This window comes from Rana temporaria, chromosome 2 (genome assembly GCF_905171775.1).
Source record: "Rana temporaria chromosome 2, aRanTem1.1, whole genome shotgun sequence".
NCBI lineage: Eukaryota > Metazoa > Chordata > Amphibia > Anura > Ranidae > Rana > Rana temporaria.
This window is the reverse complement of record NC_053490.1, coordinates 135851780-135923868: the sequence shown is the minus strand read 5'-3', so window position 1 is coordinate 135923868 and position 72089 is coordinate 135851780.

Sequence of the window (72089 nt, the reverse complement as noted above, 5' to 3'; positions counted from 1 at the left end):
CCCTCTCAGCGCTCCAATGAGCATGGAGGAGCAGAGCAGGAGAGCTGATGATTGACAGGCAGCAGGTCTCTGCTCAGAGAGCTGAGAGAACCGAGCCATTGGCGGTGTCTGGTTGCTCGGTTCTCAGTGAAGACCAATGCTGCATCCACCTAGGTAAGTATGATTATGAGATTAAAAAAATCCCATACTTCTCTTTTAAAGCACTTGTATACCCTTATTTTTAATTTGATTAAATTAAATTTAAAGCGGAGCTCCACCCTAAAGTGGAACTCACGCTGACCGGAACCCTCCCCCCTCCGGTGTCACATTTGACACCTTTCAGGGGGAGGGGGGTGCAGATACCTGTCTTTAGACGGGTAAACTGTGGGCAGAACGTCACCTCCCGTCCTCCCCCCGTTGTGCTCTGGGAACAGTCGGCTCCCAGAGCACAGCGGGAGCCAATCATCAGCGCAGCGCAACTCTGCATGCGCCGTAGGGAACCGGGTAGTGAAAAATGGGCAACCAGAAAACACTTTCACTATGTTAGCTTGTGAAATTACAAAGCATAAAATAAGACTCCCAAATGACCTCTCTGCGATCATAGGTACATCCAAGCAAACTGGCCTGAAGCCCAGGAGTTGGTGTAATAATGATGGATTGAACAATAGATAATCACAGTATATTTGGATGACAAAATATACCAATCATATACATTGATAAGGAGCCTCATGCACTTGGAGAGTGCAGTTGAACCACCCCAGCTAAAAAAATAACTGTAGTGTAAAGTCACAAAAGAAGACTGTATCATGAGTCCATCCACCCTGATGGTGGCGTAAATATGATCCTCCCTCCTTTTAGACTTAGATGGGTCTGTATACTTCAAGGAACACAATCCAATATGTTTGAAGACTAAATGAGGTACTCTTACCAGATCCGGTGGACACCAACCCACCGTACGATGTTATGTCTAAGGCCCGATACACACGGGCAAACATGTACGATGAAACCAGTCCGTCGGACCGTTTTCACCGTACATGTCTGCCAGAGGGCTTCTGTACGATGGCTGTACTAACCATCGTACAGAAGTCCGCGCGTAAACAATACGCGGGGTGTGTCCGCGTCGTCGCCGCGACGATGATGCGGCAATGACGCGGCGACGTGGGCGGGCCTGCCATTTAAAGGCTTCCACGCATGCGTCGAAGTCATTCGACGCATGCGAGGGACGGCGGGCGCTCGGACATGTACGGTAGGTCTGTACTGGCGACCGTACATGTCCGAGCGGGCAGGATTCCAGCGGACGGTTTTAAAACACGTCCAGGAATATTTGTCTGCTGGGAAAAGGCCCGGCGGGCAAATGTTTGCTGGAATTCGGCCCCCTCGCGCCTACACACGACCGAACATGTATGCTGAAACTGGTCCGCGGACCAGTTTCAGCATACATGTTTGGTCGTGTGTACGGGGCCTTAAGGGCTTGTGTGGGCCGATTGCTCTCTCTGGTTACCGTCAAAGTGGTATCCTCTGGTAGATTATCCTTGGCGTGATGGATACCCAATAGGCGCAGATTGCACCTACAGCCAGGTGTTCCAGATACTCCAGTTAGCCAAAATAGACCGTAATGATGCTGTTCAATAAATTTTAGCAGTAAGGTAGAAAGGAGAAAAGGAAAAAACTCCTCATAGTGTAAAAATGTATAAAATGTTTAATAAAATCGCTTTCAAAAAATCACATCAGTGACAAAAACTCCAAAAAATCCAGAACGTTCCAAAAAAATGATTCAATAGAAAACGCACACTTGGAAAATAGCAAACACAGCAACTCCACCACCCTGGATAGATGGACAGGAGTATTTCAGTATTGTGCAAAGATAGGGGTGGTAGGACCAGCATACCCAACCGGCTTTGTCTGATAAAGACTTCAACAGGGGTGTATAGTGGGAGCGGTATCCTGTTCTTATTGGTGGAGTTTCATTAAACTATTATTTATTTTCCAAACTGTAATGCTCATCTACAGTAAATGTTGTTTTTATGTTCTGTTTTTATGTTCAGTGCTTCTGTCTGGACACATACAATGGGGTTGATTTACTAAAACTGGAGAGTGCAAAATCTAGTCAATCCGCATAGAAATTAATCAGCTTCCATTTTATTTATCTTAAGCCTAGGTTCACATTGGAGCGATTTGTCATGCGATTTGAGAGATCAAATCGCATGACAAGTCGCAGCCTATTTAAGGCAATGGCACTGTTCCAATCTGACCGATTTGCAAAAGTATTTTCTGCACTACTTTTGCAGATTTCAGGTGTGACTTCAATAGACAACTATGCATGAAGCCACACAGATGTCTATCAAGTAGCAGCTGAAATCGTGCCGACCTTACTACTTTGAAATTCCAAAGTAGCATCAATGTGAACCAAGACTTAATGATAAATTCAAGTTTTTAAAGATAAAAAAAAAATGTGCCTTCAATATTATTATTTTTTACTATGAGCCTGTAAACATTGCACCTGCAATCTGCAGATCACAAATACAATGCAGGGTTCTTGCAGACCACCAGTGTAATCTGTCTGCTTGTCACTCACATGAGTAGGCAGTTAAGCCTCATACACACGATCAGATTATCGGACGACCGTCCGTCTGTTTCTTATTACATGCTAGTCTCATGTCAAAAGTGAAGAGGTTACTCACCATATGAAAATTATCGTACAAAAGAATTAAACTTCAGAAGTGGCGTAATGTGTTGAAAAGTTTTGCTTGTATTGTTTTGATTCTGAGGAGGCACGTACGACAAAAAATTTATAGTCTGCACATCCAGCTTTTGTCTGACGAAAAACCGTAATTGGTTGTCGAAAGCACCGTACTAACGATCCGAAAATCAGCAGATCGTTCGTCGGGCGAAATTTTACTTCCGATTTTTGTATTATGTGTACGGGCCTATAAACTCTGACAGGAAGCATCCATGAACTATTTAAACTAGAGCATTCAACAGTGCCCTGGTAGTTCATTGAGAATTACAAACCAACAGCTACAAAGGCTGTGGGTATTTATATTTCTCCCATTTACAGATCTCTGTTCTTTCTAAATTGTGACAGTGAGTTTGTGGAGAAGATTCCCCGCTCACTGTCACAAGGGGATTGGGTTGTCCCTAATAGATGGTGGAGATACCGGATGTAGTAGATCTTGACATAATCCCCTACATGTTTTGCGGGGAGAACCGCTTCCTCAGCAGTGGGTCAATCATTGTCATCTACAAAATGATAGATTATAATAGTGATCATATAACAAATCAGCCGTAGCATAAAATATAAGGTTACGAGAAGGGGGGGGGGAATAAAAATGGTAGATAACATATAGATTGGGGATTTAATTGCTTACCTGGAATAGCCATCAATTTGTAATAGCAGCACGGCAATGACACCCAAAGGTAGTCCCCCCCACACTCCCACAGTGGATGCTAACAAGCGCTTAAGTCTAAGAATTATGCAAAATGAAAGCGATAATCTATCATAATATACCAGCCATTGGCTCACTATAAGTTGATTAAATGTGTCCACAACAGCTCTTAAAAATAAAAAAGCATCTCCAGGTGCAATCTTTTCCAGACCCATTCAGGAATCCATTGCTGCCCTCTTCCATATCTCTATAACATAGGGCCGGGGTGGGTACTGCAGTCCAGCAGGGAAGACTGACTACACTTCCTGGGATTTTAGTGCACTAGAAATAGCCTCTTCAGGTTGAATAGAAGGTTACTAGCTCACTAGAACAGGTATATTTCTGTATTTGCAGCGTTTTGTGGAGACAAAGCATGGAAAAATGTGGATTTATGTACTGACTTGTATATAAAAACGAATTCACGTGTTAAGCAACAGTGGCTTAGATTAGATCCATTGTTAGGGGCTGGCGTGTCTTAATATAATTAATACTATGTAAAGGTATAAAGCTAAAATGTAATATTGAATGTTATTTAAAATAAGAAATAGGTTACGTTTGAGGTTATGGAAAATGCTAAGTCATTCATCATTATCACAATGAACACCTTCACATTCCCAGCAACAATCCATCTTTATTTAGTGTTTCATATAGATATGCGTCATGAAGTGAGATGCTGAATGTGAACTGAAATCCTGTCCCTCCAGAGTGTAAACAAGACAACAATCAAGAAAATTAAATGGCCCTGAAATGTAATTTTTTCCTATACCAGCAATTTGTAAAATTGAGTTCACGCAGTGTAAACTATGTTTGCATGTTCCACCTCTGTGACAATATACATTGCACAGCTTTTTTTGAATGCTGTGTGTTAGTTGACTAAGTGCAAACATGTTTTTTGGTATGGCTATCGGACAAACTAAAAAACTGCATACAAGGTTTATCAATCTTTATGCAAACTGCAACAATGTGTTCAGCAAATTAACCATGGTGTAAGACGAAGGCCCCGTACACACGATAGAATCCATCCGCAGATAAATCCCAGCAAATGGGTTTCAGCGGATAGATCCTATGGTGTGTACACGCCAGCGGATCTGTTTCCGCGGATATATCTCCCCTGGGATGGATTCCAGCAGATCGAATATTTGCTGACATGCAGAACATATCCATCTGCTGGAGTCCATCCCAACGGATGGATCCGCTGGTCTGTACAGACTCACCGGATCCATCCGTCCGAAGGGATCCCCCGCATGCGTCGTAATGATTCGACGCATGCGTGGAATTCCTTATATGACAGCGTCGCGCACGTCGCCGCGTCATAATTGCGGCGACGGCGCGACACGTCATCGCCAGAGGATTTCGGCGCGGATTTCAATGCGATGGTGTGTACACTCCATCGCATGAAAATCCGCCGAAATCCTCGAGAGGATTTATCCGCGGAAACGGTCCGCTGGACCGTATTCGCGGATAAATTCTATCGTGTGTATGGGGCCTAAGTGCAACTGTATATCAATTGAAAGAAAAAATGGAATTTAAAGCTTATCTAGACTGAAAAATAAAAATGTAACATATTGCCGGTCTTAAAGGGGTTGTAAAGATTTGTTTTTTATTTTCTAAATAGGTTCCTTTAAGCTAGTGCATTGTTGGTTCACTAACCTTTTCCTTCTATTTCCCTTCTAAAGCCCTGTACACACGATCAGTTTGTCTGAGGAAAACGGACAGATGGGGCAGAGACGGGCCATCAAACACATCCATCCCCATGTCCAGCCACACCCTGCGAGTATACCGCCCGTCCACTGGCACATCCCGGCCGGTCCCCCTCATGTGTCAGGGGGAGAAGAGCAGGGCCGCGTACTCGAACATTTCTGGGCAGGCAGAGAGGGCATAATCATCCCCAAGGTTGGCGAACAGTGTATGACCAGTCCTCCAGGGGGGAAGGGGGGCCGGGGAGTCCCGTAATCCGGGAGGGGGGCCCTGCAGCATCCACAGGCACAAAAATGACATAATCACTCAGAGGATCCACGGCGCACAGCAACAAACGTGCAGGGCTGTCGCCAGGTGCTCCAGGACGGGACAGGAAGGGACGGGGGAGGGGGGACCACCGCCAGACCCAGTCACAAAAAGTCTCCCGGCAACGGAGCGCGGAGCCTCAAACCTTCCGGGTGATTGGCCACGGCCCAAAACATGAGCAGCTAGGGGGTGGTCACGGCAGGGGAGAAGAGCAAGGAGAAGAGCAAATGCAAGGGTGTAAGGTGGGGAAGGGTGGCCCAAGGCCTACTCAGGTGGGGCTCCCCCCGAAGCGCTACGACGTACCGAGACCCCCAATCTCCCCACCTGGCGTGGGAGGATCTGCAGCCAATCTGGAAGCTGGATGGACTCTGCCTCCATAAAACGGAACAATGCCGCTAGGTCCGCCGCCGTTTGCAGGGTAAATGTGCCAGACTCTCCGCGGAATGATACCGACAGGGGGTAGCCCCATCGGTACATGAGATCCTTCTGTCTCGCCAGCTCCAGCAGGGGACGAAGCAGTGCTCTGCGCTGCAGGGTCGCTCTTGACAAGTCCGGCAGGATCCTGATCTGCGATCCCCCCATCTCCACATCGCCATGCTCCCAAGCCCTTCTCAGGATGTTCTCCTTTTGCGTGTAGCGATGGAGCCTGCATATAACATCCAGCGGCCTGCTCGGATCTGCAGATCTGGGGCCCAGGGCTCTATGGGCTCTGTCCAGAACCACATCTGCCTCCCGATCATCCAGAACTACTCGGAAAATCGCCCGCACCGTCTCACCCACTTCCTCCGCATCTGTCACTTCTGGGACACCTTGGAGCCGCAGGTTGTTGCTGCGGCTCCGGTCCTCGATGTCCTCCAGATGCAGCTGGAGCGACACCGCGGTATGGCGGTGCTGGTCGCATGACCGTTCCAGCTCCAATACCCGGGTTTCAAGGGAGGACAGCGACACCCCGCCCGTAGCCACCTGGTCCGACAGGGATGATACTTCACCCTTCACCTCCTGGATATCTCGCCTGTGGGTCTCCTCCAAACGAAGGATCAAGGCCTCAATGAGAGGGCCTGGAGCATCACCCTGATATACTGATCCAGGCTGGGGACATCCGATTCTCCCTGGGGGTCCATCTCGTCTCTCGGGGGGGACACCAGTGCACCCAGAGAGCTTGGACTATAGGTCCGAGGCACTCGGATGGGGTCCGCTGGCACCCAGGGCCGGGGTCTGTAGGGTGTCACCACGTGCTGGGTCTCGTGGCGCCGCCACTCTCGAAGATCCCTGCAAAAGCTGGAAATATTGATGTATCTCTCCCGAGCCCTTCCCCAAAGGTGTTCCTCTTGTTACTGCTCTAGTCCTGTATCGCTTGGAGGAGTTCATACCGGTAGAAATGGGTGTTTTAGCTGGGGCATGAGGGCTCAGACCGGGAGCTCAAGAAAAAATCTGCCTCACACGGCCATGTTCAGGCCACGCCCCCACGGTCGGATTTTTGACTGATGGTGTGTAGGCGAGACTGATGAAAGTCAGCTTCATCGGATATCTGACTAAAAAATCCATCGGATTAGATTCCATCAGATATCCGATCGTGTGTACAGGGCATAAATGTTTTTTTTCTTTGTCTGAATTACTCACTTCCTGTTCCTCCTCAGTAAGCTTGCCCCCATCATCAGAGCCGTTCTGGCTGGGGGTTAGTCAGCATGCTCGCCCCCTCCCTTGGGGCTACAGCCCTGCGGGGAGACGCTCATTGACTGTGTTGATGGGGGAATCAAGAACATTTCTTTCCTGCAACACACAATAGAAAGTGTACTAAATATATACAACATTTATGCTAATAAAGGTTACATATATAATACAGTATATAAACCATTATATCAAAACAAGTGTTACATGTGAATAACTGAATATATATAACAAATGTGTGGAGAAGAGCATCCACACAAGTGGACATTAATGTGCTACATGCATATAACCCAAAATAGGAAATAATAGTCCCAAATTAAACAGAGTAAACATTCCAGTGTTAAGTGAAGCATATGTAGATAAATACCGTATTTATCTGCGTATACCGCGCCCTTTTTTGCCCTGAAATTCAGAGCAAAATCGTGGGTGCGCGATATACGCCGATACCCGCCGAGTTTGAACTACTGCGCCGGCATGTACCAAACGCAGTACACTTGTGTATATTCGGGCAGGCTCGGGTTCTCTCGGAGTCACGTCCTGGAAGTACAGGACGCATAGGACGTGACCGCGAGAGGAGCCGAGCCTGCCCGACTATACATGAGTGTACTGCGCTCGGTATATGCAAGTCTATCAGAAAATACAAGTCTATCAGAAAATACAAGTCTATCAGAAAACTGAGCGCTCAAACAATAAATTCTATAGGTCTTTCAGACATGTAGTTCTCAATGGCATGGATGGGACTTGCCCCAATTGGAATGATTATTCGCAAATGGAAGAAACACAATATAACTGTCAATCTCCCTCGGTCTGGGGCTCTATGCAAGATCTCACCTCATAGAGTTTCAATGATCATGAAAACAGTGAGGAATCAGCTAAGAACTACACAATGGAATCTTGTCAATAATCTCAAGGCAGCTGGGACCATAGTCACCAAGAAAACAATGGGTAACACACTACACCGTGAAGGACAGAAATCCCTCTGCTCAAGAAAGCACATGTACAGGCCCATCTGAAGTTTGCTAATGAACATTTGAATGATTTAGAGGAGAATTGGATGAATTGGGTGAAAGTGTTGTGGTCAGATGAGACCAGTATCAAGCTCTTTGGCCTCAACTCGCCGTGTTTGGAGGAGGAGGAATGCTGCCTATGACCCCAAGAACACCATCCCCACCGTCAAACATGGAGGTGGAAACATTATGCTTTGGGGGTGTTTTTCTGCTAAGGGGACAGGACAACTTCACTGCATCAAAGGGTTGATGGACGGGGCCATGTACCATCAAATCTTGGTTGAGAACCTCCTTCCCTCAGCCAAGACATTGAAAATGGGTCGTGAATGGGTATTCCAGTATGACAATGACCCAAAACACCTGGCAAAAGCAACAAAGGAGTGGCTCAAGAAGAAGCACATTAAGGTCCTGCAATAGCTTAGCCATACTCCAGACCTTAATCCCATAGAAAATATGTGGAGAGAGCTAAAGGTTCGAGTTACCAAACGTCAGCTTCGAAAATGTATTGACTCAGAGAGGGTCTGCGAAGAGGAGTGGGACAAAATCCCTTCTAAGATGTGTGCAAACCTGGTGGCCAACTACAAGAAACATCATACTTCTGTGATTGCCAACAAGGGTTTTGCCAGCAAGTAATAAGTCATGTTTTGCGAAGGGGTCAAATACTTATTTCACTCATTAAAATGCTAAATTAATTTCTAACTTTTTTTAAATGCATTTTTCTGATTCTTTTGTTATTCTGTCTCTCACTGTTAAAATAACGCTACCATTAAAAATAAACACTGATCATTTCTTTGTCAGTATGCAAAAGCACAAAATTAGCAGGGGATCAAATACTTTGTTCCCTCACTGTATATAAGATTCCTTGCTCCAGTCAAACAGTACCTTCGTCCGAACGCCCAAACAGCCAAAGTTTGGTCTGAACCTAGGTTCAGATTGAAGCATCGTCGGCTCATCCTTAGCAGTTATACACTGGGCAGACGTATTAAAAAAAAAAAATACATTGTCCAAAGTCTGCAAGTAGGGGAAAAAGGATAAAGATGATGGCGCAAGAGTATGTGCCATCAAAAAAGCAGTCAGCAATGGCAACCGTCATATTTCTTTTATGGTTTCTTTTTAGATTATTGCTTTAAAGGAGAATTCTAGGATGTTTTTATTTAAATTGTGGGAGGAAAAGGTCATGGAATAAATAGTCAAAACCCATCTCTCAAAAACTCTTACATCTTGTAAAAGGACATCCTAGGGGGAAATATAAGTTGCACATTGTGCTTACCTTATACAACACTATGGGCTAGATTCACGTAGGGGGACGTAAAATTGTGCGGGCGTAGTGTATGTTATTTACGCTACGCCGCCGCAACTTAGACGGGCAAGTGCAGTATTCACAAAGCACTTGCTCCGTAAGTTGCGGCTGCGTAGCGTACATCTGTCGGCGTAAGCGCGCCAAATTCAAATTGTCAAGAGGTGGGCGTGTTTTATGGAAATAAAACTTGACCCCACTTAAATTACGTTTCTCATGAACGGCGCATGCCCAGGCCGTGAACGTATCCCAGTGCGCATGCTCCTAATCACGTCGCAAATAGTCAATGCTTTCGACGTGAGCCCTATTCGCGAACGACTTACGCAAACAGCGTAAAATTTTCAAAATTCGACGCGGGAACGACGTCCATACTTAACATTGGCTATGCCTCATATAGCAGGAGTAACGTTACGCCGGAAAAAGCCTTACGAAAGCGACGTTAAAAAATCCACCGGCCGCACGTACGTTTCTGAATTGGCGTATCCAGCTCATTTGCATATTCTATGCTGAAATCGACGGCAGCGCCACCTAGCGGCCAGCGTAAATATGCACCCTAAGATACGACGGCGTAAGAGACTTACACCAGTCGGATCTTAGCCTAATTTCGGCGTATCTTGCTTTCTGAATACAGAAAGAAGATACGCCGGCGCAGCTTTGAATTTACGCGGCGTATCTATATATACGCCAGCGTAAATTCTTGCTGAATCTAGCCCTATAAATTGAAGCTTACTGGTGTTCATTTTTAACTGCTAATATATTGATATTTGGGAAAAACATTTATTTATACAGATAGCCATAATTTAAAGTGAAAAATTAGTAGTAAGACATCTTCCCCTATTATGTGATTTTAATTTGAACTGCTCACATTTTCCTTCTATCTTTACTTCCCCTTCAGTAATACCGTTTTCAAATCCACGGAGAAAAAACACGTGAAATCGTCCTCTTAACCAATGAAAGTGCACAGTGCAGAATATTTTCATGCTCGGGCTACTTTATTATTGGCAGCTACCACTGTACAAGTAGGTATTGTTGAAATATGCACAACCCCAAAAAATATCATATGAGTTTTTCCCAGGAGAAATACAACAGTAACAGGACATTTCAATGGGGGAACTGACTGTAACCCAGCTGTATTATTAAAGAACAATATGATGCTGTCATTAGGTCTGAGGAGTTTAAAGTTCAGGAAATCAAGTTTCAAAGGCACTGAGCTCTATATCCCTTGAGAAACCCATCCTACATCTCTACCTTTATCTGACACCTGATGGCAAAATGATATTACCAAACACAAAGAGAAGACGCTGACAGCTTTTCTTTATTCTAGAAAAATGAACAGCAGCTCCTATTAATGTTAACATATGAAATCAGAAGTCATGGGTAAGTAAAGCCTGGATGACATAATAAAGTGTATGAAGGACAGAAAGATGCACATAAAAAATATTAGATTGACTGAGGTGCAAGAGGTGAAAAAGGAAGTAACAGGCAACCACAAATAAAGATAAACCCAAAATTAACTACTGTACAGACTATCCTAAACTAACATTTTTTTTCCCGAATGAGAATGATGCTAGCGGAAAACACTATACAACTGTGTTGTAGGCAGGTCCACACTGGACAATCACCCCTGACTCCTGTACTCATGTACTGCAGTCCATCAGATCAGATGACGCCCATTGCCATCATCTTCACAGTCGTCCCCAATACAAGACCAAATATGTCAACATGTTAATCCATGTATGAAAAAATACCTAGGACACTATAATTTATAGAACACAAAATATGGTTTCATTTTTTGTTTTCGCAGTGCGCCAATGTACACGATAAACCACATCTGGTATTGCTCTACATCAATAACCTCATCGGGGACAAATACATATTTTATCCATCCTCAATAAGTGTACATGTGACAGGAATGGGCATCAATCAAGCTAACCTGCAGTGTGCTGAGGAATGCAACTTCCAAGCAGACATGACATACATACATACAATACCGGTATTCCCTCCTCAAGTCATCATATACCCCGGAGGAGGCTCAGTGACATTCAGCAGTGCCACAGCACTAAGCAATTGAGAATTTTCAATTTTTTTTGTGTTTTCAAAAGTCAAAACTATCCATGTGTAACCTGTTAATTGCCATCAATGTAGATATACTGACCGACAAACAGAAATGCATCAGTCTTGAGAGAAAATAATAATTTATTCACCTAGGTTTATACTTCATTCAGGTGACCTAAACATTGCTTGAATTAATTTCTTGCAGTTAAAACTGGATTTGCCATTTTTTTATTTTATTTGTTATTTATGGATTCTCTCTGAGGGTTGGACATGGTCAAGAGAAATGTTTTGCTTACACACGATCGGAATTTCCAACAACAAATGTTCGATGTGAGCTTTTGGCCGGATATTCCGACTGTGTGTATGCTCCATCGGACATTTGCTGTTGGAATTTCCGACAACAAATGTTCGATGTGAGCTTTTGGCCGGATATCCCGACCGTGTGTATGCTCCATCGGACATCTGCTGTTGGAAATTCCGACAACAAATGTTTGAGAGCTGGTTCTCAATTTTTCTGACAACAAAAGTTATTTCGGAAATTTCGATCGTCTGTATGCAATTCCGAAGCACAAAAATCCTATGCATGCTCGGAATCAATCCTACGCATGCTCGGAATCATTCAACTTAATTTTTAGCGGCTCGTCGTAGTGTTGTACGTGACCGCGTTCTTGACGTTCGGAATTTCTGTGTGACTGTGTGTATGCTACACAAGTTTGAGCCAACATTCCGTCGGAAAAAAATCCACGGTTTTGTTGTCGGAATGTCCGATCGAGTATACGCGGAATTTATGTGGGCCCTTGCTCAGTCGATTTTCTTGGTGCCGGTTTCCACTGGTGCGCTTCCTGATTCTCTTCCTGAGTCTCACTGCTCTTGGCTTCATCTGCCTTGTCCTCCTGAATTCTGGCTTTCCCTCTTTGTCCACTTACTGTGTGTGTTTTCGAATTTCCTTTTATGCCCTCATATGTAGGCATGTGCAAAAGGGAAAAATTTGTTTCGTTTCGTTTTAATTCGTTATTTAATTAATTTCGTTAAGTTAGATTCGTTACATGTGTTAAATTCGTTTTCGGAATTCGTTCGTTTTCGACCAAATATTGAAAAATCCGGTCGAAAATATTTCGACCGTTTTCGGAATTCGTTCATGGCCACCGTCAAGGATGTTGTAACAATTATTTAATGTCAAAGAGAGTCTATCCTAATGACTGGCTGAGTCTCCTCTCATTAGCATATAGTGCAAAAAGCCAAGCTACTATGCCTATAACCTTTTGCCAGGACATATCTAGTTTACAAGTGATAATTAAGATCTGTTTTCACAATGCAAGCAAGTTTAATTATGGCGAATGTAGCTGCCCATTCCCCACAGAGCTAAGTAGAATTTTACAGTACTGGGCAGGGCCGATCCTAGGGTCACAGGCGCCTGGGTGCAGAAATATTTCTGGCGCCCCCACATGGGCGTCGTAATTTTACTAACTCCTCCCTTTTACAAATGTTTCTATGGCAATGACTCAACCACAGAGATGCTCCCCAACAAAGTCTTCATTAACCTGAGATCCATGATCTCTTAACAATAAACAAAATACAGGAAGAGAAGCAGAGTACTTTATTGGGACTTGGAGGGGGGCCTCTGTGATGGACACAGAGAGGGCTTCTGTTAGAGAGTCTGTTAGATGTTCGGCGCCCCCACCTCTGAAGGCGCCTGGGTGCAATGCACCATGTGCACCCTGCCTAGGATCGGCCCTGGTACTGGGATTTCCAGAACAGAACATCTAAAAAAACGTATGCTGCACATTCTTTATATTTTTTTAAGCTATGCTAAGTGAATAGGAGCGTGTACAAAATATAAAGTAGGTGTTGGCTGCAAAAGTGGAAAAACACATTATATATATACACATCCACTTCAATACAGGACACTTATACACCATCCTGCCCAGACCAATTTTCAGCTTTCAGGGCTATCACATTTTGAATGACAATTGAGTGGTCATGCAACTTTTTTTCCTTCACTGATGGGCACTGATGAGGCTGCCCTGACGGGCACTGATGAGGCAGTACTGATTGGCACTGATGAGGTGGCACTTATATGCAGAACTGATAGGCACTAGTGAGGCAGCACTGATAAGCAGCGCTAATGGGCACTGATAGGTGGCACTGATATACAGCACTGATGGGCACTGATAGGTGGCACTGATATACAGCACTGATGGGCACTCATAGGCGGCACTGATGGGCACGGATGGGCACTCATAGGTGGCACTGATAGGCACTCATAGGCGGCACTGATAGGCAAAACTGAAAGGCATCACTGATCAGAGGTGCTGGCAGGCGTCACGGTTGGGCATAAAAGTGCGATCCCTAATGGGCAATGATTGCCATTCTTTGTGGGCTTACCTGGTGGTCATGGGTGGGCATGCCTGGTGGCCATGAGTGGGCATCCTTGCTGGCCATGGGTGGGCATCCCTGGTGGTCCTGGATGGGCATCCTTGGGGGGCTGCACGCATAATCAATCCGTGCCAGCACCTTCCTGCCCAACCTATAGCAGATTGACAGCCAGGCCTTTCGTCCTTCAGCCGGCCATGGCCATACCTCTTAGGCATGGTCAAAACTGGCCATGCCTCTTACTAAGTAAATTGGACTGTCTACTTTCCAAAAATGGGTCATATGGGGGATATTTGTACTGTCCTGACATTTTTGGGCCTCGAGAAATGTGATAGGCCATCAGTACATCAGGGTTGAATGATTTTCAGATACTGCAATATACCATAGTTTGTGGACTCTATAACTTTCCTACATAGTAAATAATACACTGATTTGGATTATTTTCACCAAAGAAATGTAGCAGAATACATTTTGGCCTAAATATATGAAGAACAATTATTTAGGCTGCTTTCACTGAGGTGCTTTGCAGGCGCTATTGCGTTTAAAATAGCGCCTGCAAAGCACCCTAAAAGAGTCGCTCCTTTATATCCAGTGTGAAAGTCTGAGGGCTTTCACACTGGAGCATTGCACTGGCAGGATGGTAAAAAAAAGTCCTGCCAGCCGCATCTTTGATGCGCTGTAGGAGTGGGGAATATACCGTTCCTACAGCGCCCCTGCCAATTGAAATCAATAGGGCAGCACCGCTAAAACGCCGGCAATGCGGCATTTTTGTGGGTGGGTTTAACCCTTTTTCGGCCACTAGCGGGGGTTAAAACCGCAATGCTAGTGAGCGAAAATCACAGCAAAAACAGCGTAAAAAGCCGCTAAAAATAGCGGCACTTTAGTGCCAATGCACCAAGTGCTTCAGTGTGAAAGAAGCCTTATTTGGAAAATGTTCAGTCTTTTTTCATTTATTTAGGGCCAGTTCCCACCAGTTGCAGTTCCGTACAGTTCCGTGTGATTTTTTTATGCACTAAGTGCTAGTTCACACCAGACGCAGTTCCGTTCAGTTCCGTGCGCGTTTTTTCTGCAAAAAAATGCATGCACAGTGTTTTCCATGTATTCCAATGGCTCTAGTCCACACCATGCAGTCAGTTTCCGGTGCAGAAACTGACCGTAAACTGACTGCATGGTGTAAACTAGAGGCATTGGAATACATGGAAAACACTGTGCATGCATTTTGTACAGAAAAAAATCACACGGAACTGAACGGAACTGCGTCTGGTGTGAACTACCCTTAGAAAAAAAAACCCAGTGGTGATTAATTACCACCAAAAGAAAGCTCTATTTGTGTAAACAAAATGCTAAAAAAAATAGTTTGGGCACAGTTTTGCATGATTGCTCAATTGTCATTCAAAGCGCAACACCTGAAAATTGGCCTGGGCAGGAAGGGGGTGGAAGTACTCTGCTTTGCAATCATTGCAGTGATGCATTACTCTAATAATTCTAGCCAACTAGTTTGATCAATTACATACAGAAGGTAACATACACATTTAATGTGTGTATTCATTTAACATTTATCAGTTAGGTTTGTACTGCCATGTACACCTTTTACATTCAAACACCAGTGTGGAGACTCCGCACATAGCATAACAGCCACGCTTAATCCTCCCCAGCAGTGATCTGGTTCATTATCATACTGACATGTATGAATTGAAACACCCTTATATATATCTTTCATTGAACTAACAAGACATCTATCTTGGAGCCCCCTTCACCTGCAACCATCCATCCTCTGGACAGGCAGCATTTATTACACATTCTGAGAGGAGGAGGGATCCGCTTTCTCTTCCAAAGGCAATTAGAGAGGCAGCTGGGTGTTGGGGGTAGTGATAAGGAAAGATCAGAAAGGCAAGTAGATACAACCAATTGCTTCCCTTTCCTTTAAAAAAATACATCAAACCCTCTGATTCAAGTTCTAGTAGTATAGTCTTTATATTAGCCAGTGCATTTAAGAAAGTTAGGTATTAAACAACCATTCTAATGAGATTATCCAGTGCCAAGACATTCCTTGACAGTACAGCTAGCGCTATGTATTGCTAGAAGTAATTGCATTTACACCTTCAATATCCCAACAAACTGTACTTTGTTCTCTATTTTAAAGCCATAAAATGGCTATGCAATAAATTTGTAGACACAGATATATAATAGATATTACAGAGCCCCCATATAAAAAAAAACAGTACCCTCTTGCTCTTCAATTAACCTTTGATATAAATAACTGAAAAAAATAGCATGTTAATAAAGTGGAGCTCCAGCCCCCCCTTCAAATACTGTAACTGCTGACTTTTAATGTTAGGACTCTTACTTGTCCAGGGGTCCCATAATGTGGGCACCCCAGACGATTTTTCAATCGGTTCTCGGGTGCTGCTGCCGCCCTTCCTTGTAAGGTAAACCGGTTCCCTACTGTGCAATGCATGTGCCAAGTGCGCTGAATGGCCCGATGGCAGTGGAAGAAAGAGGGGACTGAACTTCCGTGGCGAGGTCCGCAACAAGGTCTCCCGGAGTGGGCAGGGGTACCAGTCCCCCCCCCCCACAAAAGGTACCAAATATGGCAGCGGAGGGGAGGAAGAAAACAAGAAGAGCTTGCTGTTTTGGGTGGAGCTCCGCTTTAAGGGTAAAAACAGAGGATCTATAGATTGGCAAAATTCGTTCAGGAGGAGCCCAGGTTCACACTGTTCACAGCGCATTCCTGTGCGAATTACATGCAGTGTCTCTGGGATGCGATTTGAACCATATATTTGTATGGGTCATATTGCACCACATTTACACCAAACTGGTGCAGGATTGCATGGGTGTTAACACTTAACATATACTCCGCAATCGGTTTGCATGGATGGGTTGCAATTTAGATTCAGAGCCAAATTCACTGTGAATTTGCATGGCATCTAGTGTGAACCCAGGCTGACTCAGACCTTTGTTTTCGTGGCTGCAGCACTTTAGTACTATATGATGTGTCGGTCCTGAAATCAACATTTTTTGGAGCAGGGTCTAACGGTTAGTATATACTGTTCTATGCTCTAGTATTCCCAAGAGCCTTTGTGAAGCTTTACTGAATCTTAAACCACATGATTGCATTCTTAACCAATTTAAACGTCAGTCTTTTATCTTCACAATGGCTAAACAGACCTTAGTCAGAGCCCATTGTTCTGGTCACCTAACTATCAAGCTTCGTACACACTAGTAGTTTTTTTTCCGTTCAACCCAGCAGCGCGGAACAAAATAAAAATGTGACAGCTCAGGAGGAGTATAGCAATCTCTTCTGGTGTTCTTTTGTGTTCTGACAGGGTGACGATTGAGAGCACTGATCGGGAGTTGATCGGCAGATCTTTTTCAGTCATTCCCCTTCGACAAAAGCTGGACGATGTTCAGCCCGTGTGTACTAGGCTTTGGGCTCCTGACTTGTATCTTTACAACTGCCAAACAGACCTTAGCCAAAGCCTATTTTTCTGATACTTTAACTATTAGGCTCCTTTCAAACATGCGGCTAGGGGGTGGTAAAATCAGGCAGGGAGGTCGTAGTAGTCCAATCCCTCTTCTTCATGCTTAGCCTCCATTCACCATATGTAGGTTTAACAGAATTATGAAGCTGATAAAGAACTGCTGGTTAATTTAATCTAGAGCGAGACAGTTTAGTACTACTCTTGTGGAAATTTTATGAAGATGTATTTAATATGTATTGTCATAGTGTTGCCCAGTGTTAGTACTCCCGCAGCCCACTCTAAAGAGCTGACTGGGGCAGGGTGACATTGGTTGAGTCCCATCTGGTAGTGGGAAACTTCCTGAGGTTGGAGAGAGGTGTTTGCAGAGTGGGGTAATGTCCGCCATGCAAAAGAGCCACTGTGCATTAGCACAAACATTCATCTGGGGGCGATATGTTTCGCTCTGCAAAGACATTATCCGTTATAGGTGGATGTACGCTCTTGTCTCTGCTGTGTCTGATCAGCACAGGTCGGGATTAATAGCATACACCTGCAGATAGCCTCCCATCCACAAGGAACGGTAGTATAATCCGGGTATGCGTTGTTCTGTGGAACAACGCAGAATAAGGATTCTTATCAGCGGTAATACGGGAGATTTTGGGTTGTTATGATCAGAGATGGAGTCCATGTTTGTTCAGCCATGTGGCTTCCTTTGTTCCAGGAAAGGCAATTCACACTATCTCTTCTCAGACACAACCATAGGACTCCTTTAGCCATTATTTATTGGTTGTTTATATTAACTCTTCCTGGTAAAAGGATTTCCTGTTTGTCATTTCCTGTGATGTAATTTTGTATTTAGGAAGCGATTGGCTATTGTGGTGATCACTTCCTGTTTGTCATAGCTTTTGTGAGGTTGGAATAAAAAGCCAAGCAGACTGGTCTCTGGGGAGTCATACTGATGGAGCTGAGACGTGAGCTATGATGATGTCTGTTTACTTGGGGATATACGGGAAATAGAGTCCTAGGTAAGATGCATTATATCATTAGACGAAATGTGTGCCTTTTAGCAGAGGAGATATGGCTGTGTGCTTAGCGTACAGCCTTATCTCCATGACACTACAAACAAAAACAAAGGCAGTAGTGAGAATCACACAACTTCATGAATATAAATTTCATTGCTCTGCATCTACAAGACAATCCTTCAGATCTGCCAGGTCTCTAAAATCAAAATCCTCCACTCTCAGCTAACAACTTATTAAAGCCTGTGGCAATGCCGGAGCTTCTAAAATGTGGGCAGCCTTTACCCAAAAGAAAGCAGAGATGGAAGCAGAGGCCACAGAAACTGCATGCGAGAAAGTACTGATTGAAGCCAAGGCAGAGGCAAACCTGCACACAAGAAAGCTGATTTGGAAGCAGAAGCTGCAGACAAAAGAGCAGAGCTGGAAGCTTTAGAGAGATAATGTGAGCACGCCACAGCCATGGCAAGGTTAAAGGTTTTAGAGCAAACTGCTAGGGAAAGTGAAGGATGTAACAGCAGCAGACACTCAGTAGCATTGTACGCATCATATTCCTCACATTCTCTTCATCCCCTAGCATCGCGGCAAACTGTAGACACTGGTATGCAGATAATAGACAATACATCTTACCATGAGGCTAGTCATTTACCTCCTACCATGTACATTGCCTCACAGCTGCAACCCAATACAGAAAACAAAACTGATCCAGAGTCAGGAATAAACGCCATTGCACTACCATACCGCCCAAGGTCACTCAATCCAATCAGCACACCAGCAAATGTAACAGACTTTATTCAACATTCAGCTGTGTATCCAAAGTTTGAAAACACAGACATTACAGGCCTCGTATACACAACCGTTTTCCTCGACAGAATCCATCAAGAAACTTGGTGGCAGAGCTTTTTTGACGAGGAAAACGGTTGTGTGTATGTTTTTTGTCGAGAAAACTGTTGTGGAACTGTTTCAATTTCCTCGTCGTGTTTCCCGTCGGGCTGGTTTACGAAGAGAAACACGTTTGTGTGTATGATTAGAAACCTGCGCATGCTCAGAATAAAGTATGATATGGGAGCGTGCCTTCGGTAAAAGTAGGGTTTGTAATGGAGATAGCACATTTGTCATGCTGTAACAGACTGAAAAGCGCGAATCGTCTCTCACCAAACTTTTACTTAACACGCAGTAACATGAGATTAGCAAAAGCAGCCCCAAGGGTGGCGCCAGTGGAATCAAACTTCCCCTTTATAGTGCCGTCGTACATGTTGTACGTCACCGCGTTTGAGAACAATGAGATTTTGTCTTGACAGTGTGTACGCAAAGAAAGCTTGTCAAGATTCTCGACAAGCCTAACAAGGAACTCCTCGAGGAAAACGATGTTTAATTCACGACGAGGCCTCACAGTTTGTTAAACACATTCAGTATTTCGCAAAGAGCTCACCAAGACAGGTCTCTGTAGAAAACTACAGAGGCTGAAAATCCATCTTTAAAGCTACAATCACTGAATTAGGCACAACTATGGAAGAACTAGATCTGCTTATCATGTGGCTAGGATTTCCATCTGCTGAATGTATACAAATATTCAAAGCTGTTCACATTGACAACCCTGGCACAGGTCATAATTCTTCTTGGGACAGACTTGAGCGTAGTTTCGGCAGTACAGAGGTTATTGAGGGTGGTTTATTTAAAAGATTGCAAAGCTTCCCATAAATATCTAGCTGGGACAATCTAAAGTTTCAAGAGCTCAGTGGCCTTCTCTTGGAGCCTCACCATGCCAAGGCCGTTACCAACCTAACCGGCCTCAGTTCCCTAAATACCACTTGTGGGGTCAACCCAATAACCTCCACATTCCCTTATGTTATACAGGAAAAATGGGCATCACTTGTTTCAAGGTACAAGAAAGAAAATACGTTTTCCTTTCCTCCTTTTTCCTACTTCTGTGAAATCATTAGGAGCATTGCAGATACTAAATTTAATCCAAGTTTCTCTATTAAGGAGTCCAACCCTCTCTGTCCAAATTCTCCAAGGCCTGCAAGCTCACACATTTTACATAGAGACTACAGAGGTCTAGTGTCTGTGAAAAGGACTGATATTCTACCTGACCCTGCCCCAATCCCTGAAAAAAAAATGATCAGAATAAGAAAATCAAGAGACCAAATCGCCAATGTCCCATAAATAACAATCCTCACCTGCTTAGGAAGTGTATTGGCTTCAGAAAGAAACCCTTACAAGAATGTAAAGAGCTTTTAAATAAATTTGGGGTGTTTTTTTCATGGCACACCATGCTAAAGACTTTCAAATATGTTGACAGTGTCAATGAATCATATTAAGATATGTTTTCTGTTGCTTTTTGATCCGATTTGCTTGCAGGGTTTTCAGTGTGGTGATGCTCTCAATGGTGCCAACTTTTGTCTGAAAGCCTTAGTTCAATGGGCTGATTTTGTTTCACAGGTTTGAAGTTATGCAGTTGTAGATTCCTTTTGATAAAACCTTCATAGTGTGTGGTATCGGGTCTATGTTCTTCACATTTTGTAATTTTATTTTTCTTCAGAATTGCCACAAAAAAAAGTATTTTTTATATTTAGCAGTGCACTGTCGCTTGAAAGGAAAACAGCAGAGACCAGTAAACAGACTCTGACAATGCAGAAGACATATTGTGGCTACAAGTACAGCCAGCAGCAGAGAGAGTCAATATAGTAAAGCAACAGGTAACTAATGATGCAAAACCGCTTTCTGCAAACTTCTTGCTGGATGAGAGACCTATTATTTCTCATATAGATTGTGGAGAAAACTGCAATGTGATTGCTTTCGCTTTACCTAATAAATAATGATTCAACCTACCAACCTGGCACTTATGATGTGTACATGCTATTTGTTCAGTGGAAATATTAAAATTGTATGCTGCACACTTTCATGTGCATAAGACATCCTAATGTAGAGCCTCTGCTCTTTGCTTTTGTGTCTTTAATTATATTTAGTGAGGTGCATTTAAGAAAATTGTAGTAGACAGAATTTGGAGAAGCTGTGCATGGCAATCAATCAGCTTCTATCTTCAAACTGTTCAGTTAAATGATTGTAAAGGTTCAATTAAACAAATAAATAATAAAGATGTTTATACTTACTTGCTCTGTGCAATGGTTTTGCAAAGAGCAGCCCCAAACCTAATTTTTCTGGGAGCCCACCGCTGGAGCGCCAGGTTCCTCCTCCCTTCTGAGTGGCCCCATAGAAAACTGCTTGCTATGGGGGCACTTGTGCGGGCTCGATCCCGAAACGGGCTGTATGCGTCTACTGACATACAAAGTGTGGCTTGGCCCCACCCCCTGCTTCCTCCCCACAAGATTTGATTGATAGCATCAGGAGTCAATGGTTCCCACATTCAGGAGCGCTGCTCCTTTTGTGCACAGTGCTAAATTGAGATAGGACTCAATCAAGTATTTAGGGGGGTTGGGGGGGAGCTGAATAAAATTCAGGTTTTTAGGGGGGGAGATCAAATAAAGTGTTTTACCTTAATACAAAGAATGCCACCACTTTAAGCTTTCAAAATGAAAGAAGCTGACTGGCTATCATGTACAGCTGCTCCAGATTGTGTCTGCTCTATTTTTGATAAATTCTCCTCAATGTGTTGAAAAGAGAAGATTGCTGAATGTCTGAGAGTCATCAGCATCACATCCCTTGATTAATACAGTAAATACATAGCATGAGAAAAAATGCGGGATTTTAAAGGTGCCAAAATTAAACATCAAATATGTATAACATTTTATTTTATTTAGAAACATCTAAAAATCAACATATTGTCATCATATATAACCATATGATACATGGAACAAAGGCAGCTGATTCTATTCTCTACATGTTTCGGCTTCCTCGGGAGAACTTTTATCAGGAACTGCATACAGTATATGATCACTATGAATTAAAAATGACATAATTTAAACAAAATTCATAGACAACAAAGATAATTAAATCATAACATGCATTCCCACAAAAATATTTTTCCTCTATCTCAAATGTGTATAGGCCTGTATAGTACATTATTCTTAGATCTCCATTGCCTGAATATTGATGAATATTTTAAAATCCAATAAGTATTTGGCTCGAGGACCACAGGGCTAGATAGATATGGACAATTGGTAAAATCACAGAGGGAAGCATAATGACGCCCCCTTTTGGCCCATCTGGGAGGGAGATTACAATATAAGTGACCATTATAAGACTAAAATAAAATAGACATGATAATTGATTTCCGCCTACCTGTTTTAACAGCAGTATTCGAATCCTGATGGCTAAAAAATGTATCCAAGATTTCCCAGCTATTTCCTTTTTCCAAGCTGAAGAAAAGAGGGGAAACACACTGTCTGAGAAAACCACCATCAGTCCTATATGAAAAAAATATAGTAGGAACCAATTACAACAACAAAACACCCAATAATGACTTCAGACAAAATGTCTTCTAAGGCAGGGACTTCTTACCTTGCAGGTAAAATACACTGGTTATCTCAACCACTGCTAGATTGAGCCACGGCGTATTGCTGCAAAATTTGCGCCCCCTTATACCCCCTCAACCTCCATTAGCAGCCAACGGTGCAGATGGAGGCGCAGACGCTGAAAAGAAGCTGGAACGCGTGCGCAATCCGTGTCAGGAACTAACGTCATGCGCTGCATGACGAAGAACGTCCTGCGTCACATGACGCAGACCAACCACCATGGTGGAAACAGTGTCCACAGGAGGGCGCAGTTATAGATGGAAAATACTTCCCCTATTTGGATGTCACTGCACGGATTGTCAATCAACCCATCTGATAGACATCTCACTGGAGGCACAAGGCACAACGCTCCGCTTAAGGCACCACCCCGATGAGCAAACACAGGAAATAAATCCTAGTGCCCCCCAGAATGACATGTGAAAAAAGGGGAAAAACTGCGCTAATCTGAAAATAAAATAAAGAATAAGCAGCTACACAAACAATGTGACAAAAATTGGAAAACAATGGTGAAAAAATATGCAGCACTAAAAAAAAAAAATGAGGAACTATGGACAAATAAATGAATATAACTAGACCACAGTAACACGTGAATGAGTGTCCATTAGTGATAATGGAAGCGCCAAAGGTCCGTGGTGCTGGTAAAGACACTTATAAGCAAAATAAGTGAAGAACCGTAAATAAATAAATGGATGTAATTAAACCACAGTAGCACATGAGGGAGTGTCCATTGGTTATTAAAGAAGCACCAAAGACAAACAAAAGTCCGTCAGTAGAAAATGTATGACCACATCATCATCCTAGAAGGGACATTCTGCACGAAAAAACAGGAGTAGGTGGAATACTCTTACCGAATGACGTGGATCTGCTTGTCAGCGACAACAGATCATATGCGCATGGAAGGACTCCATCCGAATCGGCCAAGCTGGATGCAGACCCAATGGTAGATTCCCAGCAGGATATCCAGATATGAGGCTGTAGTCCTAGACTGGAACTTCTTTTTTTTTTTTTTTAATTTTCCTTTTTATTTCGTTTCTTTTCCAAGAAAAAAAAGCAAGAAAGTGATACAGGAAACATAAGAAGAGGACTAAGCATAGTCCTATACATCAACATATGTATGGAAATTATATTTATTCTCTCTCTTCAACTCTATTTACTAGACTGGACTAGACTAGAACTTCACCCTGGGTGGATTCGCTCAGACACAGATTCGAAGGCAAGAACAGAAGTCAGCTTGTTCCAAAGCGGCAATCGATGATGATAAAGTGGTATCCACTTAGAGACGATGGACACAATCTTGGAGTATGAAAAACGATAGGAAACAAGTGCCTTGCAGTCATTCGTCGAGGTTAGAGCTGGTGTGGCTTCTACCATTCGGAGGACTGCAACAAAGAAAGCAGCTTCCGTCCGCTCCCTCCATGGGAGGGAACGTTAGCTTTTGTTCCAATTTTTTTGCTGTGGCATGTTTATTTTGTGATCGTTTTTAATTAAAAGAACATTTTTGGAGTGCGGCTGTCCAAGTTTCCTTCGTACCTTAGCATAGGAAGTTTAGGCGAACATGTTCCGCAACTTTAGGGCATGGGCCCATATAGAAGTAGTACTGGCAACTAATAGTAACTGTTATGTACCACGTACCTGGTAGCCAGAGCCTGGTTTGCAGGAAGAGGCCTCTCTTACAGCTCCGGCTCGTGAGCTGCCGGATTGGGAACAGCAGACTCAGGAGCCCGGTGGGGTAGGAGTGCCGGCGTGTAGAGTAGTTGAAGCGGAGTGCTGATTCCTTCCGGAACGGTAGACTGGAACCCTGGAGCCGGGGACGTGGGTCAGCGACCCTAGTGGATGGAGTAGGTCCACGGCAGCAAGCTGGAGAGGTAAGCTGGTTAAAGGACAGCAGACGGATGCAGGGTCAGACAAGCCGGGTCACAACAGGTAGTTCAGATAATCAGGTAAGGTAGGCAGAAGAGTGGTCGTGGTACAGGCAGAAGGATCTGGCAGCGGTGGATCAATCAGAGGAATAAGTCAATTGTAGCCGAGGTCGGGATCGGAGAGGTACGGATGGTCAAACAAGCCGGGTCAGAAGGTTCAAACAGGTAATCAGGTTTTCAGGTGCAACGATACTCAGAAGCTGCAGATCGGACAGCAATGTGCAGGAAGGAAGACTGATCTTTTAAAGGCGTTTTGGCGCCAAAGTGGATTAACGTGCACGCGCGTGCGCGCCATTGACGCACGCGCGCGTACCGCAAAAACGTCGTCTCAGTCCAATGGTGGTCTGGCGAGCTTGTGAGGTAAGTCCCTGACAGTAACGTATTGAAATAGATTGACCCCTGATACAACCTCAGGGCTTAACCCCATTCTGCCGTTTGACCCAAATCGTGAAAGCATTCAGAGAGTGAGGAGCAGGCTGCCTGCTTTCTTTCGGTGTTCCAGCATAGAGAGGGGGCTGGACTTTTTATTGGTCTTTTATAAACAACATGACATCACACACATGAGCACAGCTGATAGGTCAGTCCATATATAGTCCCTTATTACATGCCCCTGTGACATCTGTTCTTGGCATACTGCACACGTTTCAAAAGTCTTTGGGGGCCATCTTTGTTTCTTCGATGGAAGGGGCCATGGGAGGAGCTGTTTTGGAGGGGTTTGAAGACATCTGTTTTCACTTAATAACTTTCGGAAGGGTTGGTTAACTCTATAATGTCTCTTAAGGAAAGTAATTTTCTAATACACTCACATACATATGTATTATATCTTATATCGATCAAGAAATAAAAGGAAATAAAACAAATAAATGATATAAGAAAAGAAAAACAACATTACAGTGGTTCTAATCATAACACACAATATTCATTTTAGTAACTTCCACCACAGTATGAGAGGCAATATAGTAACTAAGAGCTGTAGTACAACTATAGTTATATATGAGAGGTATATATAGCTCAGGTACTTTGAGAGTACATGTGGTAACTAGGAGCTCTAGTAATAACTATTAGTTATACATGAGAGGTGAATATAGCTCAGGGTAGGAGCTCTAGTAATAACTATTAGTTATACATGAGAGGTGAATATAGCTCAGGGTATATGAATACAGATGTGCCTTTAACATATTCCTTAGCAGACAGTCCTATACACCAGTGTTTCCCAACTCCAGTCCTCAAGGCACACCAACAGGTCATGTTTTCAGGATTTCCCTCAGATGAAATGGCTGTGGTAATTACTAAGGCAGTGAAACTGATCAAATCACCTGTGCAAAATAATGGAAAGCCTGAAAACATGACCTGTTGGTGTGCCTTGAGGACTGGAGTTGGGAAACACTGCTATACACAACAGTATATCCTAGATATGTAGAGCAGCAGTAGACATGATAAGCAATAGCAATTGTATAGCTGGTATATAAGTAGCAGGTTTGCTATAGCACTACAATTAACAGAATAACAACTTATCTGTTTTGCTGGCTTCAGTATAGGTACTAGGGATCATGTGGTGAAGGATGTTCAGCAAGGCCTCAAGGTTGTAGTAATTGCAACAGCACTAAAGGAGTAGTTGACCAGGAGCGGTGTTGCAGCATGGGGAGCGATGCCGTCCAGGGATTGCTGGGAGCTGTAGTACCTCTCTAGTGTTAATAGTGGATGCCTCCAAAGCCTAGAAAGGCTGGTAGCCTAGCCGGCTACGGCCGACAACAATAGAACACTGGTTCTGTTTAATGTGAATGCCTTTATAGGCATATCACAGCTGCAGTGCTTCACATTAATTCAAACAAGCGCCAGGCGATGACGTCATCACGCGAGCGCTGTATGCGTTCCAGCATGCAATAGAGGAAACAGGCAGCCCGACGGCGCCTGTTAGAGGGAGAACAGCCAGCGAAAAGTAGCGGCTGTTACACAGTCCTATACACATTTGCGATACAGGAAAAATATTTTTGTAGAAATGCATATTATGATTTAATTATCTTTGTTTTCTACAAATTTTGTCTAAATGATGTAATTTTTAATTCATAGTGACCATATATGCAATCCCTGCTAAAAGTTCTCCTGAGGAAGCCATCATCTGGCGAAACATGTAGAGAATAGAATCAGCTGCATTTGTTCCATGTATCGTATGGTTATATATGATGACAATATGTTGGTTTTTAGATGTTTCTAAATAACATTTTGATATATTTTATACATAATTGTTGTTGTATTTTAGCACCTTAAAAATCACAAGTTTTTTCTCCCCTCAATGTGTGTTGTTTCAAGGCTGTAACTCGGCCTAGGCTGTAACTGCTGCACCTTCATCAATCCTGAATAGGGGATGAAAACCAAACCAAAAAAAATAGAAAGATGTTATGAATCTGCAGTAATGTTCATGTCTGTCTGCTTACCTCTCTGTTGTGTTCAGCTTATAGACCGATCGCTGTTCACATGTGTGCATAAAGGGGTTGTAGAGGTTCGTCTTTTATTTTCTAAATAGGTTCCTATAAGCTAGTGCATTGTTGGTTCACTTACCTTTTCCTTCGATTTCCCTTCTAAATGTTTTTTTTCTTTGTTTGAATTTCTCACTTCCTGTTTCTCCTCAGTAAGCTTTCCACCATCATCCGAGCTGTGGAAAGTCATTTATAACAGCTTACTGAACACCTTACTGAGGAGGAACAGGAAGTGAGAAATTCAGACAAAGAAAACAAAGAAAAAAAACATTTAGAAGGGAAATGGAAGGAAAAGGTAAGTGAACCAACAATGCACTAGCTTAAAGGAAAATATTTAGAAAATAAAAAACAAACCTTTACATCCCCTTTAAGTAATCTTCCCTCAAGCATGGCTCCACCCCAGCCTCTAACAGGAAACACTATATTACCCTGTGCACTGCAAGCCATGCCTTGCCGGTCAACATTTTTGTTAGGCATTCCTGTCTTATTCATGTCGTGGGCTCTCTGTTTGTTCTGTGTACCGACTTGGCTTTCTCCTGACCATCCCTGCCTGCTTGTTATCCTGACCATCGGCTTGTTTTGACCATCCCTGTCTGCTTGTTGCCCCAACCTCGGCTTGCCTACTGACAATTCCTCATTGCCCTGTGCTGCTGCTTCCTCTCCATCCTTCAGACCCAGCCGTGAGTGTGAGCTGGGAGACCCTAGGGCAGGGATATGCAATAAGCGGACCTCCAGCTGTTGCAGAACTACAACTCCCATGAGGCATAGCAAGATTCTGACAGCCACAAGCATGACACCCAGAGGCAGAGGCATGATGGGACTTGTAGTTTTGCAACAGCTGGAGGTCCGCTAATTGCATATCCCTGCCCTAGGGGCTGTGACCTGGAGTTAGCTGCAGCGTAATTCATCCTCACTATCAGAGGCTCTGGTGAAAACCTGCTGGCTCTTAGACCCCACACCCTGGGGAATCTTACGCTCTAACTTCCTGTCCAGGACCGTGGCTGATTTGAAACAGGCCTTTGTTTCTGGACCTATCTTGAGGAGACCTAATCCTGAGGATCCATTTTTTATTGAAATGGATGCTTCTTCGATGGGGGTGGGAACTTTGCTTCTTCAATCCTTTGAGAAGAAATGTCAACCATGTGCATTTTTCTCCCCAATAATTCTCAGGCTGAGAAAAATGAAATTGGCGTTAGAGAAGTGGTGTCATCTCTTGGAGGGTTCCCCTCACTCCATAACAATTTTCACTGATCATAAAAATCTGTAGTACTTACAGAATGCCAAATGACTGAATCCCAAATAGGCCAAGTGGAGTCTTTTCTTTTCCTGTTTTAATTTCACAATTACGTACAAACCTGGTTCCTGCAACAGTTGGTCTGATGCACTCTCTAGGTCATTTGACACTTTGGATGAGGAGCCCACCCCTGAACCTGAGCCGATCATTCTGACCTAATGCATTCCCCATTTTACCGCCCTGGAGTCAAAAATTCCTCCTGGCAAGACCTTCGTCCCCACTAAGCTAAGAGCTAAGATCCTTTGTTGAGGACATGATTCCAAGGTGGCTTCTGATGACGCCCAGTGGGAGGGGTGAAATGTATTAAGCTATCTGTGAAGGCTGTGTGGATGCCAAGGCGGCAATCTCTGCATGATTTTATCTTTTTTGATGTAAGTGTAATGATTTAATTTTTTTTTAAAAAAAATAGCAGTATTACACTATATGCTCTCTCCTCCGTTATTGTTGGAACGATACCACTGTGGATTGTTGCTGATCGAGTTTGCCTGAGGGACCTTGATTATCAGGAGGAGGCCAGCAGACACCTATATTCCAAGGCCAATTACAACAAATTTCGTGGATGGACATCACCAACTCAATACAGGCACATATTCCATTTCCATCTGGTGAGTGGGGACCCAGGAGGGGAGCACAGACAGTCACCTGAATTTTTGATTTTGAAGTTGTCACAGAAAGTCACCTGAATATTTGAACTTGTCACCGGCTCAACATTTATTTTTTTATTAACTTTATTGATTGCAGTAATTTTGCACTATACTGACATTGAGCATGTTTGTTTTATATATATATATATATATATATATATATATATATATATATATATATATATATATATATATATTGTAATTGATAGGAGCAGCACTAATTTAATTTCTTGTTTCAAACTTTTAGGGTACTTACCTTATACTTTAGCAGCAGCCCTATATATTAATTTATTGTTTGGACACATCACCATAGCGCATGTTTGTTAAATTTTTCTTTATGATTCCAAGGTGGCAGGTCATGCTGGGTTCCTCTGATCCTTCCTGCTCATTAGTCACCACTACTGGTGGCCTACTCTCTGCTCGGATGTCAAAAACTATGTTAAGGCTTGCCATGACTGTGCCCAGTCTAAATCCTCCACACAAGCTCCTGCTGGTCTTCTCATGTCCTTTCCCATTGATAAGGAGCCCTGGTCTCACATTGCCACAGACTTTATCACCGATTTCCCACTGTCTGAGAATAATACAGTCATTTTGGTGGTAATAGATCAGTTCTCCAAGATGGCTCATTTTGTTCCTCTTCCTGGTCTTCCTTCTGCTCCTGCTTTGGTTCCCATTTTTGTTAGAGAAATCTTCCATCTCCATGAGGTTCCTTCCCGTATTGTTTTTCCGACTGGGGTGTTCCATTTACTTCTTGCTTTTGCAAATCCCTCAATATTGTCTTGGATTTCTTCTCTTCTTACCACCCTCAATCCAATGGACAGACTGAGAGGGTTAAGCAGGAGTTAGAGGTCTTTCTCCGTAACTTAGTCTCTGCTCATTATGACGATTGGTCCTCTCAACTCCTGTGGGCAGAATTCTCTCATAATAATCATGTTAACATTAGTTCTCAGACACCCTTAGCTCCTTCTTCCTATGACCTGTTCTCCAGACATTCCAGCTTTAGCTACGGCTCAAGAACCTTTCAATTCTTTTTGGGGTAATGTTCATGATTCCCTCTGGGCAGCTGCAGACAAATTCAAAGATTTTGCTGACCGTCCCAGGTGTAAATCGCCTTTGCTACAGCCTTCTTCACCAGAAACATCAAGCTCCGGGTTACTTCTCTTAAGTTTGCCCCAAGATTCATTGGCCTGTACACTAAAATCCTCAAGATATCAAACTCCTTCTATGTTTCCCTTCTGATGCCTTTAGTCCTCAATATGTTCTCTTCTCCTCTCCCTACCACGGCCCCAGCCCTGAGCATAATCAGAAGTACGAGGTTAGTCAAATTCTGGATTCCCGGCTCTTTAAGGCCCCTTTCACACCGGGGTGTTTTTCTAGCGTTATTCAAGCGTTTTTCTAGTGTTTTCCGAGCAGTACATCGTGCATTGAAAAGGGTTTGGTCCTGAGGAGAGGCCTTGGATCACTGCATCTGATGTCTTTGCGCCTTCTATTTTGAGGAGGTTTTATCTGAGGTTTCCCTACAAGCCAGGGCCCAAGCGGAGGAGAGGGAGGCCTCCTAAGATTGGGGGTACTATTGTGAATCTGTAGTAATGTTCATGTCTGTCTGTCTGCTTACCTCTCTGTTGTGTTCAGCTTTGAGACCAATTTCTGTTCAAATGTGTGCTTAAGTAAGTGTGCTTAAGTAATCTTCCCTCAAGCATGGCTACACCCAGCCTCTAACAGGAAACACTATATTAACCTGTGCACTTTTAGGCTTTCCTGTGTCATTCGTACCGTGTGCTCTTTGTTTGTTCCATGTATCGGCTTGGCTTTCTTCTGAACATCCCTGCCTGCCTACCAACCATTCCTCGCTGCCCTATGCTGCTGCTTCCTCTCCATCCTCCAGAGCCAGCCGTGAGTGTAAGTTGGGAGACCCTAGGGGCCACGACCTGGAGTTAGCTGCAGCATGGTCCATCCTCACCATCAGAGGCTGCTGGCTCTTAGACCCAGTGCCCTGGGGAATCTTACACTCTAGCTCCCTGTCCAGGACCGTGGCTGCAAACCTGTGTGGCTGCGTCCCAGAACCCTCAATCCTTAGTCAGTTGTTGGATCCACAACCTCCACGGGGTGTTCCTAGTCCCTTGGACCGCAAGGAACTTGACAAAAGAAAAGTGTGCTGTTTTATAAATATCCAAAACAAATGACGATATTACATATTATTCATATAGTGCATAAACATTATTATTGTAAAAACAGAATACTGTATTCATCTTATAAAGTGTAAAAAAAAAACAATCTAATATATGCAAGCCAATTCATCACATATAAGTAAAACTAAAACCTTCAAATAAATGTGAATATAATCATCTCATAATTATGAAAAAATAAATCTGCAATATCACAGTGCTTCCACCTGTTCAAAATTAAACAAAAAAACATTTACAAAAAAATTGTAGCACACATTTTATATGAGTTAAAAGTTCATATAAAATACATAGCCTCTTACTAGATTGAAATGATCTCCAAGAGATCATTTTCGCTTTGGGTTTAACATATCCTTCAGTGAATAAATTCACCACCAAATGATGCTGATCTCACCTTGGAATCTAATGCCTCTGAATGCCGCCTTGATCTCTCAGACAACATTTGGGTATTATACACAAAGAAGAAGAAGGCTCATTGTGCAATACCATAAAAAAACAACTATTTATTAAAAGATATATTGCATTTACAAGCTTCAAGATTATAGATAGTGTTTTAATCAAATATCATAAACCAAAAACAAAACCACAAACAACTGAGTTAACTACATAGCTACATAACTACATGGCTCTGTGCCAACCAGCCAGGGACCGGGTTTAACCCGCTTTTGTGAGTTTTTTTAGGAGGCTGTTTGTATTGGGGATTGAATCCCCCACTCCTCGCGTGGTTTACAAGGGGTGGTGCATTTTTGTACGGGTTAGGGGCTTTTTGCTAACGTATTTTGTATAGTGTTAGGTGATAAATCATATGTAGTTAACTCGGTTGGGAGTGTAGAGTCTCATTGTTGGTTTTTATGGTATTGGTATGAGCCTTCTTCTTCTTTGTGTAAAATACCCCAATGTTGTCTGAGAGATCGAGGTGGCATTCGGAGGCATTCGATTCTAAGGTGCGGGGACATGGATGTTGATTGCTATGGAATTACCAAGACCATCATTCGGTGGTGAATTTATTGACTGAAGCATATGTTAAACCCAAAATGGGGAATGTAGGGATATCCACTTTTTGCTAACGTACTTTGTATAGTGTTATGTAATAAATCATATGTAGTTAAAGCGGGGGTTCACCCTATGAACGCAAAAAAAAATTTTTTTTTCTTCTACCATAAAATCAGGCATTGTAGCGCGAGCTACAGTATGCCTGTCCCGATTTTTTTACCCCCGTACTCACCTTGTACTCGTACATCGAAGATACCGGGGAATGGGCGTGCCTATGGAGACGGAGGATGATTGACGGCCGGCTCTGGCGCGTCACGCTTCTCCGGAAATAGCCGAAATAGGCTTGGCTCTTCACGGCGCCTGCGCATAGCCTGTGCGCAGGCGCCGTGAAGAGCCGAGACCTACTCCCGCTGTCTTCGGGGAGAGTAACGTGCCAGGGCCGGCCGTCAATCATCCTCCCTCTCCATAGGCACGCCCATTCCCCGCGGTAGCCGAAATCGATAATGTACGATTACAAGGTGAGTCCGGGGTTAAAAAAATCGGGACAGGCATACTGTAGCTCGCGCTACAATGCCTGTCTCGATGGTAAAATCATGTGAGTGAGGGTGAACTACCGCTTTAACTCAGTTGGGAGTGTAGAGTCTCATTGTTTGTTGTTTTGTTTTTGTTTTATAGTATATAGGGAGTTGGAGGGAGGCTAAAGTGGACTTTTGTGGTACCATATGTATAACTGATTACCAGTCAGGGTTATAAAGTAAAAAAATTGTTTTTATTACAAAAATAGACAAAGTTCATTTACATATTCATAGAATAAATATATTGGGGTAGATTCAGGTAGGACTTACGCCGACGTATCTCGAGATACGCCGTGTAAGTGTAAATGTGCGCCGTCGTATCTATGCACCGTACCCACAGAACTAGATACGCCTGAAAATAGGCTTCTCCCGACCGACGTAACTTTTCTCCGCCGGCATAGTGCGGGCGCATATTTACGCAACGTATCTGGTGCGCACCCATTGATTTTGTATGCAAATATGAAAATGAGGGAGATTTGCCGATTCACGAACATACGCGCGTCCAGCGCAGGCTACGCGCGGTGCGCTTAAGTTGAACGCCTGGCCTAAAGTTACCCCTCATAAAGCAGGGGTAACTTTGCAACAGACTTGCACAAGTCAGCTGGAGAGTAGCTGCAGCAGCACCGTTACGGACGAGCTGAGCAACCACACTTGCAGGACAACACATGGCAGCCGTGGTCCTAGCACTACTAATAGGTCCACCGCCACGTAGGAGGGCACGGAGGAGGGCATGGGAGAGGATATATCGAACGCGCATGAACGTCTTTGGCATGGGTGATTTGGAAGTGTATCGCATCTTCAGATTCAGCCCTGAAGCCATCCAGGAAATAGCCACAACCCTGCATGATGACCTCACCAGCAAGACAAAATGCTCACATGCAGTGCAGCCACTGGTCAATGTCCTGGAAACACTCCATTTCCTTGCAAGTGGATCATTTCAGCGTACAAGTGGAGTAGTGGCTGGGATGTCACAATCCACCATGAGCAGATGTGTGCACCAGGTTGTCCCCGCAATCCTCAGACGCATGTCCCACCACATCATCAAACCCACCCAGGAGCATCTACGGCATAAGGCAATGCCCCCCCCCCCTTGACACAGAGCACATATACCGCAATCGTAAGCATTGGCATTCCATCAAGGTACAGGTGATAGCCGATGCCCAATACCTCATATGGCATGTCCGTGCCAAACACCCCGGGTCCAGCCACGACAGCTACATATACCGTCAAACCAACATCCCAATGGAATTCGAACAGAACGTGTATGGGAACAGCTGGCTGGTTGGTGAGTGACATGGGTGCCAGGCATGAATGTCCGATCCCATGATGCAGACATCACGAGGGGTACATGCATGACTAACATCCTCCTGTCTTTTCCCTTCCAGGTGATGCGGCATATGCACTTGGGCCCCATCTCATGACTCCATTCCGGGATCCAGAAACCAGAGGAGAGAGAAAATACAATGATGCACACATACATACCCGTGCAGTGGTGGAACGCACATTTGGCCTCCTGAAGTCCCGTTTTTCGATGCCTGTATAAGTCCGGGGGGACCCTGTTGTATTCCCCAAACTTTGTGTGCCAGATCATCGGTGCATGTTGCATTCTGCACAACTACGCCATGAGAAAGGGCCTGGAGATTGACCTACGTGATGACCTGACCCCGAACCACACAGTCCCCCCCTAACCAAGGCTACCCCGTCTGCTGAGGGAACAGCAGTCAGGAGATGCCTTGTGGTAGGCATGTTTGCACATTAATCACACACATTCATCATGGCACAAGGAGAATGCACACATGCACACCACTGTGGTCCCTAGCTCACACACACCACATCCATTTCACATTGGATTAGCCCAAGTCCACCATGCAGGACTTGGGAGCAGCAACACCACGTCAAGGCTCCAATTATGTTGCTGACCATTCATACCACATTCACACGGTCGTGAGGATCACTTCTCCCCAACGACCGAGGGTGACACCCCTTACTGTTAGGAGTGTCACCCCCCACATTCACACACCAGTCACACTGTAGCCTGCACTACTGATCTTGTGCAGTATTAAAATAAATCAAAAGGCTCCTCACCGGAGATAAAATAAAAATAAAGCTTCTCACCGGAGATAAAATAAAAATAAAGCTCCTCACCGGAGATAAAAAAATAAATAAAGCTCCTCACCGGAGATAAAATAAAAATAAAGCTCCTCACCGGAGATAAAATAAAAATAAAGCTCCTCACCGGAGATAAAATAAAAATAAAGCTCCTCACTGGAGATAAAATAAAAAATAAAGCTCCTCACCAGAGATAAAATAAAAATAAAGCTCCTCACCGGAGTTGAATAAAAAATAAATAAAATTATCAATTGCCCCGTCGTGGGCTCTGCCTGGTGCCCCGTCTTTGGCTCCTCACTTGCCTGGGGGCAACTTCAGGTGGGGGTGGGGCATCATCTGGAGACTCCTCCTCAAGTCTCCCACTCCTGGCAGGTTCTGGCTGCCTGCCCTCCAACACCACCGCTATGTGGGTGAGCACCACGGTGGTCTCAGCGTGCATCCGCAGCTGGTGGGTGGTGTTGAGATTTTGTTGCCACCTCAGGTGCCTCACCTCTGCCGTAGTGGCCTTTACAGCCACCGTGAGGCTCTTGACCTCAGACACCAGGCGGGAGATCGTGGCCTGCAGCTCCCCAACACATGTTGCAACTGCTGCAGAATTGGCGCTGATATCCCCCAAACACTCTGTTATCTGGGCCGAGGAGGCCAGGCTGTCTGTGAGCCGCTTTATGCCCTGTGCAACAGCACCCACATGCTGGGTCTGGCGGGCCTGATCCCTCACAAGGGTTTCCTGGATGGCCTCTGGAACCCCTCTCGTTTTTATGGTGGCCTTCCTGGGGGCAGGAGAGGCTTGGGGCCGTGCATATGGGGAGGCCCGTGTGGAGCTTCCCCTGATGGAGGAGGAGGGTTAGGATGGTTCACTGATGGGGGAGGAGGGTTGTGAGGGTCCCATGATGGGGGAGGAGGGTTGAGAGGGTTCAGGGATGCTGGGATTTTCTTCAAGGATAAAAATGGCATCTTCCAGGTCCCCGTGCTCCTCCTCTACTTCCTCCAGGGGAGAGGTATGGGCACTCTCAACCCTGGATGGCTCAGCTCCCTCCTGAACATCTGTGGATGACACAAACCATTCACATGTTGGTGGACCCACACACTTGTCACATGTTCCCTTCCACCCCTTCCACCCCCTCACATGCTACACACCGTATAGGAGATAAAACACACTTACCTGTCGTCAAGGCCTGGTGTCCGGAGTCGTACCCCTCCATGCCCTCCACCTGCTCACGCTGCAGGCATTGGGCGATCATCTCGTCCTCCGGGGTCAACCGCACAGTACAGGGTGGTCCTCCTCCCCGTGCCCCTGGCATGACTTGTTTTTGCACCCAACATCTCACGGACCTTCCTTTTAAGATCATTGATCTTCTTTTGGATATCTTGTGTGGTCCTGGTGGCATTGCCCACGGCACTGACCTGCAGGCTGAGCTCCGTCAGGATCTCCTTTTTGCGGGCCTTGCTTGTCTGGTTACTAAGGGCACCATGGAGATACTTATCATGTGCCACTATGCCCGCAACAATAATTGCCCTCTCCTCCGGGCAATAGTTTCTCTTCCTCCAATCCTTCTTCTAGGTATTTGCACCAGCCGCCATTGCTTAGCAAAAGTACTTTCCCTATAGGGGGGGGAAATCAGGATGTACTTTTGCGCTGGACGGGCGCATGTCTGGGCGTATTTATAGGCTCGGCGTATCCCAGGAAGTTGGGCCGGCATAGTTGTGAGCATGCGCACAGGGGAGCGATCATACGTCCACTTCACTGCGCATGGTCCGTCCAGGATACGCCGGGCGTATATCACTACTCCACGTTCCGACCTTTATTTGCATAAGGTCACACCCACTTACACTTAGGCCCCGCACACACGGTCGGTTTGGTACGATGAGAATGAACCGAAGTTCATTTTCATCGGACCAAACCGACCATGTGTAGAGGCTATCGGTCTGTTTTACTTCGGTCCAAAATTTTAAAACATGCTTCAAAACCGAACCGATGGACCGCTGCCCCATCGGACCAAACCGATGGTTAGTACAGAAAAGCATCGGTTCAAAACCTACGCATGCTCAGAATCAAGTCGACGCATGCTTGGAAGCATTGAACTTCATTTTTTTCAGCACGTCGTGTGTTTTACGTCACCGCGTTCTGACCCGATCGGATTTTGAACTGAGGGTGTGTACACACATCAGACCATCAGGCCACTTCAGCGGTGAACCGATGAAAATGGTCCGTCGGACCATTCTCATCGGTTTTGTCCGACCGTGTGTACGGGGCCTTACGCCGGCGAAATTAAGTTACGCCGGCGCAACATTAGGAGCAAGTGCATTGTGAATATTGTACTTGCCTCTCTGATATACGTTGGCGTATCGCAAATGAGATGCGCTACGCCGGTATAAAGATGCGCCAATCTACCCCATTATATTGTGACAACCATGCAATGATTCATATTTTACATTCTATTGTTACCAATAAAATATCCAACCATCCACAGAGGCTCTACATATTTTGCGTTTTTTTCCGTAATATCCGCTTCCTCAGGAGCTATATACATGTATATTTTTGTCAGATGGTACACATGGATTTTTGTCACATAACTACAAATAGAAAGAACATTATTAGTATTTGCCCGGGAATCCCGGCCGCGTGTATGCTCCATCACAGTTTTTCTTTTTGGAAAACTGCCGGGAAAAAGACCGCCGGGAATCCTGCGGGAAAACATGTTCTCTTTTTTTTCCCCGCAGTTTTCCTGTCGAGAAAACTGCGATGGAGCATACACATGGCCAGAATTCCCGACCAAAGCTCTCATGGCAGTCTTCCTGTCGTGTGTAGGGGGAAAAAGTTACCGAGCAGGTTCTCTGTTTTGCCCTCGTGTTTCCCGGCGGTAAAAAGTCTGCCGGGAAACCCGTACGTGTGCATTGCATACTAGCCCATTATGTGACACTTACCTGCAAAAGAATCCAGCAATGTCCCCAGAGTAGGCAGCGTCCATCTTCTGTCTTCTCTTCCTTCCGGGACACTGACTCCGGCGCTGTGATTCGCCGGAGCCGCGTGACGTCACTCCCGCACATGCGCACGGGAGCCGTAATTTAGGAGATATTTCCACTACCTATAGGTAAGCCTTATTCTAGACTTACCTATAGGTAGAAGTAGTCCACCAGGGTTTACAACCACTTTAAAGTGCCTTATTACTACTAATACTATTACTACTTTAGAATGACAATCCTATTTTGGACTTTTTGGGGGTATCCTGCAACCCTAAATTGAGTTCAACATTAAAGGAAAAAAAAGTTTACTGTAAAGTGACCGGAGCACAACTTATTATTCTCCCCACAATACACCAAAAATTGAATCCTGAGATTTACCTGTGAACGACCACTACTTAGGTGGTTACTCCGCACCATCCCAGGAGGAGTGCTATATTAAACAAAAGCAACATTCAAAACTGATCAGGCAGGTTTTTACACTTTTACTGGCTGTCATGCCACATACTTCCTTGGCATGTTTTTAGAATGCCATATACTGAACCCACAGTGATTGTGATTGTACCCATATTTTGCTTGATATCTATTTTTTTTAACAGATTTCTGTACATGCTAAATTTTATTCCAAAATATATCTAACCCCTGCTCTCAAGTGTAGCACTAAGTATCACCTATCCTCATCCCTGCCTCCCACTTATTCTGATCTGTATGGTTGCCTATTTACAGCCTGCTCCAGGACATTCCCATGAGCGCTCGACAATGGCTGGTAATGCCAGGACATAATCCACCGACTTCTATTGGCCCTTCTGTTGTCAGCACTTCCTCCTCTCCCCTGCAGCAGCCACTGGCTGAAAAAGGGGAGAAGGATCACGTGACCAGACCAGAGCAGCCTAGTCAAAATAGGTGTTTGGTGGGGGCAGGGAGCATTTTTAAGAAAAGTTAGGCTGTGTCTGAAATTCTACTTTAACATTTGTCCACCTCCTCTGAATAAGCATATGGTGGCAATACAGCTATACCCATCACCTTTTACAGAATAAATATGTGTTTTATTTCATATTTTTCCACTTTAGATTCCAACAAATCTGGAATCTGGTTGCTCTCCTGGAACTTTCCATAGTGTGACTAGAAGTATCAGCATCTATTACCCTCATTCCACTCCCCTGGGTACAAAGATAAATGTTTCTACGCTCTCCTTCCCCTCCCTTATTTCTTAGCATTTCTTGGGGAAGCTAAATTGTTATGTGCTTCTGTCTCCAGTCACCTGGGCAACCCCTGACAAATAGACATTTAAATCAGACAATTAGAGATCTGATTGTCTGACATTTTTAACGTATTAATGTGCATCAGCTGCTAATACATATAAAATTCCCATAATAACACTCCCCGGTTCAGCACGACGTGCTGGCCTGGCACTGATATATGATTCCAGAGAGGCTGCGACTCTGCGTTTGCATTAATTACCAGAAAACTGACAAGCCGACCTGACATTAAATATTACACAGCAGCGTTCTAACCACAAGCTTCACCTCCCTCCAACTGCTCAGACTGTGTTTGCTCTGCGCATGCGCTTGCATACGGACGTGTGCATGCATATGTTGTATGTCCATATGTTGTATATGGAGGCACACGTGTGTGGAATGTACATGTGCTTCTCACAGCTGCTCTGCATCCAAAATAACCTCTTGTAATTAATAATAAACCTTTTGTATTTCCTAAATTTTTTGAGATGCAAACACTAATTTCATATTAAAATATTAATTATGTACAGATTTCTTTTTTTTAACTAGACTGTAATCAATTTGGGGGTACAGACTTTATTAAAAACATGAGTTCCACATAAGTCTACTTTAAGAGGACGTGAAATGGGGAAACTGTGCGCAAAAAGACAAGTAGAAGACAAAGGACTACTCATGTGAATGGGGAGCAGGTGTGTTAAATTTGGTGTTATTGCTCTCACCCTCTCATACTGGTCACTGGAAATTCAACATGGCACCTTTTGGTAAAGAACTCTTAAAAAAATAATTGTTGCTCTACATAAAGATGGCCTAGGCTATAAGAAGATTGCTAAGACCCTGAAAATGAGCTGCAGCACGGTGGTCAAGACCATACAGCGGTTTAACAGGACAGGTTCCTCTCAAAACAGGCCTCGCCATGGTCGACCAAAGAAGTTGAGTCCATGTGCTCAGCGTCATATCCAGAGGTTGTCTTTGGGAAATAGATGTATGAGTACTGCCAGAATTTCTTGAAGGGGTGAGGGGTCAGCCTGTCAGTGCTTAGACTATACGCCACACACTACATCAAATTAGTCTGCATGGCTGTCGTCCCAGAAGGAAGCCTCTTCTAAAGATGATGCACAAGAAAGCCCACAAACAGTTTGCTGAAGACAAACTGACTAAGGACATGGATTACTGGAACCATGTCCTGTGGTCTGATGAGACCAAGATAAACATATTTGGTTCATATAGTTTTAAGCGTGTGTGGTGGCAACCAGGTGAGGAGTACAAAGACAAGTGTGTCTTGCCTACAGTCAAGCATGGTGGTGGGAGAGTCATGCTCTGGGGTTGCATGAGTGCTGCCGACACTGGGGAGCTACAGTTCATTGAGGGAACAATGAATGCCAACATGTACTGTTAAATACTGAAGCAGAGCATGATCCCCTCCCTTTGGAGACTGGGCCGTAGGGCAGTATTCCAACAAGATAACGACCCCAAACACACCTCCACGACCACTACTGCCTTGCTAAAGAAGCTGAGGGTAAAGGTAATGGACTGGCCAAGCATGTCTTCAAACCTAAACTCTATTGAGCATCTGTGGGGCATCCTCAAACAGAAGATGGAGGAGCACAAGGTCTCTAACATCCACCAGCTCCGTGATGTTGTCATGGAGGAGTGGAAGAGGACTCCAGTGGCAACTTGTTAAACTCTGGTGAATTCCATGCCCAAGAGGGTTAAGGCAGTGCTGGAAAATAATGGTGGCCACACAAAATATTGACACTTTGGGCCCAATTTTGACATTTTCACTTAGGGGTGTACTCACTTTTGTTGCTAGTGGTTTAGACATTAATGGTTGAGGGGACAGCAAATGTACACTGCCATACAAGCTGTACACTCACTACTTTACATTGTAGCTAAGTGTAATTTCTTCAGTGTTGTCATATGAAAAGATATAATAAAATATTTACAAAAATGTGAGGGGTGTACTCACTTTTGTGAGAAACTGTATATATATCATTATTACATATTGAAAAGGGCAAAAGAAAAAAAAATATGCCCCCACAAACCTTAATGGGGTTCTATGTTTGGAGTTTCTAGATTTTTTCAAGTGTTCAGTGAATGTTGAGCAAGTTAAACCGGTTCTCTCATCACTATTTCAGTAATAAAGAGTAACCACAGTATCTGAGCTTGTTATATATGAATCCTGGAGGTGGCAGATTAATTAATCAGGAGAATTCTGATGTTGAAAAGGGAGGAATTGCTTCCAAACCACTATCATTTGTTGTAAGGTCTCCAGATTCAGCCACCCAAAAACAGGACACAAAGGAGAGAGAGTTTTAACCAGTAGAATGCAAGGCAAAGACAGTCCTGAAAAGGAAGGCATAGAGCAAACATTATCATGTTTGATAATGCTTTCATAATGCTTGATGATGCTGATAATAGTGCCGACGCCAGAAGATCTAAATTTTTTACAGATTTTAAAGCGGAGCTCCACCCTAAAGTGGAACTCACGCTGATCAGAACCCTCCCCCCTCCGGTGTCACATTTGACACCTTTTCAGGGGGGAGGGGGGTGCAGATACCTGTCTAAAGACAGGTATTTGCACCCACTTCCGGCCACACAGTTTCGGGTAAACTGCGGGCAGAAGGTCACCTCCCGTCCTCCCCCCGTTGTGCTCTGGGAACACTCGGCTCCCAGAGCACAGCGGGAGCCAATGGGGCCCAGATGACAAAAAGCCTGGCAGGGGTTATAACCCTCCCTTACTCTATCCAAAATGAAAAAAAGATTTCTTTAGTTCTACTTTAAGTGGTAGTAATTTTTCATCCTTTAAATACTAGCTAAGAACAATTAGCTTCCACTTATAATTACTGCAGCCCATGATAGGAAATGCTGTGAGCAACAAGAAATGCCAGCCAGCAGGTGGAGCTGTAGTTTTTTTTTTACATGCTTAGCAAGGTGTTTCCATGTTGTGTTGAAAGAAGCCCACTGTTTACAAATCTGAATAAATTATTAGAGCAGTGGCTCATCCCTAAGAGTCGGTTCACACTGCAGCGGCACGACTTCGGGGGCCACTCTGCAAGTCGTCCTGAGGACGACTTCAGAGGCGATTTGCAAAACGACTTCTGTATAGAAGTCAATGCAGGTTACCCCGAGCCGCCCCTGAAGTCGTACAGGAACCTTTTTCTAAGTCGGAGCGACTTCCTTCGCTCCTTATACAACGGTTCCATTGCATTCAATGGGACGCGACTCGTCAGGCGGCTGAGCCGCCTGACGTTTCGCCCCAGTGTGAACCGGCTCTAATCAAATAGGTTTATCATCCCTAATCATCCAAGGTTTATATAGACAAACACAGTGAGCAGTATCTGACTATTTAGGTACCCCATGATACTCAGGTTATTCTTTGTCGTCTATTACATTTCTTGTAGCAATGTGGACTACAGTTATGAAGTAAAGTGTTCCTCCGGTATTTCTTTGCATTGCATGTCCCTCTAATGCTGTGTTATCAATTGACATCATATTAGTGAGTCAAGCTAAAGGGATTGTAGGACGAGTAGTTCTACAGACTGATAATTGCTTTGCATGACCCTGTGCCTGGACTACACATCCCAGGGATCTTTGCTGCCATCGGAGGGATCGATGGAAGGAACTATATAAGAAGCCAAAGCCATGGCCTGCGCTCTCTTCTTCCTGGGCCTGATGCGAGATGGACCTCTCCATGCATGGAGTGAGAGGTCGCAGCCTACCACCCAAGATAAACATTCCAACCTGGATGAGAGGGGCCTAGCACTGCTTGCTGTCCTTGTCGGACATCCATCCAGCACCACTTCGGTCGCCTGCCAACCTGTGTCCGACGCATTACATCGGAATGTCGGAACGACAGATCTGCTGCACGTGTGGTGATTCAGGGGCTGCTGTCCGGAAGGCGTTAAATCGATCTGGTCGTTGGTGAGAGGGCAATCACTCACTTTTACAAATCCTTTCTTACGGTTTCACTGGGACACTTTGCACAGGCATCTTCCACTTTTGGGTGGAACTCCGCTTTGGATAGAAACCATCAAAATGAGAAATAACAATAAAATGAAAAATTGCTTTAAATATAGTGTCTAGGGGATCCCCTTAGTCTGTCTGTAATGTGGCACCAGGGTCATCTTTAATATTGATTGGACCCTGGGAAAAAAAATTATTGGCCCCCCCCCCCCCCCATGCAATATGCAATTTAGCTCTCCACCTGCTCTGAGACATACAATAAATATCAGCTAGACTTAAAATCAGTTTACTGTATCAGATCAGGCAGCGATTTACATATGAATGTAAATTAATGTAAATTTTAATTTGATGCCCCACTCAAATAGTTGCAGAAAAATTGGTCTTTGAGTGTCAGTGGTGCCTTCACACTGAAACCCTACAGAGGTACTCTTGATAAAAGGGCCTTGCTGTCAAAAATTGCAATGATGTGCACCTGTCAAACATTGGTCCTTGGGTGTTAATTGTGCCCAAACTACACCAAAACATTTCCTCCAGATGAAATCAACACCCACAAAGCAAGACAACCTAGACAGTCTTTCAGAGATTCGAGATGCAGAAAGCACTTAATCAGCGACATCGGCATCAGGGGCTTGATAGCTGCTGCTAATCCAGGACTGATTAATTTTGATAAATGTGATCCGGTCCACAGAGTCTGTGGACAGATGCACTCTCTTATCTGTCACAAAACCTCTGGCAGCATTGAATGTCTATTTGGAAAGCATGCTGGATGCAGGGCAGTCCAGCAGCTCTATTGCATACTGGGCAAATACAGCACAGCCCTGGACGCCAAGGACTAAAACATTTTTTAAAGGCATCACTAAGGCGGCCCCCTTCTCCACTGTTCCTCTCTTGACCAACAGAAGACCCAACATGACGTTTTCCACCAGACTATAACCTACAAGAGTTGGGGAAAGTGTTAGATAAACTCCTCTTTAAGGTGTCCTCAAAATATTGTATCTTGTGCTCCTTCTGTGGGGACGGGATGAGTTCTGAGACTTTACCCTTGTAATGGTGGTCAAAGAGGGTTGCCAACCAATAGTGATCCTTCTCCTTGATGCCATGTATTTTCAGGTCCTTTCGCATGCTTTGAAGAATGAGGGAGCCCATGCACCGCACGTTTCCAGAGACACGAGAAGCAGACTCCTCTGGATTACTGAGGATTACAGTATCTGGAACTGCCTCCTCCCAGCCACGTACTACTCCCAAGAGTTCTGGGGATCGAAAACCATCTGTTAGGGGTTGACATATGTCTTGCTCTGCTTCAATGCCTCCAAAGCTGCCATAATCCTCCTCTTCCTCCTCCTCCCTCTCCTCTTGTGTGCTCTGTTGAGTAGGAAGAATGGTATCTGCATAAAGCGGGCCTTGAGAGGAAAGAAAGTCTCTTCCTCTCACTGCTCTGCATCAAGTGCCCTGGCCATAATGCTACACAGAGTCTGCTTCAGCAGGAACACAACAGGGATTGTGTCATTGGTGCATTCATTGTCACGGCTCACCATCCTTGTGGCCTCCTCAAATGGTGACAGTACATTGCATGCAACTTTTATCAGCAGCCATTGGCGTAGGGAAAAAAAGCAGAGCCTGCCTGAACCTGTCATTGTGTTATATTCACACAGGTACTTGTTGACGGCCCTCTGCTTCATGTGCAGCCACTGCAGCATTGCCAAAGTTTAGTTGCACCCGGTGGTCATATCACAAATCAGGGCAGGTGGAATTCCCACTGAATTTCAGCCAACTGATTACTGGCTGTGTATGACTACCTGAAAGGTCTACTGACTCTTCTGGCCTAACTCAGCAGATCTTTCAACCCTGGGTAACTGTTTGAAAAATGCTGCACCACCAAATTGAGGACATGTGCCAGGCATGGCACATGTGCCAACTTTCCCTGTCTATTGCCCTGCACACGCGATCGGAATTTCTGATGGGATAAAATCCGAAGGAATTTTCCATCTGAATTCCGTTCAAGCTGTCTTGCATACACACTATCAGACCAAATTTCGACCGTCCAAAATGCGGTGTGACGTAAAACACTACGACGAGCCGAGAAAAATAAGTTCAATGCTTCCGAGCATGCGCCAACCTGATTCTGAGCATGCTTTTTTTCTCCATTGGAGTTCCACACAGACAATCGGATTTTAGAACCATGTTCTATTTCTAAACTCTGACGGAAAAAAGTCAGATGGGGCCCCCACACAGTCAGAATATCCTCTGAAATAAATTCCGTCAGACGTTTTTCATCGTAAATTCCGATCGTGTGTACAAGGCATAAGGGTGGACAGGAGGTTTGTGCCATTATCGCACGCCACCATTCCTGGCTCCAGCAGGCATGGCGTGAACCACCTTTGGGCCTGCCCCTGCGGAAGTGTCAGAATCTCTCCCCCGGCTTCTGTGCCCTAGACAGACCAGCTGAAGCACTGTATGGCACCTTTCAGACAGACTCATTGAACAGCTCCTTAAAAGTTTAGGGGGTACTTGTGATTCATGGGGCAATTCAGCAGAGGATGGTATGGAGGAGGAGGTGGTGGAATTGACAAATCTCATATCAATACCACTAGCTGTATGAAGATGTGGTGACACAACAAGCTGCAGAACTGAGCCATGTCCTTCATCCATCCGAGTTGCAAGCAGCGTTACCCAGTGTGCTGTGAACAAAATATATCATCCCTGACCATGCTTGCTGGACCACGTGTCAGTAGTAACGTGGATCTTGGGGCTGACTGCCACAACATTGCCTTTCACGTGATGGTAGAGAGTTTGAGTAGCCATGCGTGAAAAAAAATTGTGACTGGTAACCTAACATTGAGGTACAGCACATTCTGCAAATTCACGGAAGGGGCCAGAATCCACAAGACAGAAAGGCAGGAGTTGTAAAGCCAACAGCTTTGACAAGCTTGAATTTAGATGCTGGGAATATAGGTGGCAGTGACTGTATTTTTTGCTGCAGCAGATGGGGTAGAGAAATGTGCCTGCTGTAGTCTACAGCTAGTGGTGTACTACTGGCAGATGTGCTGCAAGAACCTGGAATACTATCAGCCCTGTCAGTGGAGGTCTGCTGAGAGGTCACAAAGTATAGCGGGGGTAGGCCAGAAAGGTGAGGAGTGAGGAGAAGCAGAATTGTGTCCCTTTTGCACTGATATATACTGTGTTAAATGTACAGTAATGCACTGGTATATACGGTGATAAAGGTGCCGTAACACAGTGATATGTACTGCATTAAACACGCAGTAACGCACTGATATATACTGCATTAAACGTACAGTAATGCACTGATATGTACCGTAGGAAACCTGCCCTGACAAATTAAAGTAAAGTAAAAATTTATGGTCCCACTACACTCACACTGAACTATCACTAGATTCACACTAAAGTGATAGGCCCGGATTCACAAAACACTATGCGCCGTCGTATCTGTGCGCCATGCCCACAATCTGAGATACGCCTGAAAATAGGCTGCATCCGACCAACGTAACTTTCCTACGCCGGTGTATCGTGGGCGCATATTTACCACTGGCCGCAAGGGGCGCTCCTATTGATTTTCTATGCACATATGCAAATGAGGGAGATACGCCGATTCACGAATGTAGTTGCACCCGGCGCATAATATACGCGGTTTGCGTAAGGCGTACGTCCGGCGTAAAGTTATTCCCCATATAGGAGGCGCAACTCATGCAAAGGTATGGACCAGGGAACACAGCCGTCGTATTTTATGTCGTGAATATGGCTAGGCGTAGGTTACGTTCACGATTGGTCAAACCGATTAGAACGGTCTGATGGATCGTGTGTGGGCCCTATCGGTTATTTATCCATAGGTTAAAAAAAAGCAATCTTGTTTTAAATTTATACCTAACCGATAGGCAAAAAAAACGATCGTTAGTAGGCACAACCATCGGTTAAAAATCTACGCATGCTCAGAATCAAGTCGACGCATGCTTGGAAGCATTGAACTTCATTTTTTTCAGCACGTCGTTGTGTTTTACGTCACCGCGTTATGACACAATCGTTTTTTTTAACCGATGGTGTGTGGGCACGACTGACCATCAGTTAGCTTCATCGGTTAACCGATGAAAACGGTCCATCAGACCGTTCTCATCGGATGGACCGATCGTGTGTACGCGGCATTACAGTGCTCTGTGTGCCCTGATTGGGTAAAGCTTTTATTGCTTCAGCTAATCAGGGCTTCCAATGCACTGTACAGCGGGCCAAACAAATGGTCGAATGACCGGATAATTTGGTGTTTGTCAAATGGGCGAACAGCCAATGTTTGGCCCAATTATATAGAGGCTCTTTTTTTCTTTTATCCATGACACCTCTCTTCATATGATGATATCTGAGTACCTATAAGGACACAGGGACTGACAAGGTTTACTGTGGATCTGGGAATACCTATAGGAGTAACAGCAAATTTTACCTTCTTATATATATAAGAGGTCAATACAATCTAGTGAGTGCAGGTGGAATTGGGGTCACCATAGAATCAAATTTTTGGTCATGGATGTGTGGTGTGGCACAATATTTACAAGTTGGAAGCAAACTTCTTTCAGAGAGGACAATATAACTGTTTGAACCTTTTCACATAGCACTGTTCAGAGTACTGAAGGGTTTTGATTCATAGCACTGTATATGTTTGATTATGCACAGTGTTTTAATAATATGTTTATGTTTGTTTATTTATTTTACTGCACTGTGTATTGATTGGCCCTAGCTCTGAGTATCAATTATATTGTATCTGAGGCACCTTGGATGTTGGAATTTTTCATTATTACATTGTTAGCACTGCAATACCACTTTATTGTTAACACTACATACTTAGGGGCAAGCATTTCACTGCAATAGCTTCACTAGAGACATAGGGTTAAGGAGTGCCGGTGTCTTGTCGATCTGGTTCCCCTATCGAGATGGTTCCCTGCCTGACTGCGCAGGCGCGGATGAAGCCCACGGAAATCTCCGAACCTCGGACGGCATCCAGGCTCATTCCTTAACATCCCGTGGATTGGAGGATGTTAAAAAAAGAGCCAGGAGGCCAAGCTAACGCAGCGAGCCGCCTGAGCGAAGCGAGGATGTGAGGCCGACTGGCCTCTTACCTCAAATTCCACGTCGCCCTGGAGGTTTTCGGTGATTTTCGTCAGCAAGGTTTGCGCCTGCGCAGTCAAGATAGGAACCATATCGATAAATGGAACCATATCGTCAGATCACCGGGATTACCATATTTTCAATTAACCACTTAAGACCCGGACCATTATGCAGGTAAAGGACCTTGCCCCTTTTTGTGATTCGGCAGTGCGTCGCTTTAACTGACAATTGCGCGGTCGTACGACGTGGCTCCCAAACAAAATTGGTGTCTTTCTTTCCCCACAAATAGAGCTTTCTTTTGGTGGTATTTGATCACCTCTGCGGTTTTTATTTTTTGCGCTATAAACAAAAATAAAGCGACAATTTTGAAAAAAATTCAATATTTTTTTTACTTTTTGCTATAATAAATATCCCCCAAAAATTTATATAAAAAAAAACATGTTTTCCTAAGTTTAGGCCGATACGTATTCTTCTACCTATTTTTGATAAAAAAAAATCGCAATAAGCGTTTATCGATTGGTTTGCGCAAAATTTATAGCGTTTACAAAATAGGGGATAGTTTTATTGCATTTTTATTAATCATTTTTTTTTTACTACTAATGGCGGCGATCAGCGATTTTTTTCGTGACTGCGACATTATGGTGGACACATCGGACACTTTTGACACATTTTTGGAACCATTGTCATTTCCACAGTAAAAAGTGCTATAAAAATGCACTGTTTTTCCGGATATGCGTAATTATTACGAGGCGGTACATCTGGGCAGAATTATTGACTGGAACCGTCACGGTGAGACTAAACTCTGGACCCAATTGGAACAGGCCCAGACGGTGGTTCCACTGAAGGGGGCCGTCTGGTGCTTTGACCAGCTGCCCCAAATTCTGACCTCGCACCCGGTTATTGGTTCCACCCTCCGAGTAGGGGCGACGACGTTACGCTCCTCTCACCTTTCTTCGGGTGAATCCCCACTGTATCCTATATTGGGGAATCCAGCATTCCCCCCGGGGCTGGACTCAATGGAATACAGATCGCTGGCGTTGTCAGGGTGCAAAAAGGCTTCTCACTTTCTCGTGGGCACTCAGTGGCCTTCTGTCCATGACCTGACGAGCGCCGAGGGACGCTTCCAGCTCCCGTTTTGGAAGGCGATCCGCCTTCACCATTTTCTACATTCAATAGCAAACCCAGCACACTATCAGCGAGAACTTACAACGTTTGAAGAATATTGCAGGGGGGAGGGGACACTACCCCAGGTCCTCTCTAAAACATATGCTCTACTTAACTCACCCCCCACACAACCTGACTTGCCCTTCCTGCGGAAGTGGGAGACGGACTTACAGCGCTCTTTCACAGACGCCCAAAAACAGACGATGATTCGATTCTCACTGAAAACGTCAATATGCACAAAAATTCATGGAACTTAATTATAAAATCCTGACCAGATGGTACTACACGCCTCAGGTATTGCATAGATTCTTCCTCACGGCCACGGACATATGTTGGAGATGTCAGTCAGAGGTAGGAACGTTTCTCCATATCTTCTGGTCATGCTCCCGCTTACAACATTTCTGGACAACAGTTAGAACGATCACCCAGAAGTTCACAGACCATGTAATTGGCGATGACCCCGCCTTCATTCTGCTTCACGCGACTTCCATACCGGCACGGAGCTACAAGAAGTCGATCATTAGACATCTATTGAACGCGGCCAAATCATGTATTCCCCTTAGATGGAAGAAGAGTACTCCCCCGTCAGTGGGAATGTGGTTGCGCAGGGTGGAGGAGATTAAACAATTAGAAGACTTGGTCCTCACGGCCCAAAACAAGCAGGAGAAACACACTGAGGCGTGGAGACTCTGGAATATGTTCATCTATTCAGATGAAGGATCGGCTCTACGTGATTCTTAGTCTGGCAAGGGGATACAGCTGTTGTGGCTTTTGCGACTTGAGACGAGCCCGCGTCCCTGGGTCAAACCTTCCCCCCCCCATCTTCCCTTGGCTGTTTCTTTTTCCCATGTCTGTCTCTCTTTGTGTGAGTGTGTGTGTGTGCGCGTGTGCGTGTGTATATGTGTGTATATATGAGTATGTTGTTTGTTTTTTTTCCCCTTTCATTAAGACGATATGAGTATTGGACGGCCGATAGACGTGACAGAGCGCCATAACACTCCCCCCCGCACATTTGATGACTCTGTTGCAATGCGGAAAATATCTAAGGGGGTCATTGAACTGATGACTGGGAGCTTTAAGTTAAGGGCCTCCTAAGTTGGGTTATCTACTCCAGTTTATGGCCTCTTACCTCAAATTCCACGTCGCCCTGGAGGTTTTCGGTGATTTTCGTCAGCAAGGTTTGCGCCTGCGCAGTCAAGATAGGAACCATATCGATAAATGGAACCATATCGTCAGATCACCGGGATTACCATATTTTCAATTAACCACTTAAGACCCGGACCATTATGCAGGTAAAGGACCTTGCCCCTTTTTGTGATTCGGCAGTGCGTCGCTTTAACTGACAATTGCGCGGTCGTACGACGTGGCTCCCAAACAAAATTGGTGTCTTTCTTTCCCCACAAATAGAGCTTTCTTTTGGTGGTATTTGATCACCTCTGCGGTTTTTATTTTTTGCGCTATAAACAAAAATAAAGCGACAATTTTGAAAAAAATTCAATATTTTTTTTACTTTTTGCTATAATAAATATCCCCCAAAAATATATATATAAAAAAAAAACATGTTTTCCTAAGTTTAGGCCGATACGTATTCTTCTACCTATTTTTGATAAAAAAAATCGCAATAAGCGTTTATCGATTGGTTTGCGCAAAATTTATAGCGTTTACAAAATAGGGGATAGTTTTATTGCATTTTTATTAATCATTTTTTTTTTTTACTACTAATGGCGGCGATCAGCGATTTTTTTCGTGACTGCGACATTATGGTGGACACATCGGACACTTTTGACACATTTTTGGAACCATTGTCATTTCCACAGTAAAAAGTGCTATAAAAATGCACTGTTTTTCCGGATATGCGTAATTATTACGAGGCGGTACATCTGGGCAGAATTATTGACTGGAACCGTCACGGTGAGACTAAACTCTGGACCCAATTGGAACAGGCCCAGACGGTGGTTCCACTGAAGGGGGCCGTCTGGTGCTTTGACCAGCTGCCCCAAATTCTGACCTCGCACCCGGTTATTGGTTCCACCCTCCGAGTAGGGGCGACGACGTTACGCTCCTCTCACCTTTCTTCGGGTGAATCCCCACTGTATCCTATATTGGGGAATCCAGCATTCCCCCCGGGGCTGGACTCAATGGAATACAGATCGCTGGCGTTGTCAGGGTGCAAAAAGGCTTCTCACTTTCTCGTGGGCACTCAGTGGCCTTCTGTCCATGACCTGACGAGCGCCGAGGGACGCTTCCAGCTCCCGTTTTGGAAGGCGATCCGCCTTCACCATTTTCTACATTCAATAGCAAACCCAGCACACTATCAGCGAGAACTTACAACGTTTGAAGAATATTGCAGGGAGGAGGGGACACTACCCCAGGTCCTCTCTAAAACATATGCTCTACTTAACTCACCCCCCACACAACCTGACTTGCCCTTCCTGCGGAAGTGGGAGACGGACTTACAGCGCTCTTTCACAGACGCCCAAAAACAGACGATGATTCGATTCTCACTGAAAACGTCAATATGCACAAAAATTCATGGAACTTAATTATAAAATCCTGACCAGATGGTACTACACGCCTCAGGTATTGCATAGATTCTTCCTCACGGCCACGGACATATGTTGGAGATGTCAGTCAGAGGTAGGAACGTTTCTCCATATCTTCTGGTCATGCTCCCGCTTACAACATTTCTGGACAACAGTTAGAACGATCACCCAGAAGTTCACAGACCATGTAATTGGCGATGACCCCGCCTTCATTCTGCTTCACGCGACTTCCATACCGGCACGGAGCTACAAGAAGTCGATCATTAGACATCTATTGAACGCGGCCAAATCATGTATTCCCCTTAGATGGAAGAAGAGTACTCCCCCGTCAGTGGGAATGTGGTTGCGCAGGGTGGAGGAGATTAAACAATTAGAAGACTTGGTCCTCACGGCCCAAAACAAGCAGGAGAAACACACTGAGGCGTGGAGACTCTGGAATATGTTCATCTATTCAGATGAAGGATCGGCTCTACGTGATTCTTAGTCTGGCAAGGGGATACAGCTGTTGTGGCTTTTGCGACTTGAGACGAGCCCGCGTCCCTGGGTCAAACCTTCCCCCCCCCATCTTCCCTTGGCTGTTTCTTTTTCCCATGTCTGTCTCTCTTTGTGTGAGTGTGTGTGTGTGCGCGTGTGCGTGTGTATATGTGTGTATATATGAGTATGTTGTTTGTTTTTTTTCCCCTTTCATTAAGACGATATGAGTATTGGACGGCCGATAGACGTGACAGAGCGCCATAACACTCCCCCCCGCACATTTGATGACTCTGTTGCAATGCGGAAAATATCTAAGGGGGTCATTGAACTGATGACTGGGAGCTTTAAGTTAAGGGCCTCCTAAGTTGGGTTATCTACTCCAGTTTATGAGTCCAGCTGTGTCTGAGATTTATATGTGTGAACTTTGCGTGTAAGTTTAAATTGTGTGGTAATGTTGTTATTGTATGTATGTTTTTATAAAATAAAATAAAAAAATTATATTTAAAAAAAAAAAAAAAATGCACTGTTTACTGTGAAAATGACAATTGCAGTTTAGGAGTTAACCACTAGGGGGCGCTGTAGGGGTTAAGTGTGACCTAACTGTAGGGGGGCGGGGCTGGATGTGTGACGTAATTGATCGTCTTTCTCTACACCTCTCCCCGTTCTTCAGCTCCGGTGACCGATTGTGGGACACCGGCGGCGATCGGGTCCGCGGGTCTCGCGGGCGCTGTCACGGAGCTTCGGACCAGGTCGCGAGCGCGCTGGCGGCGGTGTACTCGCGACCCCACGGCTGGGCTTAAAGAGACACGTACAGGTACGTGATTGTGCCCAGCCGTGCCATTCTGCCGACGTATATCGGCGTGAAGGGGTCCTTAAGTGGTTAAATTAGTTTTGTTTGCGGGCCAGGGGGCCCACCTGATAATTTTGCACACAGGACCACTGCTTTCAGAAATGCCCCTGAATACGAATTTCCATTTTTATTTCGATGTCTATGTTGGAAAAATCCCCTTACTTCTTGTCTAGTAAAATATTTTCAGCAGAAAGTGAGAATAAATCTCTCCAACAGAGTCCTGCATAGCAGTAAAAACCCAATGTGGGTTCAAACTCTTCCCTACTCTTTCCAAAACTAAGGAAAAAAGTTTTGGCTGAACATACACTATAACTGTACAAAAAGAAATCCGGTAATTAAGTACAATGGACCTATCACTGGAGTTCAGGTATTATTGTAATAGCATAAAAGAGACGGTTAAGATGCATCTAATATATATACATGGCAGGGAAGAGTTTGCTTTGCCTTTTTCATTTATGAAAGTTTGGGAGATTAGAAGTGCAGTAGTATGTCATATTGTTTGAGATTATGTTTTAGTTTGGCCACCTTTATTAAAAACGTCTTATATTACAAAATTAAAGAAACCGAAGTACACACTCCATGTTTGCTCTCTGCTATGGAGACGAAACAGGTACAGAACAGCCGCTCAGCAGCTTTGAGCCAAATCAAAGAAAACCGAGAAGCACAAATTGCTTCCAAGCCACTGGTTGGGGACCATTGTGCTAAAACACAGACATTATTTATTTATGTGACTATCTGAAAGTTACATTTGCCTTTTGTTAACAGCATCAATATTTGCTTCATTATGAGAGACTAAAATGTATGTAAAGGAAAACGTTTATATAAAGTTTTAGAGTGTGGAGGGGTCAAACCATGTATGATGATAAGGGTAATTCCTCCAAAGGGGAAACCTGTTACAGTGACAACTGTGTAGGAGGGGAATTCTACTCATTGTTGGCAGAGGTCATCACACTTATTGTTCTGTAAATTGTCAGGAAGGTGGCTGTTGTGTCCTCTTTAGATATGGCACCTCATCCCTGATATAGTAGTAGCAAAGGGAGGAAGGATTGGGATTATAACGGTGGCAGTCACAAGATTAGTCAAGTAGTTTCTCTTTTAAAAGAAGACGTAATTTATTGTACAAAAATGTTTTTTTTTTAAATACAAAATTGTCAAAATATAAAGATCAATGTTACACTGAGTACAAGTACAGAATGAATTATCCCAACATGTTTCACCAAAACATTGGCTTCTTCAGGGTTATGGTATAAATTCAGTGTAATAATGAGATTCTACAAAAGAAAACAAGCAATTAATGATAGTGCAAAAATATACAGTACACAAACTCATTATAGACATCAGGGTACTAGGGGTCCCATCACAGTCCAAACACAAAAGTGGCCCAAAATATTGCACATACCGGTCAGACACGGAATCACACCCATCAGCCGTCCTTCATAAGCAAGGTCACCCAAGGTGCCTACAGGGGATGGCAAGCCAACACTGCCCTAGTGTGACTGTAGGGGGCTAGAAAGACCATATAAAACTAGAGGAAAAAATAGATGAGGTAAAAATATTAGATACAGGCAGAGGGGCAGATCCTCGTACAGCGGCGCATTTATGCGCCGGGCGTAGCGTATCTAAGATACACTACGCCGCCATAACGTACTTTTTTTTTTTCTCCACAAAGAATCCGCAACGTAAGTTACGGTGGGGTAGTGTATCTTTGGCGGCGTAAGGGCGCGGAATTCAAATGGATGTAATGGGGGCGTGTTTTATGTAAATACGTCGTGACCCGACGTAAACAATGTTTTTTAACTGCGCATGCGCCGTCCGTGGGGGTATCCCAGTGCTCATGCTCGAAATTAACCCGGAACAAGCCAATGCTTCCGACGGTGACGTCATTCTACGCAAATCCCTATTCGCGAACGACTTACGCAAACTACGTAAAAATTTCAAATTTATACGCGGGAAGGACGGCCATACTTAACATTAAGTACGCCTCATAACAGTAGCTTTAACTATTCGCCGGAAAAAGCCGAATGCAAACGACCTAAAAAAATGCGCCGGCCGGACGTACGTTCGTGGGTCGCCGTAACTAGCTAATTTGCATACTCGACGCGGAATTCGACGGAAACGCCACCTAGCGGCCGCTGAAAAATTGCAGCTTAGATCCGACGGCGTACTAAGACGTACGCCTGTCGGATCTAGCCGAGATGCCGTCGTATCTTGTTTTGAGGATACAAAACAAAGATACGATGCGCAAAATTTGAAATTACGTGGCGTATCAAGAGATACGCCGGCGTAATACTTTTGTGGATCTGCCCCAGAATGCTCTATGGCTGTTAAAAATGACAATTGCAGTTTGGGAGTTAACCACTAGGGAGCGCTGAAGGGGTTTAGTATGACCTCATATGTGTTTCTAACTGTAGGGGGGCGGGGCTGGACGTGTGACATCATTGATCATGTTTCCCTATAACTAACAGAACACACTGAAGAACAGAAAGGCCTGTGAAGAGTGAGCTGAAAATCAGAAACGAGCCAACAAGAACGCACTGAAAACCTGATATGAACTGACTACATGCACTGAAAAACAGATACGAACTCACATGCCCAAACTGAAGAGCAGTAATGGACTGAAAAGCAGGACCTCAAGTTCTTGACAGGCATCTCCCCCCAGGCTCTGGGGATCATTATTCCAGAGACCTGTTCTGCCATCATACAAGTCCTGCAGAAGGACTATATTAAGGTAAGTTTTCTCCTTTAACATCACATTCTATGTATTTAATGTATGCTAATGTATTGTATTTCTTACATCATTCCCTAATTACCATGATTGTAATATGCTGTCAATGTCCCCTTTGTCCCCATGCATGCCGTAAGCTTTTATTGCTCCTGTTTTGGCCTACATGCATATTTGCCTTCACTAACCTCTCCAGCATGCTATCCTGGGCCCATACACACCTAGCCTAGTCACTTAACAATGTATTTTGTCAGCTCCATTATAGTGCTTTACCCTAAACACCCCCTAAAATGTGTACAAATATTATTGTTGTCATTAAATTCAGGCATAGTGCCAGAGGCTTTTTTTGGTGTCCCAAACTCATTTTGAACCCTTCCCCCACCCTAAAATTTTTGCTAAATTCTATTTTAAACTCTGGTTCTCTTTTGACTTGGAATAGGCCTAAGACCCCCTTTGAAAAGTTATGTGTTAGTACTGGCCCCCAAAGACATCTTATATCGAAAACATACTCACTGTTATTTTCTGATGTTGATCTTGAGAAGGATGAAAAAGTTCAATATTGGGAAAGGGTTCTTAATGTACACCTATCTGCCAATGATTGGCGTCACATTTTCACATACATTCATAAGGGTTCTCTGAATGTTCTCACTCAAGAAAACGGTTATAAAATGTATTCCAAATGGTATAAGACACCTCATGTCATTTATAAATTTAGCCCTTCCACTTCACCTACCTGTTGGCGATGCAAATCTGCTTTGGGTACTCTCATACATATTTGGTGGGTATGCCCAATTATACAACCCTTTTGGAAAGAAGTTCACCGTATTATCCCTCTCATCATTACCTATTCTCCGAACTTCACCGCTGCCCAATTCCTGCTACACCATACCTCACTACCTTACCACGTTTATAAAAATTCAATAATATTGCAACTGATTAATGCAGCTAAGCTCTGTATCCCAACACGCTGGAAGGACACTTCTCCTCCTAGCATTTCGGATTGGATCCGAAGAGTTGAGCGGATAGTGGAAATAGAGGACCTGATTCTTCAATCATTGGACTCTCCCTCTAAATTTCAAGATAAGTGGAATTGTTGGACACGCTTTACAGGCTCTGCAGAGTTACGTAACCTATCTCATCATTCCACCTCTAATTGAGACTACCCTGACTTTATCTGCGACATTTGATTACCATATGATTACCTCCCTCTTCTTTTCTTTTTTTTTTCTTTCCTTTTTATGTTTGGCTTAGTGATTCTTATTTGAAAAATAGAAAATAGGTATATTATTTTTCTATCTATTCATTATAGAATTTTCTGCTTGTTTTCATCGGTTATGTAAAAACAAGGAAAATATATATTTTCATGACTTTTGCTGTTCCATGTATATTTTTAATTCACTTCATTTGTTCTGTTATTTGTCTTGATGTATCAACAGATGCTTATTGCTTTATTGTACAACTTATTTTAAAAATACCAATAAAATCTTTAAACAACATTTTTTACAATGGGCCATCAGAGGGGGTGAGGAATCTGATAAGTGGACCTTATATTTTTGTCTTTAAATACTCCTTAAAATAAATGTTATACTGATTTTGGCCAATAATGTTTGTGTCTAATCTGCTTGCAAAAGTAAAAAAAATATTTTTCTTGTTTGACTCCACAGTTTCCTTCAACGCCACAGGAATGGCAGACTGTGGCTTCCCAATTTGCTGAGTGGTGGGACTCCCAACTGCGGAGGGGCAATTGATGGGAAACACGTCCACATTGTCCCACCCCCCAACTTGGGGTCATACTAATTTAACTATAAGGGGTTTAATAGTATTATGATGTTGGCGGTTGTGTCTGCGACATACAAGTTTTTGTATGTGGACGTGGAGAAGAATGGCCGGATGTCGGAATGATGGAGTCTTCGCCCAGACAGAGTTTCACAGACATCTCCAGAGTGGTGCCACCTGCTGAGGATAACGTGGCAGGACTGCCGTTTGTGTTCGTTGCTGATGAAGCGTTTGGGCTGGGTGAACACCTGATGAGGCCATTCCCCATGAGGACCCTCACCTCGGAGAAGAGGGTTTTTAATTACCGGCTGCCCAGAGCCAGAAGAGTGGTGGAGAATGCATTTGGCAATAAATAATAATAATAAATATGGCGGAATATAAACAAAATCACATAGTTCTATCATTCTGCATACTCCATAACTATTTACTTAAAAATACTCCAAATTATGTGGCCTCAGTTGGGCCTGAGGCCGGAATTCCAGAACAAAATTATTTGTATGTACTGGAAGCTGGCTGTCCTGGCTTGCCCCCCAAAGCACCAGTGAAGTCCGGCAAAAATATATTTGCAATATTTTACAGGTAGGGGGGCCATTGATATGCCAGCTCATTTCTGAATATGTTAAAAATAAAAAAAAATTGGGATCTGAAAAAATCTTGAATTTGATTTACTGCTTGTGTTTTTTTTAGCTGTCTCCTAGGTTCTCCTAGTGCACGTGAAGTGCCAAGTGGATTTACCTTTAGTAAATAACCCCCATTGTCACTGTAAACACCAACTTACAAAAACTGGTATTGAGCATTGAAAGAAGAAGCCACACATTGTTGAGTAGAAAACCTTTTACTTCGTGCACATTCACATGTGCGTTAGAATTTTTTTGGTGAAAAAACAACATCTTTGTTTAACCGCTTAAGACCCGGTAGGCCGGCGTAAACCAGGAAGTTCGGCCGGCGTAGTTGTGAGCATGCGCACAAGGAAGCGATCATACGTCGACATCACTGCGCATGCTCCGTGGAAGATACGCCGGGCGTAATCCACTGCTCCACGCTCAGGCCATCATTTGCATAAGTTCACACCCACTTACACTTACGCCGGCTTACGCCTTCACATTTAAGTTACGCCGGCGCAACGTGGAGAGCAAGTGCTTTGTGAATCATGTACTTACCTCTCTGACTTATGCCAGCGTAGGACATATACGTTGAGTTACGCCGGCACAAAGATGCGCCCATCTACCTGAATCTGGCTATATATCTATGCTGGTAACACTGTACTCGACTGTCAATAAATAGTACATGTGCCTGAATTACACTATTTGCACTGGATAAAATATTATGGCCCAGATTCTCAAAGAAGTTACGCCGGCGTATCTCGAGATGCGCGCCGTAAGTGTATATATACGCCGGCGTATCTATGTGCCGTACCCACAGAACCAGATACGCCTGAAAATAGGCTTCTTTTGACCGACGTAACTTTTCTACGCCGGCGTAGCGTGGGCGCATATTTACCCTGGGCGCATCTTGCTCTCCCATTGATTTCCTATTCAAATATGTAAATGAGGGAGATACGAGTACAAGGTACTGGCAACACTGCATTTCCTCGCCAGTGGATCATTCCAGCGTACAAGTGGAGTAGTGGCTGGGATGTCACAAACAAGCATGAGCAGATGTGTGCACCAGGTTGTCCCCGCAATCCTCAGACGCATGTCCCACCACATCATCAGACCCACCCAGGAGCACCTGCGGCATAAGGCAATGCAGGATTTCTTCAGTATTGCAGGATTCCCACGCACCGTAGGGGCCATTGATTGCACACATGTGGCACTACGGCCCCCCCGTGCCACAGAGCACATATACCGTAATCGTAAGCACTGGCATTCCATCAATGTACAGGTGATAGTCGATGGCCAAAGCCTCATATGGCACGTCCAACACCCAGGGGCCAGCCACGACAGCTACATATACCGTCAAAGCACCATCCCAACGGAATTCGAACAAAACGTGTATGGGGACAGCTGGCTGGTTGGTGAGTGACATGGGAGTCAGGCATGACTGTCCGACCCCATGATGCAGACATCATGAGGGGCACATGCACGACTAACATCCTCCTGTCTTTTTCCTTCCAGGTGACTCTGCATATGCACTTGGGCCCCATCTCCTGACTCCATTCCGGGATCCCCAAACCAGAGGAGAGAGAAACTACAATGAAGCACACATACAGTGAGGAAAATAAGTATTTGAACACCCTGCTATTTTGCAAGTTCTCCCACTTGGAAATCATGGAGGGGTCTGAAATTGTCATCGTAGGTGCATGTCCACTGTGAGAGACATAATCAAAAAAAAAATTTACACAATTTATGATTTTTTAACTATTTATTTGTATGATACAGCTGCAAATAAGTATTTGAACACCTGTCTATCAGCTAGAATTCTGACCCTCAAAGACCTGTTAGTCTGCCTTTAAAATGTCCACCTCCACTCCATTTATTATCCTAAATTAGATGCACCTGTTTGAGGTCATTAGCTGCATAAAGACACCTGTCCACCCCATACAATCAGTAAGAATCCAACTACTAACATGGCCAAGACCAAAGAGCTGTCCAAAGACACTAGAGACAAAATTGTACACCTCCACAAGGCTGGAAAGGGCTACGGGGAAATTGCCAAGCAGCTTGGTGAAAAAAGGTCCACTGTTGGAGCAATCATTAGAAAATGGAAGAAGCTAAACATGACTGTCAATCTCCCTCGGACTGGGGCTCCATGCAAAATCTCACCTCGTGGGGTCTCAATGATCCTAAGAAAGGTGAGAAATCAGCCCAGGACTACACGGGAGGAGCTGGTCAATGACCTGAAAAGAGCTGGGACCACCGTTTCCAAGGTTACTGTTGGTAATACACTAAGACGTCATGGTTTGAAATCATGCATGGCACGGAAGGTTCCCCTGCTTAAACCAGCACATGTCAAGGCCCGTCTTAAGTTTGCCAATGACCATTTGGATGATTCAGAGGAGTCATGGGAGAAAGTCATGTGGTCAGATGAGACCAAAATAGAACTTTTTGGTCATAATTCCACTAACCGTGTTTGGAGGAAGAAGAATGATGAGTACCATCCCAAGAACACCATCCCTACTGTGAAGCATGGGGGTGGTAGCATCATGCTTTGGGGGTGTTTTTCTGCACATGGGACAGGGCGACTGCACTGTATTAAGGAGAGGATGACCGGGGCCATGTATTGCGAGATTTTGGGCAACAACCTCCTTCCCTCAGTTAGAGCTTTGAAGATGGGTCGAGGCTGGGTCTTCCAACATGACAATGACCCGAAGCACACAGCCAGGATAACCAAGGAGTGGCTCTGTAAGAAGCATATCAAGGTTCTGGCGTGGCCTAGCCAGTCTCCAGACCTAAACCCAATAGAGAATCTTTGGAGGGAGCTCAAACTCCGTGTTTCTCAGCGACAGCCCAGAAACCTGACTGATCTAGAGAAGATCTGTGTGGAGGAGTGGGCCAAAATCCCTCCTCCAGTGTGTGCAAACCTGGTGAAAAACTACAAGAAACGTTTGACCTCTGTAATTGCAAACAAAGGCTACTGTACCAAATATTAACATTGATTTTCTCAGGTGTTCAAATACTTATTTGCAGCTGTATCATACAAATAAATAGTTAAAAAAATCATACATTGTGATTTCTGGATTTTTTTTTTTTTGATTATGTTTCTCACAGTGGACATGCACCTACGATAACAATTTCAGACCCCTCCATGATTTCCAAGTGGGAGAACTTGCAAAATTGCAGGGTGTTCAAATACTTATTTTCATCACTGTACGTACCCGTGCAGTGGTGAAGCGGACATTTGGCATCCTGATGCCTGGATAAGTCCGGGGGGACCCTGTTGTATTCCCCCAACTTTGTGTGCCAGATCATCGGTGCATGTTGCATGCTGCACAACTTTTCTGAGAGAAAGGGCCTGGAGATTGACATACGTGATGACCTGACCCCCGAACCAGACATTCCCCCCCTGCCCGAGGCTACCCCGTCTGCTGAGGGAACAGCAGTCAGGAGATGCCACGTGGAACGTATCTTTGCACGTTAAACACACACATTCCTCATGGCACAAGGACAATGCACGCATGCACACCACTGTGGTCCCTAGATCACACACACCACATCCACATCACATTGTATTAGCCCAAGTCCACCATGCAGGACTTGTAAGCAGCAACGCCATGCCAAGGCCCCAATTATGTCGCTGTCCATTCATACCACATTCACACGGTCGTGGGGATAACTTCTCCCCAACGACCGAGGGTGACACCCCTTTTGCTGGCAGGAGTGTCACCCCCACATTCACACACCAGTCACACTATAGTCTGCACGCCTCACCATGTGCAGTAATTTAGCAAAAAAAACAACTCATGACCTGAGGAAAAATAAAAAAAACGCTCATCACCAGAGCAAAGATAAGGCAAAACAAAAAAATCAGTTGCCCTGTCGTGGGCCAAGCCTGCTGCCACAGCCACGGCCCTGGCTCCTTAATTGTCTGGTAGAAGCCTCAGGTGGGGGGGTGGGTCATCAGGTGGAGGAGCATCCCCTGGTCTCTCCCTGGCTGGCGGCCTGCCCTCTAAAGCCACGGCAATGTGGGTGAGGATGGAATTGGTCTCTGCCTGCACCAGCCACGACTGCCTCCCCTCCGCCTCAATGGCAGCTGTATTGCCCTGTATGGCCTCTGTCAGGAACTTCACCTCTGCCACGAGGGTAGCCGTTGTGGCTTGCAGTTCCCCCAGGCAGGTGATCACCGCTGCACTGTTGCCAGTGAGATCCAGAAGAGCGTCATTTATGTTGCCCGTGGAGGCCAGGCTGTCTGCCATACGACGCATCTCCACGGCCATCTCATCCATATGGTTTGAGGTCTGGGCACTCCCCTCCACCAATGTCTCTAGGCTTCCCAGGGGGTCAGGCTCATGATGTTCAGGGGATGATGGTGTGGGACGGCCAGAGGCAGATGATGGCCCAGCTCCCTCCTGGACACCTGTGGATGACACAAAACATTCACATGTTGGTGGACCCAGACACTTGTCACATGTTTCCTTCCACCCCCTCACATGCTACTACACACCAGATAGGAGAAAAAACACACTTACCTGTCCTCAAGGCCGGTTCAACTGAGTCATAGCCCTCCACTCCCTCCACTTGCTCCCTCTGAAGGCACCAGGCAACCACCTGCTCCTCAGGAGTCAGCCTAAGAGCAGAGGCTGGTCCACCTCCAGTGGCGCTGGCATGCCTCCTCATCTTGCCCAGCTTCTCTTTGACCTTCCTACGCAGGTCATTCATCTTTTTCAAAATGTCCTTGGGCCTCCTAACCTCATTCCCAAGGGCATTGACCTGGGTGGTGATCCTCATCAGGATCTCATCCCTCTTGGCCTTACTCTTGCCTTTACTTTCTGCCCCATGGAGGCGAGCATCATACCTCTCCATGGCCGATATAATAATCGCCCTCTCCTCTGGGGAGAAGTTTTTCTTCCTTTTATCACTGCGAGGAGCAGGCATGGCACAAAGTAAGACACAGCAAAAGTACTTACACCTCAAGAAACCAAACGGGCATAAGAGGTGGGCCGGCGTATCTCAGGGTATACGCTGGGCGTAGTTGTGAGCATGCGCAGAGGGGCGCAGGTCATACGATCACGTCACGGCGCATTCGCCGTTCGTTCGGCCCTTCATTTGCATGGGGTCACGCTTCATTTAAATGGATCACGCCCACTTCCTTCCTACTTTGAATTACGCTGGCTTACGCCAACGAATTTACGTTACACCGGCGCAAAATTGGGCGCATTTGCTATGAGAATACAGAGCTTACCTCTCTAACTTACGTCGGTGCGATGCATATGAGATGCGCTACGCCGGCATAAAGATGTGAATCTGGGCCTATGTGTGAAGATTGATTCTCAAATATTCTGTAATTCTGAGGAAGCATTTTTATTTGGTATATGTGGAGTTAATCGCACAGTGTCCAATCTCATATTCTGTATGCTGGGTATAATACTCAATATCTCTTTTTATTGTGCTTGCTATCTAAGGTAAGATTTATTAGTAAACCTCCTACTACTGAAACAGCTACAAGATGAGCATTTTGATATATTAGAGTATAAATTAATTTAGGTAAAAATATTTCTTTTACCCTTAGACAAGCCGGGGAATTAAGGTTATCACCCACATATATTAAGTTGTAAATGTTATCAAACTGTAAAAAATGTAAATAAAAACAAGTAGGTAACCATGCTCATGGTAGCAAAGATTTAAATTCCAATTTCAGGCAAGATTAAAACGCCCAGTTATTTCCATTGACAAACTCTCAAAACGTTCAAATTATCTGAATCATCAAGTAAACCATCGTGGTGGCTTTTTCGGATGTGAAGTGATCCACCCCTGCAGTCTAAGCCCACTAGAAACTGATTATGGTGCTGCCCCTCTTTGTGACATTATTTTCTTAAGGGATTGTGAGAGCCCTGGCAAGGCCTTCCTTTGCTCTTTATAAGGGTATCTTTTTATATAAAGGTAGACTGGTCGAGGAAAAAAGCCCACCAATGTAATAGTAATCTGCTAATTCAGCCTACAAAAATTGCCAATGCCACAAAACTAACTGAATTTGATCAACCATATTCTCATGTTAGAGAAGTATAACACATTTTATTAGCGGAAAACTTTTATGGCTTGGGGGCAATTTATTTTAATTATGTTAACAACTTGACATTCAACAAAAAGTTATGTAACAGGATTGGACATGTTTGTTCAGCAGAATTTTTTCTTTCAGCAGGTTTTGGGCATCGTTCACCAACCTGATTGTTGATAGATTTATATAGATGGATTTATTTATTTTTTTAACTAAAGAACATGTAAAAAAAACTGTGTATGTTTATTTACTTGTTTTGTGAACGTGTAGGAGGTACTATAGTACTATGCTTTCCTTACTTATTCACTCACAAGGGGGATTATCTGGGACCCCTTTTTGTTAAAGTAGACTTCCACATTTTGTTAAGTCACCCACCCACTGGCCCTCACATTCACCCGGCCAGGGTTACAAAGACAACGTGTTTTGCCAACAGGGTTCCCCCGTGGAAAATAACCCCCTTTTTGAGGCTATGGGGCCTAGAATGGATGAGGGGGAGAGACACACTTTCACCACCCCTTTCCTAACTATCCAGGCTTTATGCTCAGAAGAGGGTCTGGTATGGATTGTATATATTTATTTTTTTGCATGGGGTTTCCCCTTTAAATCCATACCAGTCCCTTCAAGTCTGGTATGTATTTTTGGAGGAACTCCATGATGTTTTTGTGGGGGCCCCTAATATCTATACCAAACTCTCATCTAGATTAAAGCGGAGTTCCAACCACAATTAGCATTTTTTAAATGTATGTCCTTTCATCCTGCGTTTTTATAATATAAATCCGGTCACTTACTATTTTACAATCCGCCGGTGATCCGCATAGATATTTAAAAAAGATAGTTTATAAAACTATGTCCACACCGTTGTCATTTTGCTTGTGGGCATTGTGAAGCCTACAAGCACTTACTTCCTGGAAGTCTTACTTTTTTAGGTCTAATGAGCACAATAATAAAAAAATTTGGATGGAAACTCCACTTTGAGGGTTTGTTATAGATCAAGATAATTCCCGGTTGCTTTGTTTACAAACAGAAGTAAGCAACCAAAGATTTCATTTGTCTGTGATTTAAACAGCAATTTTTATTTTCTTTGCATACAGTTTTGCTGTAGTAGGTTGTATACATTGAACAGATGAGACACTTTAAACACAGGTTAAGGGCACCCAGGCATGTTATTTAAAGTAATTTGGTAATTTTAATGTTGACTTAAAGCATTATTAAAATCGCCAAACTAGATTTTTACATTTTGTTTGCTTTGGTACCTCTCCCTCAAGGCACAGCCCCCAATGCCATTTGTTTGACAATCCTTGCGTATTAGTCTAGAAAATGTCTATAACTGCCTTTTAACATTCCACTTCAATGGGGTTCGGATTCAGCACCCGAAATGTACTCATGTTCTCAGAACCTTTCTCAAACCAAACCCAGGTATGTCCGGCTCATCCCTATTATGAAGATTTGTCCTGATAATCATGTCAATGTTGAATGGCATGGGGAATTAAAGTGAATGTAAATGAAAACATTTGAGTTGCTACCACAATAGGCATAGAGGGGAAATCTTCCAATGGGCACACTTGTTGTGGAGATTTCCCTCACACTGGAGAAATATCTTCTCGCTTGCTGATGAGTCTACAGGAAGTGAAGTGAAATCTTCCTATGAGACATATATGGCAAACATACAAATAACAGCAGTTTTAACTCCCTAAATCTTTTCAAAATGGAAAAAAAAGGGAAGCCTGCCTAATTCAAAATGGGCTGGTAGGGGGCGTGTTGTATGCAAATTAGTCGTGACCCCACGTAATTGACATTACTAACGCATGCGCCGTCCGTGAAAGTATCCCAGTGCGCATGCTCGAAATCACGTCGCAAATAGTCAATGCTTTCGACGTGAACGTAACTTACGCACAGCCCTATTCACGTACGACTTACACAAACGACGGAAACTACGGAAAATTCGACGCTGTCCCGACATCCATACTTAACATTAGCTACGCCTCATATAGCAGGGGTAACTTTACGACGGAAAAAGCCTTACGTAAACAACGTAAAAAAATCCGCCGGGCGCACGTACGTTTCTGAATCGGCGTATCTAGCTCATTTGCATATTCTATGCGGAAATCAATGGAAGCGCCACCTAGCGGCCATCGTAAATATGCACCCCAAGATACGACGACGTAGGAGACTTACACAGGTCGTATCTTAGCAACATTTAAGCGTATCTCAATTTGAGCATACACTTAAAGATACGACGGCGCGGATTCGGACTTACGACGGCGTATCTACTGATAGGCTCGTCGTAAGTCTTTCCGAATCTAGCCCATTGTTTTTTTTTTTCAAAATTGTCAACCTTTTTTTATAGTCCAAAAAAAGGACATATATTTTATTTGGGTACAGAGTCAAACAACGGCGCAATTGTCATTTAAATAACGCAGTGTCCTATCACAAAAAAGGGCCTGGTCGTGAAGGGGGGTGAAGTCAAGTGGGTGAAGTCAAGTGGTTAAAGGGCCATACACACAGACCGAATATCGGGTTTCTATTGAACCGGTCGACATTCAGCCCATGTGTACGGCAGCCAGCTTCTGTCGAAGGGGACCAAAAGAGGAACAGTCATCCAATGAGCGCTGTCAGCCGATGGCTGAAAACGCTGACCAGTGTTTTTTGGTGGGGAACTGTTTCCCTGTCAGAACACAATAGCTCAGCAGGGGAGTTCGCTGAACTAGCATAGCATAGTTAGTTGTAGTCTCCCTTGTTACTGCCTCCCATGCTTGTCTCCAGGACTCCTCCAGAGCCTCTCCCATTCTCTGGAACTCCCTGCCTCAGTATTTTCCAATCAGTCCCTACCCTGTCCACCTTTAGGCAATCCCTGAAAACTAATTTATTCGGGGAAGCCTATACCAGTATACCACCTCCGCCTAAGAACTGTACCCAAGCCACCTTCATCAGATCGCAGCTATTTCCTTTTGTTCTTCCTCCCCCTTCCTTTAGATTGTAAGCTCCACTAGTAGGGCCCTCCCGTCCCTTCTGTATTGAACGGTATTGTAATTGTACTGTCCCCCTTTACATTGTAAAGAATAATAATAGTACATTGGCTCCTTTCGAGCTCTTCAGTTTTTTTTCCGTTCAGCCAACTGGGTTGAATGAAAAAAAAAAAAACGAAGAGTGTGTTCTAGGATTAAGTTTAGTAGTTTTAAACCCTATGTGCCTGTTCATAAAGAAATGATTTAGGAGGCAAGACTGTCTGCAAACAAGCAAACTCCCCTGGGGGATCCAATCTAATGTATGATATTTTCTAAACAAGTGTTTTCAACCTGTGTGCTTTAGATACAAGATTTTGATATTTGCATATTAGTATTCCTGAACATGGCTTATTAGACACAAAACTTACCACACAGGTTCACAAATTGCAGACTTGCAATTAAACACATCCTTTCATATTCTTAAAGAAAGAGCAAACGCATCGACACATCTTAACATCTCGAGTCACAATCCTCCTCATTTACATTGCGGTTTCTCATTGCCCCTTCCCTAGACCTGTCTCTTGTCTGTCACAGCTCATCTTGCATCCCATCCTCTTTCCTATAGTTCATCTCACGCACCTCCCAGCAGTCTCAGATTGAAGCCCCCACCTGTCAGTCTTTCTGGAGCTGCTTGGAGATGTGCCCAAGAGAGAAGAGTAAGAAAGTACAGGAAATTGAGAGTAAAACTCTGCTTACTACCAGTGACCGTGACACTGCAAACTGGAATAAATGTACATATGTATTTTTTTCCTGACTGAGAACTAAACAGAATTATAAAGTTACAATTAGGAAATTGCCCATAATGGTTACAGCTGATATAATAGGTTTACGTTCATGAGAAGCATGGTGTCTAACCCAGAAGGTCCTAGGTTTACGAGGACGTCATTGGTTTTATAGCAGCATCAGTTTATTTATACAGTGCCACTGGGCATATTGCACTTTACACATTTAAAAGACAGCAGGGAGTAACAGACAATATAGGAAAATAAATACAAGTGAACTGACAGGCATTAAAGGCAATTCAAAAAAGTCATCCATGCTCATAGTCTAATTAGGTTAATGGAAAACAAACAGAAATAGTAGTTAAAATTCAGTGCGTATATCAATTTGAACCACAAGGTCAAAGTTCAGAGCAAGAGCCATATACCTATCTGACTGCTTTGTGGAGATTGAGAAGGGTTATGTATTTATGACTGGAGGATCAATTAATAAGCAAGCTGATTTATGAAACAACTATGTAAGCTTCATTTCCTTTTTTTTTTTTGGTTTCTTTTTTTTTCGTTTTTTTAGATTTGAGATCGTATTGTGTTCCAATTTTATCAAAACATTTTTATTTATATATGCTTTAACATTGAGGCCAATTTATAGCAAATCATCGACCAGTGTATTAAGCATCACACTCAGGTTTCCTATGTTGATTGCAGTGCTTTTAATGAGGAAACGCTTAGACACCTTAGACCTGTCACAGTGACAAGTGTCTGCGCCTGCAGCACGGGTCTTGCATTAATAACATCATGCCTTCAGCATATCATTCAAATCCAGAGCTAAATAGCCAATGACTATTTTAATTATGGCTGGGAAGCCTCATCCTGTCCTGGACATTTACCTAGATGAAGGCACATAGCCACAAATATTCCATATTTCACTTTCTTTGTGACCCCACTCTAAGCACTCGTCTAATTTTCTAATTTATGCCTGCAATAGAGTAAATGTCCAACATAAAGATAACTGATTTCCATAGTAGCAGAAATTACTGACATTTCAAAATGGCAAGTGTCATTTTTACAGTACTGGTCTTACACCTATAACAGCATGCCACCCACATATAAACCCAACAACCCAACCTGGAACCAGATATTCCATTATTATTTTAAGCAGTTCAGACCATAATTTTTTTTACATTTCCACTATTGACCTATTGATTTGGCCATAACTTAGCCAATACTTAAAGCGGAACTCTACCCAACAAATTGCTTCTTGCTGCAGGCTGCCATTTTTCTGAAGCCCAGAGCCCCCTAACAGCAGTAAATAAAAAAGTGGAACTAAACCCATTGATTTTAAAAAAAACTGTTACAGTATCTCACAAAAGTGAGTACATCCCTTGCATTTTTGTAAATATTTTATTATATCTTTTATTATATATTTTCATGTGATAACACTGAAGAAATGACTACTGCTATAATGTAAATTAGTGAGTGTACAGCTTGTTTAACAGTGTAAATTTGCTGCCCCCTCAAAATAACTCAACACACAGCCATTAATATCCTAACCGCTGGCAACAAAAGTGAGTACACCCCGAAGTGAAAATGTCCAAATTGCGCCCAATTAGCCATTTTCCCTCCCCGGTGACATGTGACTTGTTAGTTTTAGAAGGTCTCAGGTGTGAATAGGGATCAGGTGTGTTAAATTTGTTGTTATCACACTCACTTTCTCATACTGGTCTCATACTGGTCACTGGAAGGATTTGAAAAAATTATTGTTGCTCTACATAAAGATGGCCTAGGCTATTAGAAGATTGCCAATACCCTAAAACTGAGCTGCAGCATGGTGGCCAAGATCATACAGTGGTTTAACAGGACAGGTTCCACTCAGAACAGGCCTCGCTAGGGTCAACCAAAGAAGTTGAGTGCACCTGCGTAGCATGATATTCAGGGGTAGTCTTTGGGAAATAGAAGTATGAGTGCTGCCAGCATTGCTGACGAAGTTAAAGGGGTGGGGGGTCAGCCTGTCAGTGCTCAGACCATACGCAGCACACTGCATCAAATTGGTCTGCATGGCTGTCGTACCAGAAGGAAGATGATGCACAAGAAAGCCTGCAAACAGTTTGCTGAAGACAAGCAGACTAAGGACATGGATTGATGGAAACATGTCCTGTGGTCTAATGAGACCAAGATAAACTTATTTGGTTCAGATGGTGTCAAGCATGTGTGGCGGCAACCAGGTGAGGAGTATTTCTTGCCTACAGTCAAGCATGGTGGTGGGAGTGTCATGACCTGGGGCTGCATGAGTGTTGCCGACACTGGGGAGCTACAGTTCATTGAGGGAACCATGAATGTCAACATGTTCTGTGACATACTAAAGCAAAGCATAATCCCCTTCCTTCGGAGACTGGGCCGCAGTATTCCAACATAATAACGACCCCAAACACACATCCAAGATGACCACTGCCTTAGGGGCATGTCTGTGATGGCGAGCAGCTACTTTCTGCTCGAGCTCCGCCGAGTCATCTGTTTTTATCCGGATCCAGGCACTTTTTCCTGCTGCTAACCCTCCCCGCAACTCCTGGATGAGGCGGCGATCCTCCGGTGCGTTTGCCGGTAGGGGGAAGAGGCTCAAATTCCCGGTTATAGGAGAGGAAGCCCTGTCGCCTCTGCCTCCCGCCCACATGGAGACCCGCGCTGCACGAGGCACCAACAAGGCCTCACAGACATCCCTGATGGCGGCACCTGGCTCCCGTCCCCCCTGGCTGGCAGAGGTGATGGCGGAGGTGATGACTGCCATAGCGACGTTCCAGACCACACTGACAGCGAAAATCGAGGCCGTCCAGCTAGACATAGGCCTCATACGGCAGGACATGGACAAGCTGTGGTCTCGAGTGACGGAGACAGAGCAGAGGGTCGACGCGATGGAGGATGATGTTGTGGAACACTCTGCTGCCATCCGCACCCTCCAATCCAAGGTGAAGGCCCTGGAGTACAGGGCGGAGGACGCGGAGAACCGTAATAGGAGGAATAACCTCCGTATCGTTGGCCTGGCCGAGGGGGTGGAGGGCAACCACCCGACTACCTTTGTGGAAAACCTCCTGCCAGAGGCCCGTTTATCCCCCCCAATATGTGGTGGAGCGGGCTCACCGAGTGCCCCTGAAGCCAGCTCCCCCTGATGGCCCACCACGGACCCTTTTACTCCGGGTCTTGAATTTCCGCGATAGGGATGAGATCCTCCGTGCCTCCAGGGCCCTGGGAGAGCTACGCTACCAAAACAACAAGCTACTCATCTTCCCCGACTATTCTGTGGAAACGCAGAAGATGCGCAAGTCCTTTGACCAGGTGAAGGCGGCTATGCGTGCCAGGAACATTCGTTACAGTGTCCTGTTTCCTGCTCGCCTCAGAGTCCAGGATGGTGAATCCACATGCTTCTTCAACTCTCCTCGTGAGGCCTCCGCGTGGAAGCCTGAAAATGTGAGTGTGCCTTTCTGATGCTGATGGTGTGTCCCCCTGGCCTCCCCCCTCAACCCCCCCCCCACTCCTGTGCCCGGTCTATTTGGCCTTCTATCCCTTGGGACCGATTTGCTGCTTTATGGGACCGGAGGATGTGGCCTGTGGGGACCGGGAGGAGGGACACACCGACACTTTTGTTGCACCTGTTGTGCCTTCGGTAACTACTACTTCCAGTTTATGAATGTACCCCTGACGTAGTCAGGAGATGACGGTGTGCTTCTCCTCCACAGGAGTTGCGCCTACCTTTCCTGGATTGTACTATGTTTATTATTCATGGGGGGGGGGTGGCTGACATTTGTACTTCCTTTTTATTTTTTACTTTTTTCCTTTTATTTTTTGTTCGGAACTGCACTGGGCTCCCCCCCCCCCCGCCCCCGTGCTGACTGCCTGACTGACCTGGCAGGAGCCACGGAGCGTTGTCCCTGTAAGCCTGCTTATACCCCCAGGGTTTTTTATGGGGGG